General features: G+C 40.2%; 1 protein-coding gene and 1 non-coding gene across 2 annotated transcripts; one reads left to right on the top strand and one right to left on the bottom strand.

The window, feature by feature from the left end:
- The first annotated feature begins 29,938 nt into the window (after positions 1–29,938).
- LOC110870656 (leucine-rich repeat extensin-like protein 3) lies at positions 29,939–30,754 on the top strand. Its single transcript, XM_022119836.1, has one exon. It carries the CDS (start codon positions 29,939–29,941, stop codon positions 30,752–30,754), a length of 816 nt encoding a protein of 271 aa, XP_021975528.1.
- Positions 30,755–47,755: 17,001 nt separating this feature from the next.
- Positions 47,756–47,861, bottom strand: LOC118481491. Its single transcript, XR_004865700.1, has one exon. It is a non-coding gene; the product is annotated as a small nucleolar RNA R71 (small nucleolar RNA).
- Between the last annotated feature and the right edge of the window lie 24,228 nt (positions 47,862–72,089).

The following is a 72,089-nucleotide window of genomic DNA, read 5'->3' as shown; positions in this document are numbered from 1 at the left end:
ATCCTGCTAAACCCAAGAAACTACGAATCTCTGTGGGTGTCTTCGGCTCTTGCCAATTCATGATAGCTTCAATCTTAGCAGGATCCACCTGGATACCATGCTCACTTGTTGGGATTGAACCCTAACAGAGGAACAGATAATGTAAAGCCAAAACCGGGTCACATCAGTGGACTATCAATAAGCAGCAGTTTACTCTTTGCTTTCCCCTTGACAGTGGTATTCTAACAGCTGATGAATCTTAAGTGCTGCTCACTACAACAACTGATGAACTAAACACTGATGATACTCTAAAAGACTGTTGAAGACAAACACTGTTGCTCTATCTACTGCTGTTTTCTAAGTACTGCTGAAGACTCAAGCACTGCCCACTCAAAGACTGATCACCTTTGAAGAAAGCACTGAAGTTCAACATCAGTGCTCAAGCTACAACAGTGGAACGTGAAGCAGTAGTTATCTCTAGTTTGCATTATACTGATTATCAGATGTTGTATATCAGTAGTTTGTATAGAACAGTGTTTATTGGTTGTTAGGTCGTTAGATGTCACTATCATGGTGACGTCAGCCAAGATGCTTCAGTGGTATGGACTGCCTATAAATGTAACAGTACCCTGTACTATTACATTTGATTGACTGAGTAGATTCTTCTTCTCCAGTCCAATCCTTTCATCTTGTGCAACCAACCTTGGGGTATCTGGCTGAGGGGGAGCTTAGTTTCTATAAACATGCTGTAATCATTTGCTTTGTATTTTCAATCATTCAACTCAATGAAAAGCACTTGTTTATCAAACTATTTTCTTCCTTGATTGTGTTTATACAGTTTGTATCCATTTCCGCTGCACTTTACATTGTTACATATTCATTAATCTGTCAAGTTCATACAAACAAACACAATCATGAGAGCCTCAGATCCTAATAATTGGTATCAGAGCTTGGACAGTCAAATTCGATCTAACAATCAATTTGACATAACAGTTCAGCTCACAATTCATTGATACTGAGGTTGGTTGTATTCAGTTGAAAAACAGAGTAACAAGTGAATCATGATCAAAATGATTATTCAGAAACTCTGTAAAACAACCAAGATGTCATATGACACACAAATTTCACGCAACAAGTGATAGCATGCACAAGTCACTCATAGTTTTCAGATCTGAAAAATATTTGTTAAATTATGGGATCGTTTGATATTTTCAAAATTTGATTTCAACTGTTGTTACGAAATTTGTGATGTTTTTACATTTTACACTAAAGTATGCACCTCTGTTCAGCGAAACCTATGTTCATCTTAACACTAGTGTTCTGCTAACAAAGAAAGAGGGAATTAAAACTTTAGTCAAAATTCTTATGTGTTCAAAGGCAGGTTGAGAATCCTCAATAGGACCAAAACAACTTTGTCAAAACACATTAAGAAAATAAGGTGTCAAAACTGTCCTAATCATATGTGATGTGAGATCTGGTAATAAAACTTGGACAAATGTGGCCAGATTTCTCAAAGCATTACTTCAAAATGATTCTGGATTAAGTTTCCTCTCAGTAAGTATTTCTATACTTGTGAATGGGAAGGGCAAAAAGGGAAAAATAAACAAATCTCAAAGTGTGGTTATCTCAAAAACCTTTGAATCCAAAAGGAAAAGAGTATAAGCACAAAACACTTCTGAGGTCAAAATTGGGGTAAACAGTGGTCATCATGCAACTGAGTGCTTTCATCAATCCAGGAATTGTTCAGGTAACTACGGCATCTCCAGTGATTGTCCTTAAAAGAAGAATTTACAATCAATTGACAAGAAAATGACCCCAAACAATGGTCAAAATAACTTGAGAATGATATGATCATGAACACATTTGTAAAGCTGTCAGATCCTTTTGTTGATTTTCAAAACTTCCTTTAATTTTTCTAAGGTGTTTTTCTTCTTAATAAAACCAGATATATATTACTTTTTATAATATATTCTGTACTTTACTCATTTTTTTAATAGTAAAAGTTCATCTCTGGTCAGGATGTAATTTACTTGTTTTTGTGTAAAATTACTATCCTAATTCTGGTCAAAAGGAAATGGCACATATATCAAGGTCATGTTAAGCTCAAGTTTGATTATCACAGATCATAAATCGATTGCAAATTTAATTTCGAACTACTAAGATACTCATGTTCTAGTTCAAGTAATTAGACACAAAATGAGCAGCTCTAGTAGAAATGTTTTCATCATCTGGGATGCAAAACCATTGTCTGGAATAATGGACATTTGGCAAAACCTTGAACAAAATTTCTGTAGACAACTGCTGACAATTTAATCTTGATAATGTACATCTAAAATGTATTTTGTTAAGAATAGCATCTCTGGTGCTCAACAGATGTTAGATAAGACAAAATCATATTCTACATCTGAACAAGCAGATGCTAACATTATTTTGTCAAAGGTTAAAACACTGCTGCACTATCAGTTGTTGCATTCTATTTTTTACCACTGTTGTACCTAAAATGCTGTTGTGTCTCAACATCTGCTCTCTAAAGTATGTCCACTGCTGATAGTCAACCTCTGCTTCTCCAAAAACACTGATGTTTTAAATCATTGTTCCATCCACTGATACATCCACTGTTTCATTTCATTATTGTTGTAACTACTGATGATTGTTCCATCAGTAGTTGTCAAAACAACTGTCCTCCATTATTTACCATTACACCAGGGGTTGGCACGTGGTCAGTTTTTAGCCGTCAGATCATTATAACCGCTCCCACATCAGCGTTCACCTTTTTCCTAAATAAAACCCTGCCCTAACACCAAAACAGGGTTTTACTGTCGAATTGAATTCCAAAGTTCTCTTCTCATAGCAGTTTTCCTCTCATAACTCCAAAAACCTTCTTCGATCTTCTTCATCAAAAATGACGAAACCAAAATCGAAAACAAAATCAAAACCATCATCTTCCTCCACAACAGCAGATGCCACTCAAATGGCCGCTGAAACCACGGAGATTCGCTACAAAGCTCCACACAACTATGTGGGTATACTCACAAAACCTACCGATAACCACACCTTCGACTCCATCAGTGACATCCTATCTGCGTCAAAGTACAAAACTTTGATAACAGCAGACGCTCCCATTTACCTTGATAGCCAGAGAGAGTTCTGGAAAAATGCCACCCTTGAAAAACAAGGAGACATCATCACAGCCATCAACTCCTCGATACAGGGTAAGAAGGTACAAATCTCTCCAAAATCCATCTCTGAAATCTTTAAACTCGATGATTTGAAAGGAAAAACCTCATTTACTAAAGACGAGTTGAAAAAGGATTTCATGAACAGGGGCTATGCAGAACAACCAAATAGGGATACCCTACAAAAGGGTTATTTCCCTTCTGCACCCAGATTTTTATTTCACACAATACTAATGTGTGTTTTTAATAAAACAACGCCTTTTAATGAAATACCAACAAAAATCCAATGCCTGGGGTATGCAATTTTAAACGATAAAATCTATAATTACTCTCAGGAAATATTTGATGATTTGGTAAAAAAAACGTTGATAATAAGGCATTTCTGCTCTTTCCAAGATTTCTAAGCTACTATTTTGAACAAAAATTTGTTGAGAAAGATGCAGATTTGCCCAAACAAGGTGTCTCTTTCAAAATAAACTGTTTAACAATTGAAACATTTTCAAGAATGATGGCACCAATAAAATTAAAAACAAAGGTGCCTGAGCAGGTTTTAGAAACTGCCACTGATCCTCAGGCAACCTCTGCTGAGCCCACTGCTCCAGGTGATCAAAGCAGCACACCCACTGTTTTGAAACCCACACCTGCCACCACTAAAAAGACCAAAAAGAAAATATCCAGAAAACCCACCAAACCCACACCAAAGGCAACTCTGGAAGATGAGATCCCAGAGTCAATGCCAGTGACAACACAAAAGTCACAATTAACCACTGCTGCTACTTCCTCACAGCAGTTGGAAGAAAGATCTCAACCCCAGCCTAAAACTCCTCCTGCATCCTCACAAAAGGATCAGGTTGTAAGTACAGGGACACCACAATATGAAGCTCTGGACCCACTCAGATCCATCTTCCACGGTCCTGATCCCAAGGACATGTCTCTTTCAACACCCATACCCTCACCAATCATATTGCCACAATCAATAATACCCCTGTTGCATGCAGTTGTTATGGCACAGACACAAACCAGTTCCTCTCTATCACCCATTACTAAGAGTATACCTCCACAAGTGACTGGGTCTGATGCTCATACCTCTGCTATCCCAGCAACAGCTGAGGAGGTTACACCCCCTGAGTTACAAGTAACTCTCGGTGGTAGTTCAAGTGGAGCAGCAACTACAACTGATGGATCAACAGATCTTCAGTTGGACAGTTGTTACATTAATAAGACTCCCTTGAAGGCAATTTCTTCCATGGCAACATCGGTAACCACCAGTGAGTTAATTTTAACCACCGATTCCATCAAAGGTGTATCGAGTGCTGAAGAAAGAAGTCCCCAGTACCAAGAATAAGGGGCATCAATGGATGATTTTTGGGACTCTGTTCCTAAGTCACACATTGGTATAACCACCGCTGGTGGGGATTCAGATGATCCTGTTAACTCAGGTGATGATTCAAAGTATGAAGAATTGACGGCCAGAGTTAAAAACCTGGAATCTTCAGTTGCAGAGATAAAAGATATGGTGCAGCAGCTGTTAAAAGCTCAAAAAGCCCAATCAACTGTTCCTCCTGCTCAAGCTTCTGCTCCACAAGCATTTGCTGCAAATGAGCTTTGGAATATCTTTCAACCCATGCTTGAAAAACAGCAACAAATGGCTGCTCAAAAGCATACTATTTAAGTACAAATGCTGACCAACATGGTGGAATCAAGGTTCAAAGACACTCAAGCAGATATCAAGGCTATAAAGGCTAGCATACAAAAGACTGCCCAGAGTGAAAAAGCTCCATCTCCCATCCTCTTCATGAATACACCCCTTGCAGGTAATGCCAAAACGGGGAGAAAATCAAGTTGAGAAAGAAAGGAATAGAAGATGGGTTGTATATTGAACCAGAAGAATCCAAAACCTCAAAAACTTCAACTCAAACAGCTGATACATCAGTAGTTACAAAAACTGCTGACAGTAGCCAAACAGCTGCCATGACATCAACACACACACATTCAACACACACCACTCTATCACATACCATCACAACCACTGTTCCACCACCATCTGTGTCTACAACACAAAAACCACCACTACCATCACAAACAGCCAAACCATCATCACCCCCTGCCAAAAAGCAGAAGACAGCAGATGTCATAACATTTGTTGTAATGACAACAGTGGTTGAAACACCAGTTGATTCAACTACTGTTAGTCAACCACTGATCACCACTCAAACAACTGCCATCATAACCCCTGCTCAAAAGCAGAAGACATCTGCTGATACATCAGCAGTTGTAATTACAACAACAGTTGAGACACCAGTTGTTTCAACAGTTGTTAGTCAGCCATCCACCACTGCTCTCACTTTTCCTTTATCACAACCAAAGCTCCTCAGTAGAAAAAGAAAGCCAATCACTGCCAATGAAGGGATACATGATCCAAATGCTGCAAAGTATCCACTGGAACTTGAAGCCATTAAAAATGAGATGAGGCAATTTTATACAGAAGAAGATTCTTCAAAAAGAAAATTCTCCTCACTCATAGGCTACATGGCACCAGAAGATATGAATGATTATCTCAAAATAAAGGCAAGGCAAGCTAAAGTAAAAGCTAAGGTTGAAAGTGAAAATGAAAGTCTAAGCGAAGAAGGCATTGCTAAAAGACTGGAGTTCTATCTTTCAAAGGTAAAGCAGATAGAAGAATTTGCACAAGAGTTAAACAAAGAAAAGGCTGATCAAAAGAAGAAGTTAAGAGAACTTCTAGCCTTCATCATGAATGAGAAATTCTATCCTGCTGAAGAACAACAGTTTAAAGAATGGCCATTAGTAGCTTTAAAGCATGAGGCAGAAAGGATTCAAAGAATCAAGAATGATCCTTCAAAAAGGAAGAATGCTCCAAACTGGAGCAAATACAAAAAGCTCATTGCTGACCTCACTGCTGAATACAAAGGAAAGAAAAAGGAGCTGGTGGATGCTAAGATGGACACTGCTGAAGCCATATCAAAATGGTCTAGGCAGCAGACTGATGAAGCCTATGAGAGGCTAAAGAAAAGGAAGAAAACTGTTTCAGATGCTTCAAAGAAAAGAGAACAAATGATGAAGCTAGAACAGAAAATTGAAAACCTCAAAACAATATTAAAATCAGCAGACAATCCTACTCTTGTGTCAAACCAAGATAAAGGTAAACAGCTGACTGAAGAAGAGGTCAAAGAAAAAGAAGCGGAGTATCTCAAGGACACCATCTTAAAATTGGGTCTGAAAGAAGACAGCTCATCAAAGCTTCAAAACCTTCTTAAGAAGGTACTAAACAAACCTGCATTTCCAAACAATGCAGAAGACAAGACAGAAATTGAAAGACAAGAACTTATTGAAGAAGAAACTGCAGAAGACATAGCTGCAACAGACAAAGTCATTGAAGAAGCTTTCAAAAGAATGTCTGAAAGTCTGCATGTGTTTTCAAGGCCATCTTCCCTCAACTCATCAAAGAATAATACTCTCCCAAGAAACCCATTTGGCTTAAAAAATACTAAAGTGGATATCTGATCAAAAGACCCATGTATTGACCCTGGTCAGAGCCAATGGCGAAGTGAAGTACATATCAAGGAAAGAAGCACTAGGCCTAAGTGTTGAAGATTTGCAGGATCTCCTTGAACTTTCACTATGTAGGGATGAGGATGACCAGAGTGCAAAGGAATTTGAAGCTGAATTTAAGAATCATGCAAAGGCACTCTTGATGAGTAATAAAGGTCCTGAATAATGAAGGGTTTTGGCATTATCTGTTCCAGGGGGAGATTGTTGGGATTGAACCATAACAGAGGAACAGATAATGTAAAGCCAAAACCGGGTCACATCAGTGGACTATCAATAAGCAGCAGTTTACTCTTTGCTTTCCCCTTGACAGTGGTATTCTAACAGCTGATGAATCTTAAGTGCTGCTCACTACAACAACTGATGAACTAAACACTGATGATACTCTAAAAGACTGCTGAAGACAAACACTGTTGCTCTATCTACTGCTGTTTTCTAAGTACTACTGAAGACTCAAGCACTGCCCACTCGAAGACTGATCACCTTTGAAGAAAGCACTGAAGTACATCAGTGCTCAGGCTACAACAGTGGAACGTGAAGCAGTATTTATCTCTAATTTGCATTATACTGATTATCAGATGTTGTATATCAGTAGTTTGTATAGAACAGTTTTTATTGGTTGTTAGGTCGTTAGATGTCACTATCATAGTGACGTCAGCCAAGATGTTTCAGTGGTTTGGACTGCCTATAAATGTAACAGTACCCTGTACTATTACATTTGATTGACTGAGTAGATTCTTCTTCTCCAATCCAATCATTTCATCTTGTGCAACCAACCTTGGGGTATCTGGCTGAGGGGGAGCTTAGTTTCTATAAACATGCTATAATCATTTGCTTTGTATTTTCAATCATTCAACTCAATGAGAAGCACTTGTTTATCAAACTATTTTCTTCCTTGATTGTGTTTATACAGTTTGTATCCATTTCCGCTGCACTTTACATTGTTACATATTCATTGATCTGTCAAGTTCATACAAACAAACACAATCATGAGAGCCTCAGATCCTAACATCACTCACAACATGTCCAAGAAATTGGACTTCACGAAGCCAAAACTCACATTTCGAAAACTTGGCATAGAGTTTCTCATGCTGAAGGAGTTTAAGAATACAACGAAGGTGTTTCTCATGGTCAGCTTGATTCTTCGAATAAATAAGAATGTCATCAATGAAGACGATAACAAACTTGTCTAAGTAAGGTTTGCAAACGCAATTCATGAGATCCATGAACGTTGCTGGTGCATTAGTGAGCCCAAAAGGCATCACTAAGAACTCGTAGTGACCATAACGAGTTCTAAAGGCAGTCTTGTGCACATCTTCATCTCTAACCTTCAGCTGATGGTATCCAGACCTCAAATCGATCTTGGAGAAGTAACTTGCCCCTTGCAGTTGATCGAACAGATTGTCGATCCTGGGCAATGGATATCTATTCTTGATAGTGACCTTGTTAAGCTCGCGATAATCGATGCATACACGCATCGATCCATCCTTCTTCTTTACAAACAGGATTGGTGCTCCCCAAGGAGATGAACTTAGTCTAATAAATCCCTTTGCCAACAAATCATCCAGTTGAGTTCTCAATTCTTTCATCTATGTTGGTGCTAACCTGTAAGGTGCTCTTGCAACAGGCGCTGCTCCAGGAATAATGTCGATTCTGAATTCTACTTGCCTATCTGGTGGTAAACCAGGTAGTTCTTCAGGGAATACATCCAGATATTCAGAAATGATAGGGATGTCTCCAATCTTGGGCTTCGGTTTATCAATAGTCACCTGTGCCATGTAAATGACACAAACCTTCTTCAAACACCTTGACACCTTAAGCATAGACACTTGCTTAGGCAACCCATACTGAGTGTCTCCCTGTATGGTATAGCTCACCAAGCGGAGTCTTGATCACCACTTGTTTCTTGTCATAAATAATCTAGGCTTGGTTATGAGATAACCAATCCATGCCTATTACTATATCGAAACCAGCTAATTTCAAAGGAAGCAAGGATAACGGGAAGGAGTGGTTCCTAATGGATATAAAACATCCATCTAACACAGTTGAGGCGGTTTCTATGGTACCATTGGCCAATTCTACCTCGTAATTTATGCTTAGGGTTTTAACAGGCAGATTTAACAACTTACAAAACTTATCATCTACAAATGACTTATCCGCACCTGAATCAAATAATACCCTTGCATAAACATCATTAATAAGGAAGGTACCTGTTATCACATTATCATCCTGGACTGCTTCCCGTGCATTCATCTGGAAGACCCTAGCATTGGTCTTCTTGGCTTCCTCAGCTTTCTTGGCATACTTTGGGCAATTTGTTTTAATATACCCCTTCTCGTTACAATTGTAACAATTTGCATCCTTTAACTTTTTGCAATCCAAAGTCTTATGCTCTTTGGATTTGCATATCCCACAACCATTCGGCTTTGACTGCAACTTTGATTCAAACCTGCATTTTCCAAAATGACATTTCTGGCAGGTTTTGCATTTCAGCTTCTCATCCGTTTGTTGGCTACCCTTGTTATGTCACACCCTGGCTTTGCGGAAGCGTGGTTAATTTGGTGTGACTTCTTAATACCATAGCTTAATCATAACAAAGCTATATGAATTAAAAACATGCAAGATCATCCATTAAATTTTAAAACCAAATACAATACCATTGTCTTAACGGGAAAATGCCCTAGCAACCATAACATTGTTCAACAATACAAACAAAACATAAACATGGTTTAAGGACTGTGACTTGTCCAGGAAAGAGTCACATTCCCTAAACCCCGGATGACCTCGGAAACTAGTGCAGCGGGAAAACGTGCCATACCGTGCCAGATCTTTTAATTCCCTGAAATACATGTAAGTTGAAAAATCAACAATAATGTTGAGCGAGTTCATGTGTTTAGTATGTGCGCGCGAATAAACCTTTATAACCGTTGTAAGTGTGAATATTTTGTAAACTCTGGTATGAAAGCAAATAAGGAAACATATCAGTTAATGTGTAACCACATGGTCCAACCTGCGGGCGCATGGGGGGGATAGGACAAGGTCACCACATGGTCCAACCTGCGGGCGCATGGGTGGTGTTATGACAAGATCACCACATGGTCCAACCTGCGGGCGCATGGGTGGGGTTACGACAAGGTCACCACATGGTCCAACCTGCGGGCGCATGGGTGGTGTTAAGACAAAGTCACCACATGGTCCAACCTTAGGGCGCATGGGTGGGGTTTGTTATGCTCAAATAGGCCTATCACTTGTATCCCTCGATCGTACTATGAGGACTAATGTTCTTAAGGTTTCACCTACCCAAATCACATAATCTAACAGTTCCTTCCTTAGCTGACCATACCATGTAAGAAATATTCGTAATCATAGTAACATGTATTTCACCCCCGCAGTTTAGAAAACTGAAAACAGTTAAGAGAAAAGGGGGACATGAACTCACAGTGGTGCGTCTCTACCAAGTATATCTCCTGATCAAGCAGCAGTGCGACGACCTACACCTACTAACTCTATTAGACGGACGGCCGTGCCTTAGCTTTATGGTTTAAGTTTTTGGGAAATAGTTAGACAACTATTTCGTGTTTACATTCTGTATATACTTGGTGATTATTTTTCCTTCCCAGGGATGGGGGATTTAATACATGCGCGTTCGTATACTTCGGAATATATTATTAAGTCTCACTTAGTATATATCTTACTTCTTATTCCAAAATATAATTATTTTTCTCAAAAATATTATATTTTAACACATATGATTTTCCCAAAATAATACTTTGACAAAAATATGCGTTCATAAATATCTTCTTAAAATGCGTAAGTTACGTTTTAAAGATCGGGCGGTATTACTGTACCGTTGTAACTTAAATATTTATCGTGCAAGCGTTCGTATTATTTTGGAGCCGTTAATGTTTGGTAATATTATTTTTACCCTAAAAATAATATTAGTATCTTCACAAAATAATCATAAACACATGACAAGTGACGCTATGAAAAATATGTATACTAAATATATATTTACCAGTTTTATTTTGTGAAATCCCACCTCCGATATTTTGTAAATAAAGTCGTGGCGAAATCTATAATTTGAAAACATGTCAAAATGTTTTTCTAACACTTGTAGTGAAAATATTTCTAAGTGTTAGGCTTTTGGAAAAATTTCGCCAGAGTTTCCTCTGTAACTGGAGGTGGCCACGCTTTCAAGCGTATCATTTTCTTTTTAAAAATCAATTCAACAATTTTCTCATTCAATCAAAACAACGTTCAAAGCAACAAACTAGTCAATAAATATGTAAATCGCAAGAATCACATGAACTTGTAGTTTTCCAAAAATATGAAGTAAATCTCATCACTTTGAGTGGATCTTTATATAAATCATTCCGGTTTCGTAAAAGCCTCGCTTTTAAAGAAAATACATTTCCACAACTTCTTGTCAAAAATTACAAAAATAATTCTTTGTCAAAACTTTGTGTTACACAAGTGTCTACACACTTGTGTGTTCATAAAAATCACCTTTGTTAAGAAAGATCCGGCTTTAAAAATATGATTTCCTTTGACACTCGGTCCTTTGAAAATACCACTTGTAGATCCGTAGATCTACTAGTTTAGAACTCCATTTCATGAGAAAAATTGTTTTTACACAAGTTCATGTTTATGCTTGAAAGGGTTCGTCATCTAGAATCTTTACAACTAAACATAAGGCTAGTTCATGTTTTGTGAACAATGTCTAGCGTGGTTTGATGACGATCCATTCCCATACTAGCCATTAACAACAATAAATAATCATAATAAAACTAGATTTATAAGTTTTACACTATTATTTACTTATTAACCACTTTGTTTTTTTTTTTTTTTTTTTTTGTAGACTTTAAACTTGATCTCTAGTGTTTATGATTTTTGCCCGTTAAATCTTTTATTAACCACTTTAGAATAGATCAAAAAGGCGTTTAGAGTCACTTACTACTAGCTCGAGGCTAGGGAAGAAACTAGTCGAAAAATGGGTGGTTAAAAACAATGTAGTGAGGTCCTTAGCAATCCGAGTGCACCGAGCTTCCTTATGCGTGATCCTTCACACTAGTGGATGCTTGAGATAGCTTGTATGAAACTGAAAGGTGGTTGTGGATGGTGCTATGAGTTCGGCCGTAAGTCAAGAGAAGGAAAGAAAGATGGAATTTTTGTGTTGTGTTTAAGGATGAAATGGTGACCTTCCATGCAATTATATAATCCATCATTTACTAATGACCAATAGATATTGTGTAAACTAGATATGGAACATAGGTTAATTAAATAATCAAAAAGATTTGTAGAGTGTCCCCACATATGGGACCAAATCGGTTATATGGGGGGTGGTTTGGTTGAATTTCAACTTAATAGGTTAGTGCTAGTTATTTTATTAGGAAAAATAATTAAGTTACTAGTGTGTAGTAATTTATAACGGGTATTAGGGTATTCGGGGACCCTAACTGGCTCAAAAAAGAAAAACAATGTCAATGACAATATTTTTATGTTCCGGGTAAAGTCCGGTTGTTTGGTTGGATATTAATCCGTTAAAGTGCTAAACAAATATATAAAGTGTCGTCAATATTATTTTTAGTGACACAATTTATTCCCGACATTTTGGAAAGTGTCTAGTAATATTTTTCTCATGTTATGGCACTTTACTAGTTAGCTAATTGCTGAATTTTTAATTAAAGTGCTGAATTTTGTACTTTGAGTACGTTTTAGGCACATCCGGTCACTGTAATTATCTCCTAGTGACGCAGTTCTACAACCCCCTTATCCCTACACTCTCTACTAGTGTAGTAAACTATCTCGGGCTCATACAGGCCTCAGAGGCAGTGTCTGCCTGATGCTGGCTTTATCAGCATGTTCAATAGGTTATCCGTTCATAGTGTTACTGTGCTTTTGTGCATCATGTTTGTCACTAAGGTTCAGCATGTAAATAATGTAGTGACAGCAAATAGAGTATGATGCAAGTATGTACAAGTATCAACAGTCAAGTAGCAGTTTATCAGTAATTTCAAGTAAGCACAGTAATTAAGCAATGATTAATCATTAATTAAGTCGTACGGATACCTGGTTTAGTGAGAGTTGTCACATGTTAAACCCAGAATTCTTCTTGTGGTCCGCGTTTCCCTTGCGCTTCTTATCAAAACGTCGTGAGTTATCATCCTCACGTTTCCTCTTTCCTTCTTCAGAGCCCTTGAGCAATCTCAACCTGACCGCATCCAAGGTAAGGGATAACGCCGCTGACCTAAAAGTAGTTGGTCGAGATGCAAGCACAGTAATTAAGCAATGATTAATCATTAATTAAGTCGTACGGATACCTGGTTTAGTGAGGGTTGTCACATTCTCCCCCCGTTAGAAAAATTTCGTCCCGAAATTTAAGTTCTGCTTGTAGAAGCAGGGTTCTTAGGAAATAAGTGGGGGTATTTCTCTTTCATTCGGTCCTCACGCTCCCATGTGAATTCAGGACCATGGCGGGCATTCCAATGAACTTTGACGGGCTTGACACTGCTCCGGCGGGTCTTGTTCACTTTCCAATCCGTGACCTCAACAGGTTCTTCAACGAAGTGGAGCGTGTCGTCAACATGAATTTCGTCGGTAGGAATGGCAACGGTATCTTGTGTTGGACTTTTCTTCAGATTGGATACATGAAATGTATCGTGAACTCCATTCAGTTCGACAGGTAGGTCCAACTTGTATGCTACGGTCCCAATTCTTTCCAAAATCCTGAACGGACCAATATACCGCGGATTCAACTTTCCACGCTTCCCAAAGTGTGCCACACCCTTCCAGGGTGATACCTTCAACAAAACCATATCACCAACCTCAAACTCTAGGGGTTTCCTGCTTCGATCCACGTAGGCTTTTTGCCGGTCACGAGCCGCACTGATGCGATCTCGGATCTGTGCAATCTTATCAGTGGTTTCCTGGACTACATCAGGACCATCCAACTGTCTATCACCAGCGTCAGACCAACAGAGCGGTGATCTGCACTTGCGCCCATATAAAACTTCGAATGACGCGGCACCAATACTGGTATGGTAGCTATTATGAAAACTCAACCAGGGGTAAATGCTTATCCCAGCTACCGCCCAAATCCATAACACACGCTCTCAGCATGTCCTCCCACATCTGAATCGTCCGCTCGCTTTGACCGTCGGTATGTGGGTGAAACGCGGTGCTCCTATTCAGCTTCAAGCCAAAAGCTTCTTAGAAGGATTGCCAAATCCTTGAGACGAACCTCCCGTCTCTATCGGAGTTGATTGAGAGATGTACTCCATGGCGTGTAACAGTCTCTCTCATGTAAATTTCGGCCAATTCCTCGTATTATCCTTCTCTCGGATAGGCAAGAAGTGTGCTGACTTCGTTAATCGGTCCACTATCACCCAAATAGTGTCATGGCCTCTTGGCGTTCTTGGCAATTTTGTAACAAAATCCATGGAGATTTGTTCCCACTTCCACTTGGGAATCTTTGGTTGTTGCAGAAGTCCCGAAGGCTTCTGGTATTCCGCTTTAACCTTGGCACATGTTAGTCACTTGCTCACATAAACAGCAACATCGCCTTTCATCCTAGGCCACCAATAACAATCTTTAAGATCCTGGTACATCTTATCCGCTCCAGGGTGGATAGGGTACCGTGACTTGTGAGCTTTATCGAAAATAACCTTCCTTAGACCTCCAAACAAAGGAACCCAAATCCTTTTCTCAAAACACAACGTTCCTTCCCTGTTTGGTACCAAGAACTTCTCCATCCCACGGAGATATTCCTCTGCAAGGTTTCTCTCCTTGAGAGCTTCTTTATGCGCTGTGAGGAAAGGTCGGTTTGAATAATCATTTCTAAAGCCCTAACCCTTATGGGCTTGATCCTTTCTTTTCGACTTAGGGTATCGGCGACCACATTCGCCTTCCCTGGATGATTCTTTATCTCGCAGTCGTAGTCATTCAACAACTCAACCCATCGTCTTTGCCTAATATTCAACTCTGTCTGGTTGAATATATGTTGTAGGCTCTTATGATCTGTGAAGATCGTACACTTCGTACCATAAAGGTAGTGTCTCCAGATCTTTAGTGCAAATATCACTGCGCCTAGCACCAAATCATGTGTGGTATAGTTCTCTTCGTGTACTTTCAATTGGCATGATGCGTAGGCAGTAACCTTTTGGCGTTGCATCAACATACAGCCCAATCCTTGATGCGAAGCGTCACAGTATACCACGAAATCATCTGTACACTCCGGTAGTGCTAAGTTTGACGCATTGCAGAGCTTATCCTTCAATATCTGGAACGCTTCTTCCTGTTTGATTTCCCAATCAAACTTCTTATCTTTCTGCGTGAGGAGCGTCAATGGTTGAGCGATCTTAGAAAAATCCTCAATGAACCCTTGATAGTAGCCAGCCAAACCCAAGAATTGTCGAATCTTGGTTGGCGTCTTTGGCGTTTCCCAGTTCTTAATCGCTTCGATCTTGGTGGGATCCACGTGGATTCCATCTCCATTTACCACATGCCCAAGGAATTGGACTTCGTGTAGCCAAAACTCGCACTTAGAGGATTTGGCATACAGCTGCTCTTTCTTTAGCAGTTCCAAAATAGCTCTTAGATGTTGTTCGTGCTCAGCCTTTGTTCTTGAATAAATCAAGATGTCGTTGATAACACAATCATGAACTTGTCCAAGTACGGCTTGCAAACTCTATTTATCAAGTCCATAAACACTGCAGGTGCGTTGTCAAACCAAACGGCATAACAAGGAACTCGTAGTGTCCATAACGAGTTCTGAAGGCTGTCTTCGGGATACTTTCCTCTTGTATCCTTAACTGATGGTATCCAGATCGCAAGTCGATCTTTGAGTAAAAGCTTGAACCTTGCAGTTGATCAAACAGATCATCAATTCTTGGCAGAGGGTATCTATTTTTGATCGTTAGCTTGTTCAGCTCCCGGTAGATGATGTTTATTTGAAAATCATCATCCTTCTCTTTGACGAGTAGTAATGGGGTTACCCCAAAAGGGAATTTTGGTCTGTTATCTTCCTTCTCTACCCATTGCTAAAACTTCTCTGTCAATCCTTGCATCTCCGGAAATGTAAGTCGCTACGATTCATTGACTACGGGTGCAGTGCCTGGAATTAAATTGACGCGGGATTCGACTAATCATTGAGGAGACGATTCCGGCAAGTCTTCGAGGAAGACTTCGGGGTATTCTCCAATCACAGGGATATCTTCGGGTTTTGGTTCTTCGGCTTCTTTTTCCACGACGTGAGCCAAGAATGCAACACATCCTTTGTGCGAAAATTTTTGTGTCTTCTTTGCCTGATAATCTGTAGGAGCATATCCTGCTCCATGAATCACAATCATTTCTCCGTTGGTCGTCGGGGTGTGGATGACAATCTCCGTTGGGTTGTTCGACAACCAGTCCATCCCAATTATCATATCGAAGCTTCCGTTAGGCTTGTTCTATCGAGAACCGGGTATCTAGGTTACTTGCTACTAAAACAACTAAATTTTCTGAGGCTAAAATTTGACAATACTGTCAAATAGAGCGTAGCATTGACTATTATGAGACGTACCGATATCCACGCTTGGATTCTATCCCCGCTGTTGAGCTTTCATCCACGTGCCTGAGTGTTCTTAGGGCAATACTTCCTGAAATACCCCACATCACCGCAATTAAAACATGCTTGGCCACAGCCTTGATCGTCACCATCCCTGCCTTGATAGTCGTTGTCGTTGTTATTTCCTCCGCGATTTCCGTTACCATCTTGACCTCTATTTACATGTTCAGTACCTTGCCGACATGTTTCCTTGACATGTCCCACCTTGCCACAGTTACCACATTTTCCATATCTACACCGCCCGTTATGGTGACGTCGACAGTTGTCGCACTTTGGTAGGATACCCGTGTACTCTTTTATCTTTTTGGCCTTGTCGTCGCTACTCGACTGGGTACCTTGTTTGAAATTCGCCAACTTCCTCTTGTTGTCCCCAGATGACTCTACATGAGTCTCCTTCTTCTCCTCAGAGGCTGAAAATTTGTTCATCCTGATTGCCTCTTCCGTCAGGGCTACACTTAGATTGATGGCCTCAGAGATTGTTGCAGGCTTTGATGTCGTTACCATGCTCATGATTTGGGGTGCCAATCCCCAAATGAAACGCTCAATCCTTTTAAACTCCGGATCTACCATGTAAGGAACGATACGCGATAGAACTTGGAACTTCTCCACATACTCAGCTATTTTTGGACCTTCCATCTTCAAGTTCCAGAACTCAGTTTCTACCTTCTGGCTTTCTGTTCTCGAACAGTACTTTTTATGCATTAGCTCTTTCAGCTCATCCCATGTAGAGCATACGCAGCAGCCTCGACCATTGTCTGAACCTGAAGTTTCCACCATGACAGAGCCCCATCTCGGAACAGCCCGGAAATGTACGTGACCTGATCTCTTGGGGCGCATTTGCTCGCACGCAAAACAGTGTCCGTCTTCTCAATCCAGCGTACGAAGGCTACGGCACCCCCTGTGCCATCGAAATTTAGGGGCTGGCAGCCTAAGAACTGCTTGTAGGTGCAGCCGTTGGGTGGGTTATTTCCTGAGGTACCTCTGTTGCGCTCGGAGTGATAGGCCTCGTATTGTGCGATGACTGCAGCAATGATTCCCTGAAGTTCCGCCTCATTGGTGGGTATGCGTACATCCCGTCTTGGAGGCATCTTCCTATGATGATCGTACGGGTCAGGTCATAGTAAGTATACAACAATATCAACACATAACATCTCATGTTATCAATAAATCAATCACATAACATCTCATGTTATAGAACATAAACAATAGATCACTTCGATTTCATTGCCACAAATCGAGACCAGAATGTAAGGTTTACAGGTACCCAACTGTACAACATCAATGACTTAGTAGGTGACGACCCTAGGCAAGTCGTGCGATCGCTGGACATGTTCAGGAATCTCTGATTCGTCCATTTTCAAATTCCAGGACTCCATCTCAAGCTTCTGTTATTCCAGTCTTAGAACCATATTTCTCCTTAATCATTTCCTTGAGCTCGTCCCAGCTCAGTGCATAGGCAGCATTCTGTTCCAAGACCTGACCCTGATGGTCCCACCATGAGAGTGTGCCATCTAGAAATGACCCCGAGGTAAAGGTAACACTCCGTTGGGGTGAACAGTTAGTCATTCTTAGAATGGAGTCAATCTTTTCGGACCAACGAACAATTGCAATGGTGCTTACTGTTTCGTCGAAGTTCAAAGGCTTGCAGTTCAGGAACTGCTTATAAGTGTGGTCAGTTGGGGAGTTATTTCCAGTAGTGCCATTGCTGTGCTAAAAGCGGAGAGCTTCATGTCATGCAATTGCCTGTGAGTTGCGTTTTTGCAGCTCGGCTTCTATCCTTGGCAACGTACTGGTGTTTGTGTCATGCCTGGGTGGCATTCTCTTTTGCCGAAGTGGCATGAAGCGGGTTAGACATCATCTCAATTGTCTAGGAGATACATAGCACCATAAGCCATCATGTACTCACCCAATTTTACACATAAATATACTTAATGTATTGGTGGGGAAATAAATTTTCTGAGCCTTCACATAGGCTTGCCAATTTGGCTCGTTACTTGTAATAGAATGAACTCGAGGCTACATCGCCTTGCCTTGGTCATTCGTGTTTTAGATATTTCCTGCCACATTGGTTTTCATTAGCTTGACCCGCAGAGTCCACCAAGATTTCTGTGCACTACAAGTCGTTATTACGTGGGCCCCCGTAATAATAAATTGTCTTGCACAGTTACCCCAAATTTCCTCTCGTCCAAGCAGATGATCAATCAAGGAGCAACAGCAGGTGCATTGGCATGAACAGGGTCATGCTCTAATGCGGTGTTAGGAGCGACGCCTGGCTCAGGGGCCACGGCTGGCTCCGGATCAACAAACTCCATCTCAAACTCAGCTGGATCAACCATCACAGGGGGTTACAGGATCCTCCAAGGGCTGGTCTAAGCGTATGAACTCAAGGTCATGGTCTGGATCAAAACCAGATGGAAGAACAGGATCACCCTCAACACTGTGATCAAACTCAAAGCTATGTGCGGGAACCGGTGCAGCCGATGATGCCGTATAAGGTTCGGCATTGTGTGAATGGTGCTGCACTCCCTGTATATGCGAAAATGCGGATGTCGGCAACTCAAATGAGTCTGGGACAGGGGAATGGGCATGAGTTTCCCCTGCAGGAGCGTCCGCAAGCAGTAGGCTAATACCAGCAGCAATAGGGCCTCGCCCTCGAATGGGTCCTCCTCTAGTAGATCGTTATCGTCGTCAGAGGCAATGTCGGGGGCATATCAACAATGGGATAAGCGGCAAGGGGGCACAGGAGCAGGGATCACCGCGAGTGGCAAATTCCCAACAAGATGGCCATCAGTAGGCTCTGCTACGACTTTAGGCAGCGCAAAGGGCTGAATGTCGTCATTGTCTGTGCCGGTAGTATCGGAAATGTGCACCTCGTGCTTCGATGTACTATGTCGTCTGATGCTATGGCCATGGGATTCGTAGTGTCCATCTTTCTAGTACAGGATGAAAGCATGGCGTTTGTAACACAAACACATATACGTATAATAATCAATCATATTATCATATAAACATGTTAGTCAATAAGCAATCAAATAATTCTCCTAGTCCCACTAGCCTCCCAGCCTCCCAGACTGACACTCCTAGTCCCACTTGCCAAATTCTTCCCAGTCTCTAAGACTGACATTCCTAGTCCCACTAGCCAAATTCCTTCCAGTCTCTAAGACTGCTCTATCATCCACCTCGACCTCTCAGATCGAGCCTCGGCCTCCAAGACCGAGCCTCAGCCTCCATGACTGAGCCTACTCTTCCTAGTCTCACTAGCCATCTACCTCGATCTCCAAGATCGAGCCTCGGCCTCCAAGACCGAGCCTCAGCCTCCAAGACTGAGCCTAAAATCAATAAACACCTACCTCGATCTCTAAGATCGAACCTCGGCCTCCAAGACCGAGCCTAAAAATAATAAATAAAATGTGCTCAACATTTGTTTATAAAAAGGTTTTGGATTTGGACATAAGTGGTATGCAGTAAAAATGTTTTCGTGAGAGCCCTAGTGATCATAGTCTAGACTCGAGAAGGAATCCTAGTTCGCTATGATCAGAGCTCTGATACCAAGCTGTCACACCCTGGCTTTGCGGAAGCGTGGTTAATTTGGTGTGACTTCTTAATACCATAGCTTAATCATAACAAAGCTATATGAATTAAAAACATGCAAGATCATCCATTAAATTTTAAAACCAAATACAATACCATTGTCTTAACGGGAAAATGCCCTAGCAACCATAACATTGTTCAACAATACAAACAAAACATAAACATGGTTTAAGGACTGTGACTTGTCCAGGAAAGAGTCACATTCCCTAAACCCCGGATGACCTCGGAAACTAGTGCAGCGGGAAAACGTGCCATACCGTGCCAGATCTTTTAATTCCCTGAAATACATGTAAGTTGAAAAATCAACAATAATGTTGAGCGAGTTCATGTGTTTAGTATGTGCGCGCGAATAAACCTTTATAACCGTTGTAAGTGTGAATATTTTGTAAACTCTGGTATGAAAGCAAATAAGGAAACATATCAGTTAATGTGTAACCACATGGTCCAACCTGCGGGCGCATGGGGGGGATAGGACAAGGTCACCACATGGTCCAACCTCCGGGCGCATGGGTGGTGTTATGACAAGATCACCACATGGTCCAACCTGCGGGCGCATGGGTGGGGTTACGACAAGGTCACCACATGGTCCAACCTGCGGGCGCATGGGTGGTGTTAAGACAAAGTCACCACATGGTCCAACCTTAGGGCGCATGGGTGGGGTTTGTTATGCTCAAATAGGCCTATCACTTGTATCCCTCGATCGTACTACGAGGACTAATGTTCTTAAGGTTTCACCTACCCAAATCACATAATCTAACAGTTCCTTCCTTAGCTGACCATACCATGTAAGAAATATTCGTAATCATAGTAACATGTATTTCACCCCCGCAGTTTAGAAAACTGAAAACAGTTAAGAGAAAAGGGGGACATGAACTCACAGTGGTGCGTCTCTACCAAGTATATCTCCTGATCAAGCAGCGGTGCGACGACCTACACGTACTAACTCTATTAGACGGACGGCCGTGCCTTAGCTTTATGGTTTAAGTTTTTGGGAAATAGTTAGACAACTATTTCGTGTTTACATTCTGTATATACTTGGTGATTATTTTTCCTTCCCAGGGATGGGGGATTTAATACATGCGCGTTCGTATACTTCGGAATATATTATTAAGTCTCACTGAGTATATATCTTACTTCTTATTCCAAAATATAATTATTTTTCTCAAAAATATTATATTTTAACACATATGATTTTCCCAAAATAATACTTTGACAAAAATATGCGTTCATAAATATCTTCTTAAAATGCGTAAGTTACGTTTTAAAGATCGGGCGGTATTACTGTACCGTTGTAACTTAAATATTTATTGTGCAAGCGTTCGTATTATTTTGGAGCCGTTAATGTTTGGTAATATTATTTTTACCCTAAAAATAATATTAGTATCTTCACAAAATAATCATAAACACATGACAAGTGACGCTATGAAAAATATATATACTAAATATATATTTACCAGTTTTATTTTGTGAAATCCCACCTCCGATATTTTGTAAATAAAGTCGTGGCGAAATCTATAATTTGAAAACATGTCAAAATGTTTTTCTAACACTTGTAGTGAAAATATTTCTAAGTGTTAGGTTTTTGGAAAAATTTCGCCAGAGTTTCCTCTGTAACTGGAGGTGGCCACGCTTTCAAGCGTATCATTTTCTTTTTAAAAATCAATTCAACAATTTTCTCATTCAATCAAAACAACGTTCAAAGCAACAAACTAGTCAATAAATATGTAAATCGCAAGAATCACATGAACTTGTAGTTTTCCAAAAATATGAAGTAAATCTCATCACTTTGAGTGGATCTTTATATAAATCATTCCGGTTTCGTAAAAGCCTCGCTTTTAAAGAAAATACATTTCCACAACTTCTTGTCAAAAATTACAAAAATAATTCTTTGTCAAAACTTTGTGTTACACAAGTGTCTACACACTTGTGTGTTCATAAAAATCACCTTTGTTAAGAAAGATCCGGCTTTAAAAATATGATTTCCTTTGACACTCGGTCCTTTGAAAATACCACTTGTAGATCCGTAGATCTACTAGTTTAGAACTCCATTTCATGAGAAAAATTGTTTTTACACAAGTTCATGCTTATGCTTGAAACGGTTCGTCATCTAGAATCTTTACAACTAAACATAAGGCTAGTTCATGTTTTGTGAACAATGTCTAGCGTGGTTTGATGACGATCCATTCCCATACTAGCCATTAACAACAATAAATAATCATAATAAAACTAGATTTATAAGTTTTACACTATTATTTACTTATTAACCACTTTGTTTTTTTTTTTTTTTTTGTAGACTTTAAACTTGATCTCTAGTGTTTATGATTTTTGCCCGTTAAATCTTTTATTAACCACTTTAGAATAGATCAAAAAGGCGTTTAGAGTCACTTACTACTAGCTCGAGGCTAGGGAAGAAACTAGTCGAAAAATGGGTGGTTAAAAACAATGTAGTGAGGTCCTTAGCAATCCGAGCGCACCGAGCTTCCTTATGCGTGATCCTTCACACTAGTGGATGCTTGAAATAGCTTGTATGAAACTGAAAGGTGGTTGTGGATGGTGCTATGAGTTCGGCCGTAAGTCAAGAGAAGGAAAGAAAGATGGAATTTTTGTGTTGTGTTTAAGGATGAAATGGTGACCTTCCATGCAATTATATAATCCATCATTTACTAATGACCAATATATATTGTGTAAACTAGATATGGAACATAGGTTAATTAAATAATCAAAAAGATTTGTGGAGTGTCCCCACATATGGGACCAAATCGGTTATATGGGGGGTGGTTTGGTTGAATTTCAACTTAATAGGTTAGTGCTAGTTATTTTATTAGGAAAAATAATTAAGTTACTAGTGTGTAGTAATTTATAACGGGTATTAGGGTATTCGGGGACCCTAACTGGCTCAAAAAAGAAAAACAATGTCAATGACAATATTTTTATGTTCCGGGTAAAGTCCGGTTGTTTGGTTGGATATTAATCCGTTAAAGTGCTAAACAAATATATAAAGTGTCGTCAATATTATTTTTAGTGGCACAATTTATTCCCGACATTTTGGAAAGTGTCTAGTAATATTTTTCTCATGTTATGGCACTTTACTAGTTAGCTAATTGCTGAATTTTTAATTAAAGTGCTGAATTTTGTACATTGAGTACGTTTTAGGCACATCCGGTCACTGTAATTATCTCCTAGTGACGCAGTTCTACAACCCTCTTATCCCTACACTCTCTACTAGTGTAGTAAACTATCTCGGGCTCATACAGGCCTCAGAGGCAGTGTCTGCCTGATGCTGGCTTTATCAGCATGTTCAATAGGTTATCCGTTCATAGTGTTACTGTGCTTTTGTGCATCATGTTTGTCACTAAGGTTCAGCATGTAAATAATGTAGTGACAGCAAATAGAGTATGATGCAAGTATGTACAAGTATCAACAGTCAAGTAGCAGTTTATCAGTAATTTCAAGTAAGCACAGTAATTAAGCAATGATTAATCATTAATTAAGTCGTACGGATACCTGGTTTAGTGAGAGTTGTCACATGTTAAACCCAGAATTCTTCTTGTGGTCCGCGTTTCCCTTGCGCTTCTTATCAAAACGTCGTGAGTTATCATCCTCACGTTTCCTCTTTCCTTCTTCAGAGCCCTTGAGCAATCTCAACCTGACCGCATCCAAGGTAAGGGATAACGACAAATCAGCCGCTGACCTAAAAGTAGTTGGTCGAGATGCCTTCACACTAGCTTTAATCTCCGGGGCTAAACCACCAATGAAACGGGCTATTCGTTTTGGTTCTGGCGTCACCAGATAAGGAACCAATCGAGACATGGTATTAAAACTTGTAAGGTATGCCTGGCAGTCCAAATTTTTCATAACTAATGTCAGGAAGTCGGTCTCGATCTTCTCAACCTCATGTTGAGGACAGAAATTCTCTTTTATCAAAGTCACAAACTGATCCCAAGACAGACTGTACAACGGGATCTTCCCATTAGCTTGGATCAGAGACCTCCACCAAGCTAGTGCCTCTCCTTTAAATGACTGGGATACAAACTTCACAACATCCCTATCAGCGCAACCACTGATATCAACCACAGTATCCATCTCGTCTAGCCATGTCATGCAGTCAATAGCCCCTTTTTTCCCCAGTGAAATCCCTGGGTTTGCAGGAAACAAAATATTTATAGGAGCAGGTCTTTGCACGTGGCTCCTGATCAAATACAATCTTCTTAGATGGAACATTATGCTGATTGGATGAGTGTCGATCATCATCCTTCTTCGACTCATGTTGTTTAGAAGGTGGCTTACTATGAGCCTCAAAGTGAGTCTTAGGGTGAGAATTTGAATGGGGTACTGATAAGGTTTTGCTATGTGTACCACTTGATTCCCTAAGCTGCCTATCCACAGCTTTAGCAACGGCACTATCGATTAATGCTCGAAGTTCATCCGCAGTTATATTGATTCTGGTTGTATCATGATTTTCCAAAGGGTGACTGTTGACTTCCTCGGACTCTGCCATGTAGCTTGGTTGCTACATAAAATGATGACAATGATTTATTTAGAGGTTTATAACAGTACTATCATTCTTGATGATTTATTAACCATGGTATTAAATAACCATATTGGTTAATTTGTTAACTATATTCATTCAGAATTTTCATTATAATAATCCTCAGTTATAATTAAAATATAATAATAGCACAAAAGGCCAAGTGACAGGGACAAATTAAATTATAAGCCAAGATTTTATAGGATCGAGGCATTGAGGCTTGAATCATAGTTCATTACCTTTTCTTGACAGGGAGTCGTAGACTACCACTGTCTTTAGTCTCAAAGGACATTAGTTATGGCCCGTAGGCACTTCATCACTAATGGATGATTATATAAATTAGAGACAGGAATTGGAAGAATCCAATATAAGGATGACTTATGTGATTTTATCGAATCACATTTGCCAAGAGTGTTAACATGTTTTCAGATGTTAACAAGGATTTGAATCTAATTAAGGAACTACCATCATGGCCCTGTCTTAAAATGACACATGGGCTAGGTTTTGCCTTTAAGATTTTATTTTATATAAAATGGCAGAATTAATTTTTAAAAAGGAATGATGTTTTGTTTTATTTTATATATTATATTTATGCATGTAATGATAATTTAAAAATTCAACACATTCTAATATTAAATAAAAGAGTACATGATTGCCCTAAACGGGATTTTAACAGAAAAGACATGCCCACGTAGGGGCTAAACTGGAATAACAAGTCCTCGGAGGGACTGAATACAGAAATAGATGTCCACGCAGGGACTTGATTAAAACAAGGAAATTACAATACAATACAAATAAATAAGGAATCTTCAAAAATCCCTTTTTCTTCTTTCCCTTGATTAAATTTGCCAGACCTTTGATAAATCCTCGGTTGTCCCTACGCTCTTCTTGAACATCCCGCTCCACCTGGCTCAACCTTTGGAGAATCTCCTGTTGTTGCGTTGGCGGTATCAATGGCGGCTGCGGCGGCTACTGATGTGGAGGTTGAGGAGGTGGCGGATGTTGGTACCCATAAGCTGGGTATCCAATCCCCCAGGGAGCTCCATAGGGCCCCTCGGGATTAAGAGCATTGTAGTGTGTCGCTACAAGGTAAGGGTCAACTTCGGCGTAGTTGTAGTTAGTGTGGGTTGGCTGCTCAAATGGGTTATACGCTGCTGTACCGGCGTATGAAGGAATTGGGTTATCATAACCCATTGGTGGTGGTGCGACTGGCGCAGAGTCCACCTCAGAAACGGGGTTTGAAGGCCCCCCATCTGTGGGTCTTCATATAGTGGCGGGTAATGACTGCCACTGGAAGGTTGAAGGGTGCTGATCCGGACTCCCACTCGCACGGACATCCGTGCATTTGATCTTCTCCGCCTCGGTGGCTCCGGAGGCGGCTGCTGAACTAGAGGCGGTGGCGGTGGAGTAACCGCTACAAAACGTGAATCCTCTGAGGGATCCTACTGTTGCTGCTGAGGTGCTGAGTGGTAGGAAGGAGTAAAGACCCAGTCGTATTGGGCAAATCTTGCCTCATAGCTGTCTGGACCACGATAAGGTGATCCATGAAAAGGCGACCCATCCGAAATCTCGATGGGGTGAGTAGGTGTCCCAGATGGTGGTTCGGCAGGATCCGGGTCATCATCCATTTCCATGTCCTGAGCTTCAGGGAAATGGTCTTCTGGACCCAATGGGTTATGACCCATTGGTTCTTCAATCAGATTTGTCGGGTTAAACCAGCTCTGGAAATATGGGGTCGGGTCTTGAAACGTGTGGTGTGAACTCGACCGCTGAAGTGGTAGGTAAGAGTAGTGCGAATCGTTGGGCTCGTTCTCCGATTGCGGCCCAAAAGAATGATGGTAAGAGGCGATGAACTTAGCGAGACAGATCGCCTCGCGGGCTCCAAATATGTCCTCCAACGCTCTTGAGGACTTGTGCTTATTGTTGCAGACGGAGTTCGCCGGTGGGAAGGTCCGGCTTCACGATCATGGCTGGTGAATGGCGCCTTGCCTCGTCCTCCTCTTCTGAACCTTGGCGGCATTTTGCTGAACCTGTCAAAACAAACAAAAGAACAATAAAGGAAAACAATAAAAGACAAAATAAAATAAATTAGGATTAGTCCTAAGTTCTTTGTCTAGACTCGGAAGTCGAGGAATGTGCAAACTATGTCATTGAGATTAAACACAAAAAGGCTAGTGTTTAATTCACTCAATGTTGGCTCTGATACCAACCTGTCACACCCCGATATTTCCACGTATTACCGGTGGGCCCGGTGGGGAGTATCGTGACGTAGTTGATATCATCATAGACAATTTATCACAGTTTAATACACAGCGGAAGTCGAAAGATAAAAACATTACAAACCGAATAAAAGTAATATCAATTATTACAAAACGGTTGTAAGGGATCCACAGGCGGATCAAAGTTAAAAGGATCATTGTTCAACAGATTTATAAACATCTAAGCTTGCAAGACACATCTAAGCTTGCAAGACCCTTTATTGATGCTAGGAGTGGCCAGCCTATCCCGTCTAGTACCTGCACTTAGCCTTTTTGGAAAATACGTCAGTTTACACTAGTAAATACAATTAACTGACTCATTTTGAAAATATTTAAGAAAATTGATTTGAATGCACAAGGCACAAAATATCTTTTATAACTTGGGACAATTATTTTTAAAAATAATCTTGTATACAGATTTACATGTTTGTCGTCTATCAGGGTCGGTTAGAAGAGCCGGACAAGTTTAATTGACACGCCACATGTATAATGCCCACAAGGAGAATTCCTTATTGTGGATTACCATTTTTACATACGCAACTGTTAGGTGTATGCCTACACCCCGTACTTAAGTCGTGGCCATTTCAATGAATGAGCCGAGGATATCCAGGACACGGTCATTAACCCCCCAAAAGCCATATACCAAACAAAATAGATTGAAACGGGTTATGCAAATATATTAATCACAATCCGATTTAAAATAGTTACACACCCAACCAAGCGGTATTATTATAATACCGTATCCCAAGCCCGTATAACGAAAAATAAGTTAAAAGTATTTACGTGAGCAAATTATTCAATTTATCCCAGCCGTATTCAATTGGCAAATGCAGACATCTTTTACTGGGCTCCTAAATCTGGAACGAAGGTTTTAATAACCTATTAGATTCCTAACGGGTCTTAATTAAGCCTAAACTTAGATCGGTTAGTTTTAATGGAAGATATACGGTTCAAAACGCAAGATTAAGCAAAGACCAGATTAGAATGTGGTTTAAACCCAACAAGTTTGGATACTTGTATAATATGGGTAAACTAAACACATTCTAGATTTTGAGATAAAAATGATAAGGTTTGACCCGTTTTGGTTAGTTTATGCAAACTAGTTACATAAACCGTACCGAATGCGAAAAATGCATAACGAGTAAACAAATGAGTCATGAATAGGTTTCCTAAGTTAATATGCCTTAAATATGTTGCGATATCAGTAGGATACCTTCCATTATGGCCAAAACGAATTTAAACTCAAATTAAGCCCCGTAGGGTTATTCTGGTCATTTTAAAGGTTATAAAAGAGATTAAATATTAATCTGAGGTTCAGGTCTGATATAATCAGTAAAAATACTTAATTTAATAAGTTATCTCAGTATGGTATTGCATATATGTGAAATTTATCATTTATAACCAAACTATGCACCGTAGGGGCATTTTGGTAATTTCACATAAGCTCTAAAGGTTAAATTTGGAAATCTGAGTTTTTGATCAGTTTATTAGGTTCAAAATATTTCATTTATTATATAAAATCAGTAGCAAAAAGTTTGGTATCAAAATATTACGTAAAACTCATTTTATTAGCAAAAAGGGTAAAACCGACAATTACCGAATTAGAGCAAGAACCCTATGTTATGCTCAGCTTAAAAATAAATAAAAATCTTCAAAAATCCCAAAATATTATATTATATCAGTGGGTAAAAAGTTTGGTGTCAAAATTTGGGTTTAAATAGGCTATACGCTAATTATGCCGTTTAATTAATAAAAAGATTCTTAATTACGATATTGAGCATAACTCCTAATCTAGACCTCAAACTGATGTCAAATTTTTTAGAACAAGTTTATAAATCAGTAACAAAGGTTTTTGTCCTCTCACATTTTCAAAAATCTCGTTTTAAGGTCAAAAGGGCATAATGGTCAACATTTAGGCATATAATGGAAACATTCAAATGAATCGGATAAATTAGGATCCAAGTTGTATAATCTCAGAGGGTTATACTAATATGGAACATGGACCTAATGGAAGCCTAAGGCATTTCTAAAATAATCTAAATCGGGTCAGAACTAAAAGTCAAAGCAAAAGTCTACTTTTGCGACTGTCGGTTTCGAACCGAGCCTAAACTCAAAATTGCCGGGTTGAACATGCTTAGACATGTTCTTACACTAATTACCAAGTTATACAAGTGATAAAACAGGCTTCATGGCTTCTATATTGTTAATTATGTGTTTACTTGAAAAATAGCTTTCTGTTGACTTTTTATAATTAAGTTTGACCCGACAATTGACCTAGTTAGAGTGGAAATCAGAGGGTGCCCTTTTAAGGGTTTATTACCCACATAATTACCAACTCATAGCTATTTTCAATTTGACTAATGACTGGACCATTAGTGGTTAATCACTAAGTCAAACCTTAATTACGATAAGTTTGACTTTTGGTCATTAAACTAATCAAAACTGAAATTAGGAGGTTAAGGACACTTACAATGGTCCTAAGCACGAAATTGAGACTTAAGGAAACTTGCTTGAAGACCAGAAAGCTCCAGAGAATGATTTGAAGTGAAATTTGAAAATGAGCAAGAACAATGGTTGCAACATGAAGCTCTTATATAGGATTTTTAATCTTCCAAGATCATTCCACCTTAGTCTACAAGTGTTCCCTGATGATCCCAGGTGTCCCTATGCGTGAAATACCATTGGAGCAGCCCCTGGAATCGAGAAACAAGGCTTCTAAGGCGGTGGAACCTGCAAACAGGCATCTGCCAGTTCTGCTGAAAAAGTGCCTCCATCGCGCCACGCGCCAGGGGAAGGTGATCCCGACACGCCACGCGAGGCAACAACTTTTAAAGTTTTTTTGTTTTGTTGCATGTTCAGTCCCTGCACTCTTGTTACTTAATAATCCGACATTTTCAGCATGCATGGTCAGTGCAAACAGGTCAAGGGTGTCCTAGGGAGGTAAAAATTAACATATTGACACTTTTAACCCCTGTGTTTTGTAACTTTTGATTTATAAGCGCAAACGGCTTCCAGTGCTTGATAATTTATTCAATAATGAATACGGACATTATACAGAGTTATTCAGAGGCATAAGTTTGGCATGATGATGCTTTTGGTCCTTCTAATTACATCTTTGCTCTGGTTGATAGTTTTAGTCCCTCAAGTTATCTTTAATCACAATCAGGGTTTATGACACGTGTCATCATTGAATTGGATGTGATTTTACGAGGTGTTACATCACTTCCCCCACAACATGGATATGGACGACGATCCTAATCCAGAGCTACAAACCGGGACACCGGGTCACCCTATCAGCATTTCTAGCGGTTCTCCATACCAAGGATCGCCATATCAGGGGCCCGATTCATTTGCCGAACGGTGTGCCCAATATGAATGGGAATTCACCCCTTCATATCATAACTCTCCTGCTCAACCTCCTTTGGATGAGCCGTACCTTCAAGCTGTCACTGCTCCACCTCTTCCTGTTGAGGAGCCACCTCAACAACCACCTCAGCCACCTCCCGAGCCGCCGAGGCGAAGGAGGAATGCACGAATATTTGTGCGAGGGGGACCATGGTTCAGTTCCCCTCAAGGTTCAAGCTCTTACCCTCCTATCCCCGAGGACCCACAAATGGGTGGACCCTTGCACGCGGTGCCGAAAGACGATCCTCCGCCGGTTTCTTATGCACCACCGCCACCGCCAGTGGGTTTTGACAACCCGATACCAACATACCCAGGTTCATTTGGGTATAACCCATCTGGATATCCAACCCCTGTGGATTATGGATATCAAACTTCTGCGGGTTATGGAGCCCAAGATCCGTATCTTACGGCAGCACAGTATAATGCACTTTATCCTTCGTCTTATCCTCCAGTTTACCCAACTGGATATCCAGTGGAGGGGTATCAATACCCACCATATCAGCAACCTCCTCCTCCCCAACAGGAGCAAACTCAAGAGATTCTGCAGAGGTTGGATAAGGTTGAGCGTAAAGCAGATGAAACCAATAAGAAGCACAGCAGCTTTCTCAAGGGCCTTGCAAGTCTCATCAAAGGCAAAAAGAAATAGAAAGTTGTTTACTTTATTTTGTATTTTATTTTCAATCAAGTCCCTGCGAGGACATTTTATTTTCTGTACCTAGTCCCTGCGTGGACTTATTTTCTTTTTCTAGTCTCTGCGTGGACGTTGTGTTATTTCAAGACCCGTTTAGGGCATCTTTGTAATAGTTTAATGTTTAATGGAGTTTCTTTTTGGATTTTAAATATGTATTTTATTACATCATCATGCTATGTCATTTCAATTTCTAAATGGCTATGATGGTACAACCTTTTTAAGACAATAAATCCCTGTTAACATCTGAAAACATGTTAACATTCCTGGCTGTGCAGTACTAGAAACCACACAAGCTTCCAAATGTACTTGGATCGTTCCAAGTCACTATTATAGCCTATATGATCAATGTGAATCATGGCTAATAAACATCAATATGATGTATACACCAAAACATCCATTTGAGATGTATGCATAAAAGCAAGGTGTAATAATGACAATGATAGTTTTATTTTATAAACTTCTTGTCAAAAAGGCGATGAACTATGTTCGACCCTTAAAAGATCACTGATCCAAGAGATCAATGGTTATATTTTAACCGTCCCTGTGACAAGGCCTTTTGTGCCATCTAAATGTCCTTCGAGACGAGCCTTGTGCTATATGAAAATGTCTTTCATGACATTGACAGTTGTGATTTATATCCCTTGTCCAATAAATATAAAGGATTATATCCTATTGATTGCTTATAATGGTTCTGTTGTAGCCTAGGCAAATCATGATTAAATTGATTTTTATTTAAAATGGTCTATATGGTTTAATGATACCATGACCAACTAATCATCAATGCGATGATTCATTATATAATTTAAATATATCATTCTTGTTTGATATAGTACTCAAATTATGGCTGGCTCTGATGAAGTAAACAGTCATCCCATGGAAGAAAACAATAATACCAGGATTAATATCACTGCTGCTGAATTACAAGCGATGATAACCGCATCGGTTGCTCAAGCTGTGGATAATAAGTTCAAGGAGCCGAGTAATGTTCGGTCCAAAACTCATACAAAGTCCCTATCTCATTCGCATACACTGAAGAAAGATGAGTCTCAACACTCGTCTAATCAGAGAAGTGAACCACAGAGGCAGATTGTCCTCGAACAGACTCCCAGGTACACCAAGGGTTGTACCTATAAATACTTTGTCTCCTGTAAACCGAGAGATTTCACAGGAGAAAAGGGAGCAATCGACTGCATGAAGTGGTTAGATGAAATGGAGACTGTGATTGACATCAGTGGATGTGCTAAGGAAGACATAGTTAAGTTTGTGTCTCAATCTTTCAAGGGCGACGCCCTCATGTCACACCCCGACCACGTAGAACATACCAAACGTGGCGGAAATGTCGGGGAGTGTTGTAACAGAATTAATTGTTTCAAATCCATGGCAATTGAAGTTCCGTTTTATTGATCAAACATGAAAGTTTACATTGTTCAAACAAGAACCAAATAGTACATAACATAAATTAACTAGTTCTTGTCTCGTTTTTAGTCACTAAGGCACAGGTCCGCCTAAGTATATCTTGATAAGTCCTATGCATCATCTCCTGAAAACACATGTGAAAGTAGGTACGTCAGCATAAAAATGCCTGTGAGATACATTGGTTTTATGAAAACGGAATTCATGACTTATGTTTGAGAAAATGTTTAGTCATGAACTTTGTAATTTGCTTTGTCTTGTAAATCATTTGAAAAATGATAAAATCAGATGATATGTATAAATAAGAACACACTGTATGGTTAAACGGATAACCGTGTAAAATGTGTTTGTATAAGATAAGTCGTTTGTAAAACAATGTCTCGAGAAAGTGTGTTATTTGTATAAAATGTCATATGTCTCAAATTGAAATGATTCAAATAACGTTACGATATGTAATACCATACAAGCATTTATATATAGGAAGTACCAGCGGCGTATCCACCATGTTTGTATCATATTACATACGCCACGTTACTCCAACAATTTACCCAAACCATCCACCATTTAAATTGTTCATGTATAAACCAAATGTCAAGTGTTATTGTGTAAACCATGTCGAAATGTCTATGTTCAATGTAAACCACCAAGTATGTATATCAATGTCAAAATGTTTATGTTCAATGTAGATAATGTAATGTGTACCCAAAATATATCTTGTATGGTAAGCGAGATGTATCAACTCAACCATATGTAAAATGCACAAAACAAGGTGTTGAAGTAAAACATGGTTTAAATCAACGTTATGTTTCGTGGAACAATGCATGCTCTACTGATATAAACATTTGTGCGGTATTGTGAAATATGCATACATCCAAGCCTTGAGACTGTGGCGATAAACCCTTAAACAAATTAAAGGTTTATCTAAGTTATGTATATCGAATTCGGTCATTCCTTCCAATCCAAACAAACCCAGGATTTCAGGAACGGGAGTTGTCAATTCCTATGGTACCACTACCTACTAACGAACGGCGTAGCTAATGTTAATGAATGTATTGTTCCATGTTAAACAAATCAAATGTCATAACAAAATGAAGGCATGTGATGTAAACAATTGTACTAAGTATACACACAATGGGCATAAATAGCATGAAATGTAATGTGAACCAATGTACTAAGTACGCACACAATGGGCATACATAGCATGAAATGTAATGTAAAGCAATGTACTAAGTACGCACACAATGGGCATACATAGCATGAAATGTAATGAAATCATGTACTAATATGTACTAACGAACATAGCAGGTATATGATGTGAAAACATGGAAAGCATGAAAGTAACAGGTAGGCACATGTGTTTCACCCCAAAACAGTTTGGAAAACAGTAAAAGAGGGGTTCAATGTACTCACCTGAGATTGCTTTGAATTTCTTGTGTAATAATCACACAATGCTAGAGATCACGGGATATCAAACGGCACCTAATAGGTAGCTATATTAATATACCGGACCAAAATCGGAAGGATCGGATAGTATACGGGTTCGTAAACCAAACGAGCATGGAGACTCGTGTAATATGGTTTAACAAATCCTATATACTAAAATGAAACCTAACCTAAGTGCTTACGGCCCATCACGACCCGTTTAGGTAGCTTATGCTATCTTAACGCGTCGTTCGCGTAGAACGCGTTTGGAACGCCTAACATCGTGACCACAAGGTATAACCTCGGAATGTTATAGCTATGGTCACCTAATGTGTTTTGTCGGATCCTAATGATCGACCAAATGGGTCGGGTTCGAAAGTATAAGCGATGGTTTAGATCGCTTACCTTACGACCCTATATAAGCACTAAACTAAAAGTGACGAGCTAAGCATGTTAACACATGCTTAACTAAGTTTAGAAAACAGGTTTGGCATCAAAACAAACGGTTTTGATGCTCACGAGTAGTTTGGTTACAAAATACGCAAGAATGCGCATTTTGGCCGAAACTACGACTCGTCACTGAGCCTAGATAACGTGGTAATCAGTAGGTATAGTCACTACGGACTATAACCATCGTGATCACGCTCACGTTATGAAGTTCCATGAACTTCGGGTTGACCATAGGCTGGTCAATGCAGAAAGTCAAACAAAACTTTGACTTTCGGACTCGAAAAGCGGATAAAAGAATGAAAGAATACTTACTGAGGGTCCCCGAATGCTAATCTAGATCAAAGAGCTCAGGTATGAAGCAATGGCATCAACTTAGAGCATTTTGATCAGATTTTTGTGGGTTTTACACCAAAGGGGGGGGTATTTATAGGAAAAGTAGAGCCGTTAGGATCGTTTCTTGAATATCGTGCCACGATCTTAAGCGTACACTTGTCACAAAGTTGTGGTGGCTCAAAATGACCCTTAGCTCCTGAAATGGTGAAAGGGCATTGCCCTTTGGTGTGTTTGAAAGGCCAGATTTGCAAGAAAGACAAAAATTTTGTTACTGAAGGGGCCATGCGGCCCGCATCAGGATCTGACAAAACTCAGGCGGGCCGCCTGGCTATGTCTGATCTGCACCAAGTTTCAGAATTGGCAGTTTTGGTCCCTGTTGCATATTTAAGCCATTTCCGACACTTCTAAGGCCCGTAAAGCCAACTTTAAGGCCCTAAAATGATACCTAAACATTGTGGACATGAAACATGCTAAAAAATATGTCGGATGTTGGTTCGTTTGGCCGTACGAATGCGATGTTCTGTTAATTACGACGGAATGCGCATAAGCGCGAAAAACGATCCAAAATGCATGACGAATGGATTTTTCTCATGCCAAACACTAAGGCATAATATAAGGATGGTTTCATAAATTTTTTGGACGTCCGGATGTATTCAGAACGTAAGTTATGCGCGAAAGTGCAAACTTGTGCACTTTTTGACACTTTTAGTCCCTGAATGATCCAAAAGTTTGTTTTAGCATACCAAACCCCTCAAAGCCTATTTCTAAGCTATGTAAAGGATATTTATGGTATGTTTAACTTATGGACATGTTCCGGAATGTTTGTTACCGTTCAAATTGGCATACTTTCGCAGTTTGTCAAGTTTAGTCCCTGTAAGCGAATTAACTTGTTTTTGCCATACCAAAGCCTTCAAAACTTATTTCTAAGTTATGTAAAGGTTGTTTAAGGTATGTTGAGTATATGTTGCTGTTCCGGAGTATTTGTCGCATTAAACTGAGTACGTTTACGCACCAGTTTGCGTATAATTCCCCAGAAAGCGATGTAGGGCTTGAAATCGAACTAGAGTTGATATGTGCAAACGATACACATATTTATACAAGTCCAAAGTATGAAATACAATATTTCATTGGTTTGGCGTTTGTTGATGGTTGAAGTGACACAGGTGTCACAGTCTCCCCTACTTTAGGAAATTTCGTCCCGAAATTTAGTTTTTAGAGGAAACTTGTGAAGACATCTGTGACGGTTTCGCTTTCAGACAAATCCATTGAACCCTTAGGTAAAACTCTGGGCCATGTTAGGATCCATAGCGAAAATTTCAACCCACAAAGTGAAGTCCTTGTAGTAACAAAACATGGAGTTTCGAACTACGGGCAGGAGAACGTTTCCCGTGAAGAGTTATCATGGGAAACTTGTGTGTGCTTGAAATCAGAATTGGGGAGTGTAAGGATAAATGACATTGGTCAAAATCCAAGACTTCTCCCGTATCACTACTCTTGTCACTGTAGGTCTTAACACATGACAAAACTTCCTGTGGTTTCTGTGCACTAAATTCCATAATTATGTAGGCCTCCATAATTACGTACTTCCTTGCACAGTCCGCACAGTTCATTTCATAATGCGTATGGGAAAAAATCAAACGAATAATCTCTTCAGCTAAACTACCCAAGAGAAATATTTAACTACATCAACGTAGGACGTCTTTAACTAGATTGTCGAGCCAATCTATTTAACTTAGATCGACGTAGGATCTCTTTAACTAGACCACCCGAGGGCCTTTTTAACTATATCAACGCATGATATATTCAACTAGATTGTCGAACCAATCTCTTTAACTTAGATCAACGAATGATCTATTTAACTAAACTACCCACGGGGAATATTTAACTACATCGATGTAGGATGTCTTTAACTAGATTGTCGAACCAATCTATTTAACTTAGATCGACGTAGGATCTCTTTAACTAGACCACCCGAGGGCCTTTTTAACTATATCAACGCATGATATATTCAACTAGATTGTCAAACCAATCTCTTTAACTTAGATCAACGAATGATCTATTTAACTAAACTACCCACGGGGAATATTTAACTAAACTACCCACGGGGAATATTTAACTACATCGATGTAGGATGTCTTTAACTAGATTGTCGAACCAATCTCTTCAACTATGTTAACACATATTGTCCTTAAACTTTGGAATAGTACTTTATAATCCAAGGGACTTAACTACAACGTAGAAGTCCATTAAGGATTTAAGATAGTACCTTTTTGAATATCCTACTACGAATCCCTCATATGAAGGTATGAAAGATTCTACGAGGATTTGGATAGCGAATATCCAGAGTATACAAAAACACAAAATGCATAAATGGAAAGACAAGATGCATAAATACATAGTCACATAACCACAAAATTGTTTATCTAGATCTTTAATTTGTTAATTTGTTTTGTTGATTACGTGCATGCATTTAAAGCACACTAGGAATCCATTTCATGGATTTCTTTCGGTACTTTAAACATTAGCAAGAATCTAACTATGAAGATAGAAAGATCTCCTATAAATTCGATTTTGTTTTCAAGAAAACGCAATTTTCGAATTAAGGTACAATAATTTTTGAATATACGGAAATACCCTTAGGTACCCTATTAAGAATTTATAGTGGTACTTTGGGTATTCGTGGAAAACACAAGAGATAATAAAATGGAAGAAATTACGGGGTAGTCTGTTCTTCAAGGAATACGGTTCCTTGATTGTCGGTATTGTAGAGGATACGTTGTTTATACATGACATCACATTTGTACATTGCAATGTAAAATAAAAAAGATTTATTTATAAACAACAACAACTGTTTCATGGGCCTTGACTACAAAAGAAAATAATACATAAGGCTTGATTATCTCTAAACAACATTGTCTTCTAGTTGGTCTGATGCTCATCCTTGCGCTGGATTCGCATTAGCAATCTTTGGGCAATTTCTCCGGAAATGGCCCATTTCATCATAGTTGAAGCAAGGACCTAGTGGAAGACGAGCTTGAGCAGGATTTACTTGAGGTTGGTTTGGACCACCTTGGTTTGGGGTAAATTGACAAGCATTTGCCAGGTGACTGAGTCGCCCACATGATGCACATAAACGACACTGTAGGTGAGCTAAGTGGTGTGCATTACATTTGTCGCATATCGGTGCAGTACCGGCATAAGGTTTCTTTGCAGGAGGTTGAGTTGGTTGGTTGCGGGTGTTTTGGTTGGGTTGAGCAGCAATCGCACAATTCTGCGAAGCCTTACGCTTCTTAGACTTCTCAGGGGATCCAGTCTGTTCATCCATGGTCTTTGATTCCTCGATTGGCTTCTTGTCACCCTTTCGAAAAAGTTTATGCTTTCTGATCTGTGATTCAGTCAAGGTTGCAGATAGCTCAATGGCCTGACGGAGTGTGGTAGGGTTGCTACCAGTGATAATGTCTTGTACCGAGTCAGGCAGGCCGTCGATGTACCGTTCGATAGCCTTGTCGAGTGGGGCGACCATAGTCGGGCAAAGTAGACTCAACTCCTCAAACCTATCAGTATATGCCCTGTGTTCGCCACTATCTTGTTTCAAATCATCAAACTCCTTCTCCAACGCTCGTTGTTCATGACGAGGACAAAACTCCCTCATCATAAGAGCTCTCAGTTCAGCCCATGTCTGTGCTAGAGCAACATCTGCACCATGGTCTCTCATTACCCCGTTCCACCATGTAAGAGCCCTCTTCTGAAACACACTCGAAGAAAACTCGACCTTGCGATTATCCGGATACTGCACGTGGCGAAAAGTATTCTCGATGCTCTCGAACCATTGAAGAAGCCCAGTTGCTCCCTCAGAACCACTAAAATTGAGTGGTTTAGCCGAGTTAAAGTTCTTGAAATTGCATGTACCATTGTTGTTGTTGTTGGCTTGGTTCCATTGAGCGAAGAGATTTGGGAATTGAGCAGCCATCTGCTGCGCAATAATTTCTGCCAGCTCGGCAGTTGCTATCTGGTTTTCGCGTCAAGGAGGCATTCTAAAAGAGAAACAAGAAAGAAAGCAAATGAAATGGCATTGGGTAAGAATAGGATGTTACAATTACCGACCATAGTCATGGTTGATGGTCATTTGTTTGAACCACGAAGCAAACAAACAGCACCAAGGCTGAATCAAAGCAAATAGATCCTCATAGTGTATCACGAAGACATGCTCGCCTATAAGTGGACACTCACCCCAAGAGTTCCCAGGTAAGAGTGACTGGTCTGATTATGTGGATTTGTACGAACACTCTAACCTTAGACAGAAATCCCAGGGTACAGGCATTCACTCTTCCAGTTTGCACGTGTTCACATTATTTAAGACCCAAAACTTTGACGAGAGTTTTGAAAATTCAAAGGGGTTCAAAACCTTATAACAGAGGGTTCAAAACCTAGTAATCAATCATCCTAGAACAGATGATTAGTTTTCAAAGCGGTTTTGAAATTTATGTTCTTGTTGTGGTTGTCGCCTAAGGATAGGTGACGGTATTGTTTTATAACTAAACGCAAGTAAACTCGCGTTAGGGTCCTAGGAAGGTTATAGACTAGGTCAAAGCATTACTAATAACCTAATTCCCTATAACCATTGGCTCTGATACCAACTTTTCTGTCACACCCCGACCACGTAGAACATACCAAACGTGGCGGAAATGTCGGGGAGTGTTGTAACAGAATTAATTGTTTCAAATCCATGGCAATTGAAGTTCCGTTTTATTGATCAAACATGAAAGTTTACATTGTTCAAACAAGAACCAAATAGTACATAACATAAATTAACTAGTTCTTGTCTCGTTTTTAGTCACTAAGGCACAGGTCCGCCTAAGTATATCTTGATAAGTCCTATGCATCATCTCCTGAAAACACATGTGAAAGTAGGTACGTCAGCATAAAAATGCCTGTGAGATACATTGGTTTTATGAAAACGGAATTCATGACTTATGTTTGAGAAAATGTATAGTCATGAACTTTGTAATTTGCTTTGTCTTGTAAATCATTTGAAAAATGATAAAATCAGATGATATGTATAAATAAGAAGACACTGTATGGTTAAACGGATAACCATGTAAAATGTGTTTGTATAAGATAAGTCGTTTGTAAAACAATGTCTCGAGAAAGTGTGTTATTTGTATAAAATGTCATATGTCTCAAATTGAAATGATTCAAATAACGTTACGATATGTAATACCATACAAGCATTTATATATAGGAAGTACCAGCGGCGTATCCACCATGTTTGTATCATATTACATACGCCACGTTACTCCAACCATTTACCCAAACCATCCACCATTTAAATTGTTCATGTATAAACCAAATGTCAAGTGTTATTGTGTAAACCATGTCGAAATGTCTATGTTCAATGTAAACCACCAAGTATCTATATCAATGTCAAAATGTTTATGTTCAATGTAGATAATGTAATGTGTACCCAAAATATATCTTGTATGGTAAGCGAGATGTATCAACTCAACCATATGTAAAATGCACAAAACAAGGTGTTGAAGTAAAACATGGTTTAAATCAATGTTATGTTTCATGGAACAATGCATGCTCTACTGATATAGACATTTGTGCGGTATTGTGAAATATGCATACATCCAAGCCTTGAGATTGTGGCGATAAACCCTTAAACAAATTAAAGGTTTATCTAAGTTATGTATATCGAATTCGGTCATTCCTTCCAATCCAAACAAACCCAGGATTTCAGGAACGGGAGTTGTCAATTCCTATGGTACCACTACCTACTAACGAACGATGTAGCTAATGTTAATGAATGTATTGTTCCATGTTAAACAAACCAAATGTCATAACAAAATGAAGGCATGTGATGTAAACAATTGTACTAAGTATGCACACAATGGGCATAAATAGCATGAAATGTAATGTGAACCAATGTACTAAGTACGCACACAATGGGCATACATAGCATGAAATGTAATGTAAAGCAATGTACTAAGTACGCACACAATGGGCATACATAGCATGAAATGTAATGAAATCATGTACTAATATGTACTAACGAACATAGCAGGTATATGATGTGAAAACATGGAAAGCATGAAAGTAACAGGTAGGCACATGTGTTTCACCCCAAAACAGTTTGGAAAACAGTAAAAGAGGGGTTCAATGTACTCACCTGAGATTGCTTTGAATTTCTTGTGTAATAATCACACAATGCTAGAGATCACGGGATATCAAACGGCACCTAATAGGTAGCTATATTAATATACCGGACCAAAATCGGAAGGATCGGATAGTATGCGGGTTCGTAATCCAAATGAGCATGGAGACTCGTGTAATATGGTTTAACAAAGCCTAAATACTAAAATGAAACCTAACCTAAGTGCTTACGGCCCATCACGACCCGTTTAGGTAGCTTAGGCTATCTTAACGCGTCGTTCGCGTAGAACGCGTTTGGAACGCCTAACATCGTGACCACAAGGTATAACCTCGGAAGGTTATAGCTATGGTCACCTAATGTGTTTGGTCGGATGCTAATGATCGACCAAATGGGTCGGGTTCGAAAATATAAGCGATGGTTTAGATCGCTTACCTTACGACCCTATATAAGCACTAAACTAAAAGTGACGAGCTAAGCATGTTAACACATGCTTAACTAAGTTTAGAAAACAGGTTTGGCATCAAAACAAACGGTTTTGATGCTCACGAGTAGTTTGGTTACAAAATACGTAAGAATGCACATTTTGGCCGAAACTACGACTCGTCACTGAGCCTAGATAACGTGGTAATCAGTAGGTATAGTCACTACGGACTATAACCATCGTGATCACGCTCACGTTATGAAGTTCCATAAACTTCGGGTTGACCATAGGCTGGTCAATGCAGAAAGTCAAACAAAACTTTGACTTTCGGACTCGAAAAGCGGATAAAAGAACGAAAGAATACTTACTGAGGGTCCCCGAATGCTAATCTAGATCAAAGAGCTCAGGTATGAAGCAATGGCATCAACTTAGAGCATTTTGATCAGATTTTTGTGGGTTTTACACCAAGGGGGGTATCTATAGGAAAATTAGAGCCGTTAGGATCGTTTCTTGAATATCGTGCCACGATCTTAAGCGTACACTTGTCACAAAGTTGTGGTGGCTCAAAGTGACCCTTAGCTCCTGAAATGGTGAAAGGGCATTGCCCTTTGGTGTGTTTAAAAGGCCAGATTTGCAAGAAAGACAAAAATTTTGTTACTGAAGGGGCCATGCGGCCCGCATCAGGATCTGACAAAACTCAGGCGGGCCGCCTGGCTATGTCTGATCTGTACCAAGTTTCAGAATTGGCAGTTTTGGTCCCTGTTGCATGTTTAAGCCATTTCCGACACTTCTAAGGCCCGTAAAGCCAACTTTAAGGCCCTAAAATGATGCCTAAACATTGTGGACATGAAACATTCTCAAAAAAATGTCGGATGTTGGTTCGTTTGGCCGTACGAATGCGATGTTCGGTTAATTACGACGGAATGCGTATAAGCGCGAAAAACGATCCAAAATGCGTGCCGAATTGATTTTTCTCATGCCAAACACTAAGGCATAATATAAGGATGCTTTCATAAATTTTTTGGACGTCCGGATGTATTCAGAACGTAATTTATGCGCGAAAGTGCAAACTTGTGCACTTTTTGACACTTTTAGTCCCTGAATGATCCAAAAGTTTGTTTTAGCATACCAAACCCCTCAAAGCCTATTTCTAAGCTATGTAAAGGATATTTATGGTATGTTTAACTTATGGACATGTTCCGGAATGTTTGTTACAGTTCAAATTGGCATACTTTCGCAGTTTGTCAAGTTTAGTCCCTGTAAGCGAATTAACTTGTTTTTGCCAAACCAAAGCCTTCAAAACTTATTTCTAAGTTATGTAAAGGTTATTTAAGGTATGTTGAGTATATGTTGCTGTTCCGGAGTATTTTTCGCATTAAACTGAGTACGTTTACGCACCAGTTTGCGTATAATTCCCCAGAAAGCGATGTAGGGCTTGAAATCGAACTAGAGTTGATATGTGCAAACGATACACATATTTATACAAGTCCAAAGTATGAAATACAATATTTCATTGGTTTGGCGTTTGTTTGATGGTTGAAGTGACACAGGTGTCACACCTCACTTGGTGGAAAGCATTGGTGCAATCCACTGGAAACGTTCCTCTGTATAACCATTCGTGGAACAAGTTTGTTGATCTTGTAAAGGACACTTACTATCCTCAACATGAAGTCGAGAGAATAGAGACTGACTTCCTCACCTTGGTGATGAAGGACTTGGATTGTAGGACCTATGTGACCAGTTTCAACTCGATGTCGAGGCTTGTACCATACTTGGTCACCCCAGAACCCAAATGCATTGCGCGTTTCATCGGTAGTTTAGCCCCTAAAGTAAAAGGAAACGTCAAGGCGTCTAAGCCTGCTACATATAGATCTGCTGTGGATCTGTCTTTGTCCCTTACTCTTGATGTTGTGAGGAGTAGGGCAAAGAAAAGTACCGATGACGGGAAGAGGAAGAGGGAGGAAGACAAGTCCCTTCAACCTAACAAGAAGAACAAAGGGAACTCTGGTTCCAAGAAAGGGCAGTCAAGTGACAAGCCCAGGTGCAAGACTTGCAATAAAAGGCACTTTGGAAAGTGCAATCAGGACCCACAAGCCAAACCATGTGGGATTTGCAAGTAGAAAGGGCACAAGTCTGTGGAGTGCCGAAACATCAACGATGCAACCTGTTACGGTTGTAATGAAAAGGGGCACATTAAGACAAATTGCCCCAAGAATGCCAAGAAGCCCGAGGAGGCGAAGAAAACCAATGCCAGAGTTTTTCAGATGAATGCAAAGGAAGCGGTGAATGACGAGAACGTTATAACAGGTACCTTCCTCATTAATAATTATTATGCTATAGTTTTATTTGATTCAGGTGTTGATAAGTCCTTTGTAGACCATAAATTTTGTAAGTTACTGAATCTGCCTATTAAGACTCTAGACATAAAATATGAGGTAGAGCTTGCCGATGGTACCTTAGAAACTGCTTCAACTTTTCTTGATGGATGCTTTATGTCCATTAAGAATCATTCTATCCCGCTATCCCTTTTGCCAATGAAATTGGCTGGGTTTGATGTGGTGTTAGGCACGGATTGGTTGTCACATAACCAAGCCCAAATTGCTTGCGATAAAAAACTAGTTATCATCAAAACCCCTTCTAGTGAATCTGTCACTATTCAAGGAGATACGCAATATGGGTTGCCTAACAATGTGTCTATTCTCAAGGTATCGCAGTGTCTGAAGAGCGGATGTGTCATCTACATGGCACAAGTGACAGTAAACGACCCGAAGCCAAAGAACGAAGACATTCCAATTATTTCTGAGTATCCTGATGTCTTTCCTGATGAATTACCTGGATTACCTCCTGAGAGGCAAGTTGAATTCAGGATAGATATACTTCCAGGATCTGCACCAATTGCACGAGCTCCTTATCGTCTAGCGCCTACTGAAATGAAAGAGCTCAGGACTTAATTGGACGACTTACTGGAAAAAGGTTTCATACAACCCAGCTCTTCTCCTTGGGGAGCTCCTATATTGTTTGTAAAGAAGAAGGATGGATCAATGCGCTTATGCATTGATTATCGTGAATTAAATAAGGTAACGATCAAGAATCGTTATCCTTTGCCCAGGACCGACGACTTATTCGACCAACTCCAAGGGGCAAGCTATTTCTCAAAAACTGATCTAAGATCTGGGTATCATCAACTCAAGGTTAGAACTGAAGATGTACCAAAGACAGCGTTCAGGACAAGGTATGGACATTACGAGTTTTTAGTGATGCCTTTCGGGCTCACTAATGCACCAGCAGCATTCATGGACCTCATGAATAGAGTCTGCAAACCATACTTAGATAAGTTTGTCAATGTCTTCATAGATGACATACTTATCTATTCTCGTAGCCAAGTTGATCACGAGAAGCACCTTTGATGTATCTTAGGATTGTTGTATGCAAAAATCTCCAAGTGCGAGTTCTGGCTTCGTGAAGTCCAATTCCTTGGACATGTTGTTAGTGAGCGTAGCATGCAAGTAGATCCCGCCAAGATAGAAGCCATTATGAATTGGGAGGCACCAATGACACCAACAGAAATTCGCAGCTTTCTGGGTTTAGCTAGTTATTACAGGAGGTTCATTGAGAACTTCTCAAGGATAGCTGCACCATTGACTTCTCTGACCCGTAAGAATGTAAAATTTGATTGGGGTCCAAAGCAACAAGAATCTTTTGAGATTCTAAAACAGAAATTAAGCAATGCTCCGGTATTGTCATTACCTGAAGGAATTGATGAATTTGTTGTGTACTGTGATGCTTCACACACCGGTATGGGTTGTGTACTTATGCAGCGAGGCAAGGTGATTGCCAATGCATCACGACAACTGAAAGTGCATGAAAAGAATTACACCACCCACGATTTGGAGTTTGGTGTCGTTGTATTCGCACTAAAGTTGTGGAGACATTATTTGTATGGAACTAAATGTGTGATCTATTCGCATCACAAAAGTCTCCAACACTTATTCAATCAAAACGATCTCTATATGAGACAGCGCCGCTGGATGGAAACTCTAAACGATTATGATTGCGAAATTCGCTATCATCCTGGTAAAGTGACGGGTAGTCCGTAGGACAACCCTTAAAAGGCTTAATACAATGCATATTCTACACTTTATTCGGTTAATTGCTTGAACTAGATAACCACTTTATCTTGGATTGTGCAGGTGTTAAAACTACCAAAATGTATCTTTTAGGAGGTATGAGGGAATGCTAGAAGCTGCTAGAGTTAAAGAGCGAAAGAAGTGAAGTTTGGATGAAGAACAAGGAAGGAAATTAAGCTCAGGACCGTAAGCTACGGTTCCTGGCCGTAGCTTACGGCCTCCCTTTCATCCAAAATGTTCCACCGTAGGACAGGAGCAACTTGCCGTAAAAGAACACTGACTGCCGTAAGCTACGGTGGTCTGCCGTAGCTTACGGCTCCTAGCTGACTTGTTGACCTGCTGCCTGCCGTAAGCTACGGCTGGGAGCCGTAGCTTACGGCTCCGACTGATCCCATCTTGTAACCTTCGCATTTATTGGCCATTTTATGAAGATTTATGATGCCTAATCATGCAATTTCGGTTACTACTTGGCTAGAACGAGTTGGGAAGTATATGAAGAGCACTTGGAAGCTAAGAAACACATCTTGGAACTATCTTTTCACTAAATTCTTGTCTAGTTTTTGTTGGTGAACAATATTTTCCATTTCTTGCATTATGTTAGTCAAAGCCATGAGTGGCTAGATATTTGGGTGATTATCTTGTGTTGAAGGTTTGAGTAAGACTATGTGTTTTCATTTCATATTTCTAGAATAACAATTGCTTTTTATTTGAATTGATTGTTATGGTGTATGATTGATTGTTAGTAACTTGTTGATTCTTATGTTGAACTAATTAGAAACCATACGTTCTTGGTGCCGTTGGCAATCGGGATATCATGGGTATAGTTAGGTTTGGGTAAGGGTTGATTGATCATCGGGTGATAACCTCACGTTCTCGGAATCTGAGTACTTAGTTCCCTTTCATCACTGCAATTGATTATACATGAACTATGTCTATGTAGTTCTTTCTAGTGAAATATTAACACAGACGTCGAACCAAACCGGAAACGCAAGATAGTCATTTGTCTCTCAACTGTTTACAATCCAAATTTTCATTTTGCAAATTAGTTAATTAATCTTAGTTTTTAAAACCAATCAAATCAAACCAACTCTTGAATTTTATTTTTCTTGCAATAAGTTTAATTTAGTTAACTTAGAGAAGCACTTCAAATAGCACATTTTCCACAAACTCCCTGTGTTCGATACCCACTTTCCACTATTTACATAGTTGTTCTTGGGATTAAATTTGCGTGACCACGACATCACGTCAAATTTTGGCGCCGTTGCCGGGGAGTAGTGCGCAACGTGTGTTATTTTTTGTTCTTGTTTTGAGTTTGTTATTTTTCTGGTTTACGCTGGGTGTGTTAGTGTGCAGGTATTGACAGGTGCATGCATACTAGGAGCTCTCACAAGCTATCACCATTGGCGTTTGATCCGAAATCGAGCGAACTTTGCGAGCAAACAGAATTTTGCTAAGGGAAAATACAATCAGCAGTTCACCAACAACACCAATTACACCGATTACACCACTTCGATACATGGATCCACCACCACCACCACCCACTACGGGTGAATCCACCTCATCATTTGTACCAACATCCACTCAACCCTCACCAAATACCACCATTCCACCAAATACTACCGAACCCACCATACTTCAAAATGTCACACCAACCAACACCACACAGCCCATTACTACACAAGAAGAACCAACCGTCACATTTAACCCTTCCACTACTATACCACCATTATCCCATTTTTTCCCGGGTGCGGGTCCGTCATATTCGAGCCACACTATAGCACCAATTTCGTCTATTGTCCATGCTACACCGTATCGACCATCAAATCAATCGGGTTTCCAATACTCGACTCTTCCATTTGGGCAATCATCGGGAATTCAAGGAGATGGGTATGATGAAGGTTATGAGGAGTTTGAAGGTTTTGATGAAGATGGGTGCGGTTATGGGGGTGATGGAGAGCAAGGGGAGTACGGTTATATGCAAGGCCAAGTGCAAGTAATTCCAAAGGTTGGTGGGGTGCAACAACAACAACTCATACCTCAACATATTAGGCCAAGGCCACAAGGGCCGCAATTGCAACGTCCGGTTCCTTTGCAACAAGTTCGACCACAACATGTGCAACCGCCATTCCAAAGGCCAATTCAACACCCACCGGTGCCACAACCACAATTTCAACAACCAATTGCACCACAAGGGCCTATGCAAAGACCAATGGGTCAAGTTCGTCCACGAGGTCGGTTTGGTGTACCAAGGAGGCATCTTAGAGAAAATGCAAGGGGTATTGAAGCGCATTTTAGACCAGTTATCACTCACAATCCTTCACCGGTGGTTATTCCTCATAACAACCAAGGGAGAACTTTTGAAGTAAGAACCAATTCTTTACAAAGTTTGCCGAAATACAAGGGGCTAGCAACGGAGGAGCCTTATTTCCATTTGGAGGCATATGACTCAATTTGCAATACTCTTGGGAGTCAAGGTTTTTCGGCCGATGATATCAAGTTGGTATTATTTCAATTTTCTTTGGAGGACAAGGCAAAGAAGTGGTTCTACACGTTGCCTTCGGCATCTATTTATACTTGGGCGGAAATGCAACAAATTTTCCTAGACGAGTTTTATACCGCCCAAAAGACCAATGATGCTAGGAAGGGGTTGAGGAGTTTCCAACAACAACAAGGCGAAATGTTCCATGAAGCCTTCGAGCGCTTTAATATGATGATCAAAAATTGTCCTCATCATGGGATTGAACTTTGGGAGTTGATGAATGCCTTCCACGAGGGGTTGTGTGCCGAGGATGCACGTGATCTAATGTCCATCACAAATGGGACTTTTGGCACAAATTATGAAGATGAGGATTGGGAGTTCTTAGAACAAATGGCCATTACCTCAAAGAGGAAAGCCCAAGCATCAAGGAGAGCACGACCGGCTGTCACGAGATCGCAAGTTCATGCAGTTGACGATGGTAATGTTCAAACTACTAATCAAATTTATGATGTTTGTGCTATTTGCAATGAAATAGGTCATGTGGCTGAAAATTGCCAAGGAGGTGATGGGCAATATGAAGAGGTTCATGCTGTGCAAGGTCAAGGAGGGGGTGGTAGAAACTATAATATGAATTCTAACACTTACCACCCCGGGTTGAGGAACCACCCAAACATTCGTTATGGGAACCCTTCAAATCAAGCAAACCCGAATTTCCAAGGAAACCAAGGATTTCAAAGGCAATATCAAACGGGTCAAAGCTCTTCGGGTGGAAACGAAGTAATGGAGATGTTGAAGGCGATGCAAGTTGAAATGCAACGAATGAATCAACGTGATGAGGTTCGGATGCAAAAGGACGAGGCCCGTGATAAAGCTATTCAAACTTTGACTACTCAAATGGGTCAACTTGCGAGTGAAGTGGCGATTTTGAAGAAAGCAAAAGGCCAGCTACCAAGTGATACGGTGACAAATCCCAAGAACATAAAAGGCGTTAATATCAATGTGGTAAGCACCGTTCCTAGTACCGAATTTAATGAAAAATGTCTAACCTCTTCGTGTCAAATAAATGCAGGTTTGAAAAAGGATGCCGAAGTTGAAATGGACAGAGAGCATGGAGCACCAATTGTGCCTATCCGTGTGGGAAAATTAAAAATCCCTCACGCATTGTTGGACTATGGGGCAAGCATGAGTGTGCTACCGAGCGATTTATATGACATGTACGATTTCGGTCCGCTTGAAGATGTAGACACCATGGTGAGCTTGGCGGATGAGAGTTGGAGGCGTCCACGAGGAATGGTTAGGAATGTTAAGATTCAGTTGGGAGAGTTTGAATACCCGGTGGATTTCCTAGTTTTGGACTATGCTTCTACCAACATGGCATCACAACAAAGGGTAATTTTAGGTCGACTGTTTCTATACACGGCAAATGCGCAAATTAATTGTAGAGACGAGATTATTACCATGACCGAAAAGAACCGTAAGTTGTCTTTTGATGTTCAAACTAGAGTGATTAGTTATGAGTCCATTGAGGGGAAGGGTGGTGAGTCTAGTGTTTGTATGAAAAACGTGTTTCAAAGAATGAGAAAAAAGCACCCACCGGACCGTGAGGAAAAGCATATGGGTTCAAGCAAGAGCGTATTTGATTACCCACCAATTCAAAACAAGATGAATGTATTTTGCTCAATGGCACAAGGAAGTGGTGGAGATGGCAGGAACCGATTCTTTGAGCCACCTTAAATGAGGGTGGCATGGTCTGGCTGAAGACTCGAAACTTAGCGCTGCTCGGGAGGCAACCCGGGGTTTTATATTGATCTTGCTATTTTTATTTTTCTATGTTTCAGGGCCATGGTAACACTCAAGTGTGGGGAAGATGTGCGGAGATTGGTGTGAAGGTAGTGAGAGGAAGTCAGATTTTCTACAACATTTGTTATATCAAACTTCACCAGGTCGATGTACTCTTTCCTTAGTCTTGTTGTGTTCTTTAGCTTTGAAATATTGATAGTTAGTTGTTTGCTTTAGTTTATGGTTGGGAGGTAGGGTGGTGTTTGTGTTAATATGTTCTTGGGTTGTGAGAGTTGGTGGTGTCTTTTATAATCTCTAAAAAAAAAAAAAAAAAAAAAAAAAAAAAAAAAAAAACTTGGGGTTTGAGAGTCTAAGCAAATGTTGGTGTTTTTGGATAAAGCGATCGTTCCCTCAAAACCATACATTGGGACAATGTATCCCAAGTGTGGGGATGGGGGAAATTTTTGAGAAATTCAAAAATTTTTGCAAATCCAAGCGAAAAGTGAAAAAAAATTGAAAACTTGATATTGTACCATTTAACACACCGACACCCGTTCTTAGCTCTTTCTTGGTGAGAATTGAACCACATATGAGAGTTAATTCTTTGCTTGAGTGGCGGTGTGTGTAGTGTGTAAATAGAACTTGCGTGTGAATGCTTGTTAAATCCTAGAGTTGGCATGCTTTTGAAGATGATAAGGGACTTTTAGGATGCCTCGTCTAGATGTGTGAGAGTGCGGGAATTGGTGGGTTGGACCTCATACGTTACATATATGAGCTTGGTATTGTGAGGGGTGGGGGTTTGGTCCATAGAAAGCTATGTTTGAGCCTTAAGCCATTCGATTGAAACCCAAAGCCTACTTCCTATATAAATTATACCCTATTGAGATGACCCGGTTTAGGATAATGTTGTGATTGTGATGTCTTTGTATATATTGTTGAGTTTTATGTGTTTTGAATAAAAAAAAAAGAAAGAGAAAAAAATATGAGAAAAATACAAAAAGAAGTCATTAGTGCAATAGTAGTTAGAAGTTTATGATGTTTTGGTACATAGTCGTTTGCTTTGGAAATAAAACCGGGTCAAATCAAAATTAGCTCTTATATATATGTTCCACCATTGTCCTACCTTTGCACATAGCCCCATAACAACCCGTAAGTTACTTTGATTCAAAAGCATGTTAGATATTGGTTAGGAGGAAACTTGAATCTCATACAAGCTTATTGTCGCACACACAAACATATACGCATTGAGTGGTTTAGCATAATACGCTAATTTTTTCTTGTCACCGAGAGTTTTTGTGAGGGGTGTGTTTTGTGGTATGATAAAAAGTTAGTAAAAGGACGACACTTTAGTTTGGTACGCACGATTGGTCGTTTATGGTTAAAAATAGTTTTTGAAGTGGTTGCTTGGGACAAGCAACGGGTAAGTGTGGGGATGTGACGGGTAGTCCGTAGGACAACCCTTAAAAGTCTTAATACAATGCATATTCTACACTTTATTCGGTTAATTGCTTGAACTAGATAACCACTTTATCTTGGATTGTGCAGGTGTTAAAACTACCAAAATGTATCTTTTAGGAGGTATGAGGGAATGCTAGAAGCTGCTAGAGTTAAAGAGCGAAAGAAGTGAAGTTTGGATGAAGAACAAGGAAGGAAATTAAGCTCAGGACCGTAAGCTACGGTTCCTGGCCGTAGCTTACGGCCTCCCTTTCATCCAAAATGTTCTACCGTAGGACAGGAGCAACTTGCCGTAAAAGAACACTGACTGCCGTAAGCTACGGTGGTCTGCCGTAGCTTACGGCTCCTAGCTGACTTGTTGACCTGCTGCCTGCCGTAAGCTACGGCTGGGAGCCGTAGCTTACGGCTCCGACTGATCCCATCTTGTAACCTTCGCATTTATTGGCCATTTTATGAAGATTTATGATGCCTAATCATGCAATTTCGGTTACTACTTGGCTAGAACGAGTTGGGAAGTATATGAAGAGCACTTGGAAGCTAAGAAACACATCTTGGAACTATCTTTTCACTAAATTCTTGTCTAGTTTTTGTTGGTGAACAATATTTTCCATTTCTTGCATTATGTTAGTCAAAGCCATGAGTGGCTAGATATTTGGGTGATTATCTTGTGTTCAAGGTTTGAGTAAGACTATGTGTTTTCATTTCATATTTCTAGAATAACAATTGCTTTTTATTTGAATTGATTGTTATGGTGTATGATTGATTGTTAGTAACTTATTGATTCTTATGTTGAACTAATTAGAAACCATACGTTCTTGGTGCCGTTGGCAATCGGGATATCATGGGTATAGTTAGGTTTGGGTAAGGGTTGATTGATCATCGGGTGATAACCTCACGTTCTCGGAATCTGAGTACTTAGTCCCCTTTCATCACTGCAATTGATTATACATGAACTATGTCTATGTAGTTCTTTCTAGTGAAATATTAACACAGACGTCGAACCAAACCGGAAACGCAAGATAGTCATTTGTCTCTCAACTGTTTACAATCCAAATTTTCATTTTGCAAATTAGTTAATTAATCTTAGTTTTTAAAACCAATCAAATCAAACCAACTCTTGAATTTTATTTTTCTTGCAATTAGTTTAATTTAGTTAACTTAGAGAAGCACTTCAAATAGCACATTTTCCACAAACTCCCTGTGTTCGATACCCACTTGCCACTATTTACATAGTTGTTCTTGGGATTAAATTTGCGTGACCACGACATCACGTCATAAAGCGAATGTGGTCGCTGATGCTCTAAGCCAAAAGGAAAGAGTCAAACCTATCAGGATTAATGCCAAGAGCATTGAATTGAAGAATAGCCTGAATGAAAGGCTATTAGCTGCACAAAAGAAGCTGTTTTGGAAGCTAACTTTCCAAATGAAAAGTTAGGTGTAACTGCTGAACAGTTAGCACCTGGCAAGGATGGAATCCTTAGAATGAATGGAAGAATTTGGGTTCCTATTCATGGAGGACTTCGAGATGTTATCCTCTAGGAAGCTCACAATTCCAAATACTCAGTTCACCCTGGAAGTGACAAGATATATCAGGATTTGAAAGCTAATTATTTGTGGATAGGTTTGAAGAAATCTATTGCCACACATGTAGCTAAGTGCCTGACTTGTGCTCAGATTAAAGCTGAACATCAAAAGCCATCGGGTCTACTAAAACAGCCATAACTTCCCACATGGAAGTGGGAGATGGTAACCATGGATTTTATAACCAAGTTACCTAAAACAAGGCATGGAAATGATACTATATGGGTCATAGTTAACAGACTGACTAAGTCAGCACATTTCTTACCCATCAAGGAGTCTCAAAGCTTCGACAAGTTAGCTCAATTATATGTGGATGAGATTGTATCTCTCCGCGGAGTGTCGGTGTCTATTATATCTGATAGAGATATTAGATACACCTCTCACTTTTGGAAAAGTTTCCAACAATCTTTAGGCACTCGTTTGAATTTTAGTACTGCTTACCATCCTCAGACAGATGGACAAAGTGAGCGTACATTTCAAACTTTGAAAGACATGCTTCGAGCATGTGTTATTGATTTGGGAGGTAGTTGGGATGACCACCTACCTTTGATCGAGTTCTCCTATAATAATAGCTACCATACTAGCATTCAGGCTGCGCCTTTTGAGGCATTGTATGGAAGGAAATGTAGAATGCCTGTTTGTTGGGCGGAAGTAGGAGAAGCTCAGTTATCAGGACCTGATATAGTCCTTGAAATGACAGACAAGATTGTCCAGATTCGTGATCGCCTGAAAGCTGCCAGGGATAGGCAGAAAAGTTATGCTGATAAGAGGCGAAAACCTCTAAAGTTTGAAGTGGGCGATAAGGTCTTACTAAAAGAATCACCCTGGAAAGGTGTGATGCGTTTTGGTAAGAAGGGCAAGTTAAGCCCTAGGTATATCGGACCATTCGAGATTATCGAATGTGTCGGCAATGTAGCTTATAAGCTAAACTTGCCTGAGGAGCTGAGTGGAATTCATAATGTGTTTCACATCTGTAATCTAAAGAAATGTCTAGCTGATGAATCGCTAGCTATGTCTCATGAAGACGTACAGATGAAAGCCTGAGGTTTGTTGAAAGACCTATATCGATCGAGGATCGACAGGTTAAAAAGCTCCGAAAGAAGCACGTGCCTATAGTAAAAGTTAAATGGGATGCCCGTAGAGGCCCTGAATATACGTGGGAAGTTGAGTCCACTATGCAATAGAAGTACCCTCACTAATTCTAGTAAATCTCAGGGTCTAGATTTCTTTATGGGGGTGAGGATGTAACACCACGTAAAAACATGCCAATTATGTAAAGACACGTGTCCTAAACTCTAAATATGTGAAAAATTGAGTTTGAAGGACTAAAGTTGACAAACGGTGAAAATATGTATGCGAAGGGACTAAAAGTGTCAACATTCCAAACTTGTGCCTCTGAATGACCATACACGGAGAATATATTCTTAAACGAGTGATTAATTGGATATAAGAAGCCGTTTATGAAAATAATCGGAAGATTATAAACTACAGGGGTTAAACGTGTCAACATGTTAATTCTTACCTCTGAGTGACCTTTTAACGAACCCGAGGCTTCGAAATATTCAAATATACTCTTATGAATAAGTGACATAAATTTCACGTGGTTTCGAGATCGTTATACAAGTTTTCAAGACTTTGGGTGAAAAGTGTCAACATGATGAAAGTTGTGTTTATGGTGATATTTAACGAAACCGGGCCTAACGGAGTTTGATTATACTTCCTTGAACCTCTACAAACTAACTACAAGGGCCTTATATGCCAAAAATGAGGTTAAATAAGGTTTATAATGACCAGGGACTGAATCTGCCAAGTTTAAAACATTTTTCACCTGAACAGAAGGTCATCGTGGCCCACGTAGACTCCTTCTGAGTCTGACGCGGCCCGCGTGGAAGTACCCAGCGCAGAAAAGTGTTGCCAGCTGCGGGTTTAAGTTCAGAACCGACTTTAACTCATTATAAGTGATACCATAGGCTGATTGTCGGTCTTGTGATACTACTAGGACACCTGGGGTTATCCTAGATACCCCCAAAACAGCTGCAAACATCCTAGTGCATGGCAATTTGTTATATAAGGATCCTAAGTTCATTGTTCATGTGCTCACTTCATTTGTAACATTTCAAAAACTCATTTCTGGAGATAGCCAACATTAGAAGAGGATCAAGAAGTGTAGAAAAGATAGCTAGGACCTTATGTAAGTGTCTTAGTCCCTGCTTAGTTCATTTTATTAGCTTAAAAACCGAAAAGTCAAAGACGTCGTAATTAGACTTTGACTTTTGGTTTAATCACAAATGGTCCAGCCACTGACCGAAATAAAAGTGGTTATGGGACCATATTAAGGTAGGTGATTAACCCTTAAAAGGGCACCTCCTAATTATTTTGTTTGACTAGTTAATTGTCGGGTCAAACTAGTTAGTCAAAAAGTCAAACTGGACAGAAACTTTAAAAATGATTTAAACTAATAAAACAGAGGTTATAAATTATATTTTAACATTCTAATAACTTAGTAATTAGTATTAGATCATGTTTAAACATGTCTAACCCGACAATTATCAGTCTAAGGTCGGTTCATAACCGAAAGTCGCAAAAGCTTGACTTTTGCTTGGACTTTCAGTTCTGACCCGTTTGAGCTTAATTTTTCCATGTTTTAAGCTTCCATTAGGACCATATTATATAGTAGTATAACCCCCTGGAGTTATATGGCTTGGTTCTTAGTAGTTTGAATTATATGCTCTTGTTTGTTAATATGCTTATAAATGCCATAATTGCCCTTTTGACATATAATTGAGATTTTTAGAAATGTGAGATGACAAAAACCATTGTTACTGATATATAAGCATAAGCTTGTCCCGAAAATTTGACATCAGTTCTTGGCCTCAAACTGAAGTTATGCTCGATATCGTAAATAGAAGCTTTTTATTAATTAAATTGCGATATCTTGCATAAGACATGTTTAAACTTGGATTTTGAACCAAAACTCACTACCTACTGTTAAGATATTATTTTAAGGATTTTTAGTATTTTTGGTCAGATTATAATCTGATTAAATCATAGAGTTCTTGTGTAATTCGGTAAATGACGATAATACCCTTTTCATGCGTAAAATGAGATTAACAAATGATTTGAATGCCAAACCTTTTCCTACTGATTTCATGCATTAAATAAATTATTTTGAGCATTTAAAAATGATCAAAGTCTCAGATTTACATAAACATCTTGATTATCGTCAATTAGCGAGTTTTACACTAATTAGGGGCATAGTATGGTTTAAAACCATATTTAACACCTAAGACTTGTTACCTACTGAAATTTTAAACAAATTTTAATATTATTACAGTAGGTATAAGTCATGAACTCAGACTTCCAAAAATGTCCTTAAAAGCATATGTGAAATGACTAAAATGCCCTTTCGGGCCATAGTTTGGCCATAAATGGCTCTGATACCAACCTGTCACACCCCAACCGATGGCGGAATCATCGGGATGTGGCATGATGCGAATAGGTTTCTCAAGAGAATCCATAACAACTAATTGTGACAAGTATTCTAAAAAACAAAACGAAATTCAGTAGTTTCTCAAGCAACAAAACAAATATAACAAAACTTACAATTTACTTTAGGCGGGTTTCTAGAATTCTTAGACCATTTCCAGCAGTAATCCATCAACCTGTTACATACGTTAAAATAAAAGTCAATACAATAATGTAAAGGTGAGTACACAAGTTTTCCATAAGTATAGTAGTAAAGCGTTTAAGCATAACTAGCATGTAACACATAAAGAGGCAAATCAAGTAAGCTATTGACAATGATACAAGCTAACCAACATGACTGCGAGATAGAGTATGCGCAATACGTGTTCACCGCAGTGAGCACGTAAAGTAAGAAATCCTTAACAACCCCTGAGTAACCAGGTGCTGAGTCCAAACTAGTACTATCGTTGCTAAGGGTGGTAGGGCAAATCATCACTATGTAAACATAGCAAACAACCATTCAACTATTCACGTATAAAAGAGTTTAAGTGTTGTGTGCGTTGTGTTTTGATAGATAACGTATGTAACACCCAAAAGTGTGTTAAGCGAAAAAGGGTCCGAGTATACTCACAATGCGTGCTTAACAGTTAAACACAGTCTGGAAAGGAGCGGAGGGAGCGCCGGGTTAGCCTGCGTACGGGAACATAAGTGCATAAGTCTTCCAAAGTGCTGAAACGGTCGAGTTGGAGTGTCGAGTGGGAAACAGAGGCTTCGTACGAAGCCAATCTCTTCGTACGAAGGCGTGCCTTCGTACGAAGGGATGCTTCGTACAAGTGTTGTTTCCGTGTGCAAGCTTGTCTGGCTTCGCACAAGTGGCTATTCAGTGTCTTCATGCATTCGGATCTACGTTTTCGCCTGAATCGGATGTATTTTCGAGTCCTTTTCATGACGGTTTCGACACCACTTCGTCCCACTATCCAGTGAACGAAACATATGTCGGTTTAGGTCCGTTTTGGTGTAGAAATCAAGTTTAAAACACTTTTTCCTTGGACTAAACACTTGGTGAGTACGAGATATTCAGATCTCCATCTTGGGAAGACATAGCTAAGCCCAATACAATCATTTAGGTATAAATCCATAGCAAAATCAGAAGTTTTGATGAAAAAGATGAAGGTTTTCATAAAATAGAGAAGTTTAGACGAAAATAGAGAAGTTTGGATGAAATCGGAGATAAACTCGTGAAAAATCGTTGTGGAAATTGTTGTGATACTTGTAAAAATAATGGATCTTACTTGGAAAAGAGAGAGACAGCAGGTTGGGAGAGTTCTTGAGCAAAATGACAGCAAGTAGTGAAAGTGAGAGTGAGCTAGGTATTTATAGAGGGAGTGGAATGGTCGTGCTGGGTTCTGTACGAAGGCACGGCCTTCGTACGAAGCCAGGTGCCTTTGTACAAAGCCTTGTGCCTTCGTATGAAGCCCTGTGCCTTCGTATGAAACCGCCTGTTCGTACGAGTGGCTCCCGTTTCGTGTGTCGGGTGTTCGTTTGGTGCGTTTGGTTGCGTTAGTTATTTCGAGTACTTTAAGTGTTTTAGCGAGGTATCAAGTGTTGCGTTGCGTTTTAGCGTCTCGATTTACCATGCTGAAGTGTTTTAAGCGAGTACTAATACATAGATAATAATATACATAAGTAACTGCGTTTTGAGTTCTCGTTGAGTTTGCGTTGCGTTGCGTTGGTGCGAGGGCGAGCGAGTAGTTTAGATACTCACGTGATGTAATAGTGTAAGCAAAAGCGTTATAAGCGTAAGCGTTGTAAAGTGCGATGTAGCGTGTTGAAAATAAGCGATGTAGTGCGAAAGTATGCGATGTAGCGTAGTAAGCGACTTAGCTTACATTATGATCTGAATCTCTGGTGCTAGGCGTAATGAGAGTAACGAGCGCAAAAGTGCGGGTTGTTACATAATCAAAATACATTGTATTAGTGTTATATGAGTATTTTTAGGCTTGACTGACTGTCCGATGCATGTCTGATTGTTTCTGTGTGCGTTAAATCGAAGTAGTTTCGTTAACCAGAAACTGTCTCGTTTAACATACCCTTTCGCATTAAGGCTTCAAATCTTAGGTCATAGTCTATGTCTCATGTCTAAGTAATTCTGTACACTTAGAATAATACACGACACTATCGTTTGTGTCTAATTCGATGTTGTTCAGTTTGTGCACTGTTAAACGGAAAGCCTCCGTTTAACCTGTTTTCTACACCCTAAGGCATCCTGCTCGCACTATTTGTCATTATTGATCATGTACTACTCATAACGTACCCTCGGATTCATCCGAGTCATGTTTGTTATCGTTTCGTGAATCGTATAAGTTGTATGTATAATTAGGGTTCAAGCGGAGTTAGGGTTTTAGGATTTAATACATCGTAATCATTCATGCGTCACTACAAGCATTATAATTCCAATTTATCGACTAACGCACTTATGTCATACACTATAGTCCATGTATTAGGGCATTCGTATTCCCAGATTCGTCCAAACACGAACAATTGCGTACTATTAAGTCTGTAACATACTACATCAATTTAGGGTTTTTAGTGGACATTTGTACATAACATAATTACTGTTTTGTATTGTACGTTCTATCAAGCATATATCATCAAATTTCCAGACTCAATTCCTCATGAGTTTAATTATATGCACATCGTGTCCTGTCATCAAGGACTAACAACAATTAGGGTATACCAGGATTTCATAGTTGTCACAGTCTCCCCCGGTTAAAAGAATTTCGTCCTCGAAATTCATTGTATGTTACTATTTGTACTTGACTAGAAAGCTCAATACTCAGGTTTGTATCAGTCATCAGACTGACTAATAATTACAACGTTCTGTTTAGTTTCATCACAATACTGCGATTATGTTTCTGATACATAATAGCTCTTTAATTTGTCCATCCACAATTCCTACAGTACCATCCCCACTGGGTTTGCTCTCGTTCACTCTAAGTAGTGAGAGTTTTGTTATGCTGGGGATATGGTAGGAGTCATGTGTGTTGTTTAGCTAGCATCTATTTGTACGCATCACGTCCGTTTTGACTCCACTAGCTCCCAATACCTTGGGAACAATAATACGATTCGTTTGAACTGTTGTCTAATAGACTTAGACCAATGTGATATAGGAGGGATATGGGTAACATTCAATAGTTACCCATTAAATGTACTAATGGTGAGCACAATGCTCAGTATAATCGAATAGGGATAATGAATTTGTTTTCTAGGATTTCCAATGATAGTCTCCCCTATTTTCATTTGTTCAGGTATTCTCTGGTAACAATGACCGGATGTAAGAGTTCTCACGCACTGGGCTGAGAATACGAACGGGAAAGGCGTTAAGTCGCCCTAGTTTGTCATAATGGCCATTAGGCATGTATGAGTGATAGTGAATCTTTAAACCCACACGAACCGTGTGATAGGACTACATATCCGTCTGCGGATTATATAGCTATAATACACATGAATCTATTGTATAGTAACCCGGATTTGGGTTAAGTTCGTGAGGCTTAGATCAGAACATTATATTTCTAACATGTCTACATTGATTGCTCTACAAATTCCTAGCACAATAGGAAGGTGGTCAAAAAGGGAATTCATGATATGAATTCTTTTGTAATTGCTTTGAGATTTAGGGATGACATTAATCCTACAATCTTAAGCAATTAGTAAGAAAAAAATATGTAATCGGTGTGGTTACCAATCGAGTAACATCACGAGTGGAAAGCTAGCATGCCGTGTAGCCATACTATAACATGAGGGACTTCCAATTATCGTATCATGAGAATGAGATCCCTAATTATTGAACCCAATTGAGTATAGAAGCGATAACAATTTTGTAAAAGATGACTAGCCACCGATTCATTTAATACCAATTATGCCAGTCAACTCGGTACAACTCGCTCCATAAGAGGTCTAGAGACTCCATACCAAAGCATCATACAGGAAAGGTGTTTGGGAAGAGAGGAATAATTCTTCTTCTAATAGATACATTACGGACTGACTTATATATAGGCGAAATCTTGCCTATACTAGTTGTTGGACCATGTTCCGACCCTAAACAGTCAGTTGAGATAGTTCATCTTCACGTATAAAGGCGGAATCAATATATGCGAAGTAACACAGCTTTTCCTTTTCAATATATCCGAGTTCTCTATAACCAATGGCTCTGATACCAATCTGTCACACCCCCAAAATCCACACGCGAAGTATCACCGCTTGGAGGCGTGACTGACCAGGATCAAGCCACCAATCATATAGAACAATGTAAATAGTAAAAGTAAATGTAATTAAACCAAACCAATCCATATGAAAGGTGTTCCAAAACATAAGTATAATAACAAAGTTTAGCGGAAGCATCTGAGTAAAAGCCCAATCATAATTAAAGTATGTAATGTCATAATGTTTAAATCAAGCATTCACGATCCTTGTCCACAACGACCGCGCCTCCCTGTGCAAGCTCCAGGTATACCTAACGACCTGCAAGGCATGTAACAGAGAGTCAACAACTAGTTGAGCGAGTTCACAGAAAGTAAGTTCGTAATAGTAAGTTCGTTTGTAACGTGTGGCTCTACTGGGCCGATAGTATGTTCTATAGGTGGGGGCTTCCCATGTTTGCATATACACTAGACTATTCGTAACCATAAGTGTTCTTCATAACCCGAGAACAGTAGTACGTACAAGCTTTACGTAGGTCTTACGTAAGTATCCTTCACAACCGAGGACGGGGGTACGCGGGGGTTTACGTAGGTTTTACGTAAGTGTCCTTCCTGACTCCGGAAGACAGTAGCATGTGTGAGTTTACGTAGGTTTTACGTAAGTGTCCTTCCTAACTCCGGAAGACAGTAGTATGTACTTGTTTACGTAGGTTTTACGTAAGTGTCCTGCTTAACCCGGGGACCATGGTAGATAGTCTAGTAACCGTGTAAGTACGAGAAATCGTTCAATTCCATCATTCCACCCACTCCCAATCCCCGGGAATCCCATGCCTTGGTAAAGAGTGTGAACTCACCTTGGTTTGCTCGGTATACTAAACTATGTGCTCACGAATAATCAATCACGTCCTATAGTATGCATGTATATTAAATCAGTTCAAGCTCGCATGCCATTTATGTCACGAAGTGTGTTTAAACAGTTATCACATATCACGTATGCAGTTTAGTCAAAATTGCACCAATTATGCTTGACAGGATTAACAGGTAGTTAACATACTTCATACAGTTAACGCACTTAACAGAACTCATACACTAGCAATGTTACATGTCTAACAGAGTTAACTTGCTTAACAGGGCATATTAGTTAACAGCGTTAACAAAAGTTAAATGCATATCCTTAACAGAGTTACATATTGAGAGAGTTCAATGACTTAACTAAGTAAACAACTTAACAGAGGTTTAGAGCCTTAACAGAATCAGCACATTTAACTGAGTTACATATTAAACAGATTAACATGCATGACTTAACAGAGTTAACATCTATCAGAACTGATAATTAACTGTGTTTGCTGAACGAACAGGGTTAATAAGTTTTAACAGAGTTATTTGACAAACAGAATTAATCAACTCAACTTAACTGAGTTAATAACTAATAATGTCATCTACTTAACAAGGTTAACAAGGTTAATATCTTAACCAAATTCGGACCATGCTCCTTATATTAAACTCGGACCAATGTTTATATATTAAAACTCGGACCAATGATTCTTATGTTAAAACTCGGACCACATCAACTTATAAAAGTCGGACCCCCCCCCCTTTATAAAATTCGGACATCAAGAATCCTTGCAATAAAATTCGGACTCTTTGTTTCATATATATAAGTTCGGACTTCCTTCCCTTGTTTCATTAATACAACTTCGGACTTCCTTGTTTTATACAAAAGTCGGACAAACATCACTTATAAAAAAAAAACTCGGACCACACCCCTTTAAAACTCTGCTCCTTTACAAAATCGGACCATGCTAAATCATTCATAAAAGTCGGACTCACACATCCCTTGATAAAGTCGGACCATATGCACATTAACAAAAGTTCGGACCCTTTAACTAGCATACAAAGTTCGGACATTACAACACAACCAAAACTCGGACCTTTATATCTTTACAAGAGTTCGGACAAGGTTAAACAAGCAAAACTCGGACTTTACATGCAATCAAGAGTCGGGCCAACTATCAATCATGCGAACATTCAACATCATTGTAACAGTTACGTTTTTACGATCACGAAACCCTAATTTCATACCTTCGCGGTGCAGTAATCAAATCCACAATCAAACATTCTATCATAACAGGCATCTTAACATTCAGCAAGTGATTACATAACTGATCATATCCATTTCACAATAATCAGAATCAATCAATAAACACATAACTATTGTATGAAGAACTAGGGTTTTGCATGAATCACATAATCAAGGATTAACAACAAGAAATCATTAAACGTTTACCTTAGATTGATTCTAGATCAAGAGTGATGATTAAGAGTTTGCCAAGAAGATGATTGTAGAGAGAATTGTAGAGGAATGTTGAAGTACGTATGATGATTGTGAGAATGATTAGGGTTAAGGGTTTTGTTTTATTTCCACCATTAACACCAAACACCCTTAAGTATTATCTATTACAAAAATGCATGCACAAGACATACAAATTACAGTTTCATCACCAAGTTCATGTAATTGTCAAATCTTTCGTAAATAACACATAACCATGCACAATCACAATATACTTTATCGAACAAACAAACCAATTGTGCAAGTAAACAACTAAACAAACAGTGAACGTGCAATAAATGCGGAAGTGGAATCTCGGAAACTCGAGTTGTCACATTATCCCAACTTGAAAGAAATTTCGTCCCGAAATTGAGCATGCGGTTACTGAGGAAGCTAGGTAAGTTGTATCGTTTACTGGTTTTCCTGGGGTGTCACATCATCCCCCCGTTGATTTGGAATTTCGTCCCGAAATTCTGTAGTAGCTTCAGCCTCAGTAGTGGTTGCACGGTTTTCGAATAACTGGGGATACTTGAGTTTCATTTGGTCTTCTCGTTCCCAGGTGAACTCTGGGCCACGACGGGAGTTCCAACGAACTCGTACAAGAGGTATTCTAGTGTTCTTGAGGACCTTAACATCCCAGTCCGTGATTTCAACTGGTTCCTCGACGAACTGCAACCGCTCGTCGATAGTGAGTTCCTTCAAAGGAACTATGAGGGTCTCATCTGACAGTCACTTCTTCAGATTCGACACGTGGAAGACATTATGAACTGCACCGAGTTCAGCTGGTAGGTTCAGTTTGTAGGCCACTTTGCCTATTTTCTCGATGATTTCGAATGGTCCAACATACCGCGGATTTTGTTTGCCTCGTTTACCAAAACGAACCACACCCTTCCAGGGTGTGACTTTGAGTAGCACTCGATCCCCAACTTGGAATTCGAGCGGTTTCCTGCGCTTATCAGTGTAACTTTTCTGACGGTCGTGAGCTGCCGCCATGCGTTGTCGTATCTGTGCAATTCGTTCAGTAGCATCAACTACAAGTTCTGGACCGGTGATTTGACTATCCCCCACCTCTGCCCAACAGAGAGGTGACCGGCATTTACGTCCGTACAATGCCTCGAATGGAGCGGCCTGAATGTTGGTGTGGTAACTGTTATTGTATGAAAACTCCACTAAAGGGAGATGCTTTTACCAGCTGTTGCCAAAATCGATAACACATGCCCGGAGCATGTCTTCTAAGGTTTGAATCGTGCGCTCAGACTGCCCATCCGTCTGAAGGTGATATGCTGTGCTCATGTCCAACCGAGAGCCAAAAGATTTGTGCATCACTTGCCACAGTTCTGAAGTGAATCGTGCATCCCGATCCGAAATAATAGAAACTGGCACTCCGTGCCTCGAAACAACTTCTTTCAAGTAAACGTCTGCTAAGGTGGAGAACTTATTCGTTTCTTTGATAGCCAAGAAATGAGCAGACTTTGTGAGTCGATCTATGATCACCCAAATAGTATCATTCCCACACTGGGATCTAGGCAGGCCAGTAACGAAATCCATGGAAATTTCCTCCCATTTCCACTGCGGTATCTTTGGTTGCTGAAGTAGGCCTGGTGGTTTCTGATATTCAACTTTGACCCTTGCACAGGTCAAACATTTGCTGACGTAGGTTGCGATGAGGGCTTTCATGCTTGGCCACCAATACATAGTTTTAAGATCGTGGTACATCTTATCCGAACCTGGATGTACCGAGTAGCGAGACTTGTGTGCTTCATCCATCACAAGTTCTCGTAAACCGCCATACAGTGGGACCCAAATACGCCCCGTTACATAGTAGGCGTCGTCTTCCTTTTGTTCTAATCGTTGCCTTGAACCGCGTAAGGCTTCAGCCTTGACATTTTCTGGTTTCAATGCTTCCATCTGAGCATCTCGTATCTGTGCAGGAAGACTAGACTGAATAGTGAGCTGCAAGGCTCGTACACGCCTAGGTACAGTATCCTTTCGACTCAGAGCATCAGCCACAACATTGGCTTTGCCTGGATGGTACTTGATGGCACATTCGTAATCATTAAGCAGCTCGACCCATCGTCGTTGACGCATGTTCAATTCCTTCTGCTTGACGATATGCTCGAGACTCCTATGATCGGTGTAAATAGTGCACTTGGTACCGTACAGGTAGTGTCGCCATATCTTAAGCGCAAAAACAACAGCTCCCAGCTCTAAATCGTGCGTCGTGTAGTTTCGTTCATGAACTTTAAGTTGGCGCGAAGCATAAGCAATAACTTTATCTCGTTGTATCAATACACAACCAAGCCCCTATATCGATGCGTCACAATAGACCACAAAATCGTCCGTGCCCTCTGGCAACGAGAGAATAGGTGCACTACAGAGCCTATCCTTTAAGTGCTGAAAAGCGATTTCCTGGGGATTACCCCAACGATAGGTGACACCTTTCTGTGTTAACAATGTAAGCGGCTGTGCGATCTTTGAGAAGTCTTTGATAAACCGTCTGCAATAACCCGCCAACCCAAGAATTGGCGTATTTCCGTTGGTGTACGCGGTGCAGGCCAGTTCCTGATCGAATCTACCTTGGATGGATCAACATTAGTCCCATCCTTGTTTACCACATGGCCTAGAAAGTGGACTTCACGAAGCCAGAAGTCGCATTTTGAAAACTTGGCGTACAGTTGTTCCGTTCGAAGGAGTTCCAAAATAAGTCGCAGGTGCTGCTTGTGTTCCTCCTGACTCTTGGAGTAGATCAGAATGTCGGTGATGGAAACAATTACAAACTTGTCTAGATAGGGTTTGCACCCCCTGTTCATAAGGTCCATATAGATTGCAGGCGCGTTCGTTAGCTCGAACGGCATGACTAGAAACTCATAATGGCCGTAGCGTGTTCTGAATGCTGTCTTAGAGACGTCCTCATCCCGGACTCTCAGCTGATGGTAACCTGACCTTAGATCAATCTTGGTGTAGTAGCTCGACCCTTGCAACTGGTCGAATAAGTCATCAATACGCGGCAGAGGGTAGCGGTTCTTCACCGTCACCTTATTGAGTTCGCGGTAATATATGCACATCCTGAAAATACCGTCCTTCTTTTTCACGAATAACACCGGAGCTCCCCAAGGCGAAGAGATAGGTCGGATAAATCCCTTACCCAAGAGTTCTTGTAGCTACGTCGATAGTTCTTCCAATTCCGATGGAGCTAAGCGATACGGTGCGCGAGCTATAGGTGCTGCCCAGAACTATAGGAATGAGGTCGATAGAGAACGTCTGACCAGCGAGGATAAGATTACAACCCTGAACTATGTGTGGCCTCTAGACTTGTACCATAAGCTAACACTACGACAGGTTTGGTGTTCAAGGAAGTTGGTGCACATTTTAATATTTGACTAACTTTCAAGGACATATAATTGGTATTCACACCCGAATCAAACAAGACAGTAACATAAAAGTCGTCAAGAAGAAATTTACCCATTGTTACATTAGGATCGTTCCTTGCGTCAACCTGACTAATCACGTACATGCGGCCCAGGCATCATTGTTTCCATTGTTTCCCCTAATGCTATCCCCATTGTTGTGACAACTCGAATTTCCAAGATTTCTATTTCGCATTTATTGCACGTTCTTGTATTGTTTAGTTGATTATTTGCACAATTAATTGCTATGGAATTATATACGTTTTGATGCAATGAATCGTATTGTGTGATTGTGCATGGTTGTTTGTTAATTGTGAAAGACTTGGTAAATATATGAACTTGGTGGTGAAACTATGTAATTGTTATGAGATGGTGTACATGTGTAAAATATGATACTTAGGGAGGTAGAGGGTAATTAGTGAAATCCTAGAGATACTTAACCCTAATCCCTATTCACTAATCATTTGCACACAAAACAAAGCACGTAGTTTCATTCTCTTTGGTTCTCTCTGGAAATCAATCATCATCACAAGTTCTTAATCACTCTTGATTCCTCTCCTTCTCTAAAAATCATTCAAGGTAATTGTTTATTGATCATTGTAATACTTGTAAACCCTAATTGATTTCTTGATTGTTATCAATCCTTAATTCTTGATGATGTGTTCATGAAAACCCTAGTTCTTCATATAATATTCTGTGGTTTTTGATTTGATTCTGATTATGATGATAATGATATTGAATAGTGGTTTAATCGATTTCCTGGTGATTAAGAATACATGATTGATTGGATAATGGAATTGATGCTAGAAAGATACTATATAATTAGGGTTTTCTTAGTCAAGAAATATGAAAAACGTAACTGTTACGATGCAAAGAACAAATGATTGAAATGCTTCTCAGAGTTTTGTGAATGAATAAGTATGTCTGAGTTTCGTAACCCTAATGAAATTGTCTGAGTTTTGTAATAAAGATGTTGTCCGACCTTTAAGCATTGAAAAGAACCCGAGTTTTATAAGTTGAGCATGGGTCCGAGGTTGTTATCACACATGTTGTCCGATGTTTATGTTTATAACATGCTTGATCCGAGTTTCATATGCTCTATAGTCCGAATTTTTGGAAGATGTAAGTGGTCAGACTTTTAAATAACAGCAACTAGGTCCGACCTTTATGAGTTTCTCAAGATGTCCGAGCTTTGATTGAGATAAGGGGTCCGAGTTCTTTGTAAGGCAGCCCTTGTCCGACTTTTAAAACAAAACAAAAGAGGGTCCGAGTTTAGTGATGTTGGTCCGAGTTTTGGCTTGTTAACAAGGGGTTCGAGCTTTAAACCCCACCCCTTGGTCCGACCTTTAACCCTCCCACACCCCATGTCCGAGTTTTAAACCCCCTCTTCCCCTTGTTTCTGTCCGAGCTTGTGCTTAGGGACTCTTGTCCGACTTTTGAACAGGGGAAACCCCCCCCCCCACTTGTCCGAGTTTTTAAGAAGGGCATGACCTTGTGAACGATTAATATGAAGCCGCGAGTTGTATGTTAAGTGTTGTTGAATCTGTTAAGGTTTGAATGATGTATAAGTGTCCAAATTTCATATGTATGATGTGTTGTCCGAACTTTGAATATATGCCCACATGATTCACTATTGTTAATGTTTGAAAAGACTGAGTTTACGTTGATGCCAAGTTCAGAACTTCGTGTGAACAACATACTACTGCATGCTACTGTTTACTACTGTATACGATCATGTGATACTGTCTGATATGATGCTACGTGTTATTAAATGATGTTGCATGTTATTGTGCGATACGTTACCGTATGTTGCTGTTTGAACACCAAAGAATTGTAAGCATAATTGAAAGTAAAATACTCACATCGGATTTATGTGCAATGTACCTTAGATTGTGAGCAACGGACTTAAACACTAATTAACCCTAGAAGCAATAACATACCGAGCAAACCAAGGTGAGTTCACACCCTTACTAAGGCATGGGATTCCCAAGGGCTTGGGAATGGGATTGAAGGAATGAGATTGACTAGATTCGTACATACACTGTTACTAGACTACCATACCATCGTCCTCGGTTGTGCAGGACACATACGTAAAACCTACGTATACTTATGCTACTCGCTATCCTCGGTTGTGAAGAATACTCACGTAAAACCTACGTGAAATTATACTCACTACTGCCTCAGTTGTGTCAGGCACTTACGTAAAACCTACGTAAACCCCCACGTACCCCTATCCTCGGTTGTGAAGGATACTTACGTAAAACCTACGTAAACTTGTACGTATTACTGTTCTCGGGATGTGTAGAACACTTATGGTTACGCATAGTCTAGTGGATATACAACATGGGAAGCCCCCACTAATAGAACGTACTATCGGCCCAGTAGTGCCACATGTTACAAACGAACCTACTATTACGCATTTACTCTCTGTGAACTCGCTCAACTAGTTGTTGATCCTCTGTTACATGCCTTGCAGGTCGTTAGATACATGGAGCTTGCACAGGGAGGAGCTGGTCGTTGTGGGCTTGGATCGTGATTGTCTTGTTAAACACTTATGACATTTGATACTTTATTATGTTGGGTTTCATTTATACGCTTCCGCTAAACAATGATAACTTACTTATGTTTTGGAACACCTTTCATATGGATTTGGTTTGATTTAATAGCAATTACTTTTACTATATATATTGTTCTATATGATTGGTGGCTTGATCCTGGTCAGTCACGCTCCCAAGCGGTGATACTCCGCAGGTGGATTTTGGGGGTGTGACAGATTGGTATCAGAGCCATTGGTTATAGAGAACTTGGTTTTTTATGGGAAAACGTTTTTATTAAAACCAGACACTAACCAGAACAGTGCTCTCAACGATCCACAACGACGCTTCGCTCCACGTGCAAGACTCAACATCCTAGGTAATAAGGTTTATGTTTATTGCCTACATGCTAGAATTGCATAGAACTTTGCTCGTGGTATGCTTAGATTACATTGCTCACTATTTGTTATTGCTTAAGAACACCTATGTGCTTACACTCTTCTGTCATCGCACTACTCGCGAATCAAACTCACTTATTCTACTTTTACTATGAAGATCATGTCTGGACGTGTTAACATGACTCAAGCCCAGTTGACGGCTCTTATCAATGAACAAGTTGCTGCGGCACTTGCAGCTGCAAACGCAGGAGGTATACCCTGCAGTCGTAACTCATCCTAGGATCTTTAGATCCTACGTTCCTAATCAACTCTTATGTTTAACCTCATTCTGTTCTTACACATTAGGTCAACACGTTCAGCAACCTGTGTGTACCTTCAAGAACTTCATGGATTGTCGTCCTAGCACGTTTAGTGGCACGGAGGGAGCGGTTGGACTCCTCCACTGGTTCGAAAAGCTCGAGTCTGTGTTCGAGATGTGTGAATGCCCTGAGGCTCGCAGGGTGAAATATGCCACTGGTACTTTAGAGGGGATCGCTCTAACTTGGTGGAACGCACAAGTGCAGATCTTAGGGTTGGCAGCTGCTAACGCCAACCCTTGGGATGATTTCAAGGAACTGATCAAAAGGGAATACTGCACACGGGAAGACATTCACAAGTTGGAAGATGAGTTGTACCATCTGAAAATGACTGGGTCAGAGATCGAGGCTTATACCAAGAGGTCAAACGAGTTGGCTGTGCTGTGCCCAACTATGGTGGACCCTCCAATTAAGCGTATCGAGTTGTATCTCAAAGGGTTAGCGCCAGAAATTCAGAGCCATGTAACATCGGCTAATCTTGACAACATTCAGGCTATTCAACGCCTTGCACTTCGCCTCACAGATCAGGCAGTGGATCAGAACAGGCTGCCTAAACGCATCAGCGCTACTGCTACCGTTACCACTTCTACTACACTTGCTACTCCCAGTGACAAAAAGAGAAAATGGGATGGGGATTCCAGTAAGGGATCAGCTTCAGTTCAGTCACAGGTTCAGCAGCGAAAGACTGACAGTTATCAGAGTCCCAGTCAGCATTCTTCAGGTAGCCACAGGCAGGGTGGATATCGAGGGAACCTCCCAAAGTGCAACAACTGTAACAGACACCACAGTGGCCAGTGTAACAAGGGTCGCTGTCAAAGATGCCTCAAGATGGGTCATGAGGCCAAGGATTGTAGGAGCCCTCGACCTGCGAACCAGAATCAGCAGCAGCCACAAGCGCAGCAGAATCAGCATCAGGGCAACAAGGGATGTTTTCATTGTGGTGCAGAAGGTCACTTCAAAAGGCACTGCCCTCAGCTAAACAGGAACCAGAACAACAACAATAACAACAATCAGGGAAATGGCAACAACAACAACAACGGTGGGAACCACAACGGCAATGAAGCAAGGGGTCGTGCATTTGTGTTGGGGCAGGGTGATGCCAGAAATGATCCCAACGTAGGGTAAGTTTCTTCTTGATGACTTTTATGTTACAGTATTATTTGATTCGGGTGCGGATACAAGTTACGTGTCTTTGAAAGTTAGCCAATTGTTAAAGCGTACACCAACTCCCCTAAACACCAAACATGTCGTAGAGTTAGCTAATGGTAAAAGTCTAGAAGCAACACATATAGTTCAAGGTTGTAATCTTATCCTCGCTGGTCAGACTTTCTCCATCAACCTCATTCCTATAGTTCTGGGTAGTTTCGACATCGTCATCGGCATGGATTGGTTATCCAAGCAGCAGGCGGAGATCTTGTGTAAGGAGAAGATCATTCGTATTCCTCGTTCTGGTAAAGAACCTCTCGAAGTTCAAGGCGACAAGAGTGGTGCTGTGGTTGGCATCATCTCTTTCTTGAAGGCTCAGAAATGTTTACGAAAGGGTCATACTGCTATTCTGGCATTAGTTACTGATGCATCAGCTAAGGAAAAGAAAGTGGAGGATATTCTAGTTGTACGAGATTTTCCTCAGGTGTTTCCTGAAGATTTGCCCGGTTTACCGCCTCATCGGCAAGTCGAATTCCAAGTCGAGCTAGCTCCAGAAGCAGCACCAATAGCCCGCGCGCCGTATCGTTTAGCTCCAACTGAACTGGAGGAACTGTCTAAGCAACTGCAAGAGCTCTTGGATAAGGGCTTTATTCGTCCAAGCTCTTCGCCTTGGGGAGCTCCAGTATTATTCGTGAAAAAGAAGGATGGCACTTTCAGGATGTGCATAGACTACCGCGAACTGAACAAGGTCACAGTGAAGAACCGTTATCCTCTTCCACGCATTGACGACTTATTCGACCAGTTGCAAGGGTCGAGTTACTACTCCAAGATTGATCTAAGGTCAGGGTATCATCAGCTGAGAGTCCGGGATGAGGACGTCTCCAAAACAGCATTCAGAACTCGCTACGGTCACTACGAGTTTCTAGTCATGCCATTTGGGCTTACGAACGCGCCTGCAGTTTTCATGGATCTTATGAACAGGGTGTGCAAACCCTATCTAGACAAATTCGTCATTGTCTTCATCGACGACATTCTGATCTACTCCAAGGGTCAGGAGGAACACGAGCAGCACTTACGTCTTATCTTGGAACTTCTTCGAAAGGAGCAACTGTACGCAAAGTTTTCAAAATGTGACTTCTGGCTTCGTGAAGTCCACTTCTTAGGCCATGTGGTGAACAGGGATGGGATCCATGTCGATCCGTCCAAGGTAGATTCGATCAGGAACTGGCCTGCACCGCGTACACCGACGGAAATACGCCAATTCTTGGGTTTGGCGGGTTACTACAGACGATTCATTAAAGACTTTTCGAAGATCGCACAGCCGCTTACGCTACTGACACAGAAAGGTGTCACCTACCGTTGGGGAGATTCCCAGGAAACCGCTTTCCAGTACCTAAAGGATAGGCTTTGCAGCGCACCTATTCTCTCATTGCCAGAGGGCACGGATGACTTTGTGGTCTATTGCGACGCGTCGATACAGGGACTTGGTTGTGTATTGATGCAGCGGGATAAGGTTATTGCTTACGCTTCTCGTTAACTCAAGGTTCATGAACAAAACTACACGACGCACGATTTAGAGCTGGGAGCTGTTGTTTTTGCACTTAAGTTATGGCGACACTACCTGTACGGTACCAAGTGCACAATTTACACCGATCACAGGAGTCTCGAGCATATCTTCAAGCAGAAGGAATTGAAAATGCGTCAACGACGATGGGTCGAGCTACTTAATGATTACGAATGCGCCATCAAGTACCATCCAGGCAAGGCCAATGTTGTGGCTGACGCTCTCAGTCGAAAAGACACTCTACCTAGGCGTGTACGCGCCTTACAGCTCACTAT

This window comes from Helianthus annuus, chromosome 8 (assembly GCF_002127325.2).
Source record: "Helianthus annuus cultivar XRQ/B chromosome 8, HanXRQr2.0-SUNRISE, whole genome shotgun sequence".
NCBI classification, from domain to species: domain Eukaryota; kingdom Viridiplantae; phylum Streptophyta; class Magnoliopsida; order Asterales; family Asteraceae; genus Helianthus; species Helianthus annuus.
This window is presented reverse-complemented; position numbering and strand designations above follow the sequence as displayed.

Coding starts and splice junctions, on each gene's coding strand:
- LOC110870656 (XM_022119836.1), top strand. CDS start 29,939: ATGGATATGGACGACGATCCTAATCCAGAGCTACAAACCGGGACACCG.